The 72,089-nt window shown below is 35.1% G+C and overlaps 4 protein-coding genes and 2 long non-coding RNA genes across 10 annotated transcripts; 4 read left to right on the top strand and 2 right to left on the bottom strand.

Moving 5' to 3' along the window:
* Positions 1-21,965: 21,965 nt before the first annotated feature.
* Positions 21,966-24,019, top strand: LOC148199552 (uncharacterized). Its single transcript, XM_088112700.1, has 2 exons — positions 21,966-23,013; positions 23,202-24,019. Exons 1-2 carry the CDS (start codon positions 21,966-21,968, stop codon positions 24,017-24,019), a joined length of 1,866 nt encoding a protein of 621 aa, XP_087968826.1.
* Positions 24,020-29,570: 5,551 nt separating this feature from the next.
* On the top strand, positions 29,571-42,635 carry LOC148199551 (uncharacterized). Of its 3 annotated transcripts, none has more exons than XR_015785607.1 (4): positions 29,571-29,822; positions 41,900-42,027; positions 42,113-42,179; positions 42,264-42,635. It is a non-coding gene; the product is annotated as an uncharacterized LOC148199551 (long non-coding RNA). The 3 variants fall into 3 exon arrangements; XR_015785606.1 differs by having other exon boundaries at positions 29,580-29,822; positions 41,935-42,027; XR_015785605.1 differs by lacking the exon at positions 41,900-42,027 and having other exon boundaries at positions 29,588-29,822.
* A 5,122-nt stretch (positions 42,636-47,757) lies between these two features.
* LOC148199550 (receptor-like protein EIX2) lies at positions 47,758-52,942 on the top strand. The gene is made up of 3 exons (XM_088112699.1): positions 47,758-49,363; positions 49,583-51,015; positions 52,648-52,942. The coding sequence occupies exons 1-3, from the start codon at positions 47,758-47,760 to the stop codon at positions 52,663-52,665; spliced, it is 3,057 nt and encodes a 1,018-aa protein (XP_087968825.1). The 3' UTR covers positions 52,666-52,942.
* Positions 52,943-61,575: 8,633 nt separating this feature from the next.
* LOC148199549 (uncharacterized) lies at positions 61,576-63,475 on the bottom strand. The gene is made up of 2 exons (XM_088112698.1): positions 62,309-63,475; positions 61,576-61,632 (listed from the first exon to the last, which is right to left on the bottom strand). The coding sequence occupies exons 1-2, from the start codon at positions 63,455-63,457 to the stop codon at positions 61,576-61,578; spliced, it is 1,206 nt and encodes a 401-aa protein (XP_087968824.1). The 5' UTR covers positions 63,458-63,475.
* A 3,524-nt stretch (positions 63,476-66,999) lies between these two features.
* On the bottom strand, positions 67,000-67,923 carry LOC148199548 (receptor-like protein EIX2). The gene has a single exon (XM_088112697.1). The coding sequence runs from the start codon at positions 67,921-67,923 to the stop codon at positions 67,000-67,002; it is 924 nt and encodes a 307-aa protein (XP_087968823.1).
* Positions 67,924-68,466: 543 nt separating this feature from the next.
* On the top strand, positions 68,467-71,561 carry LOC148199547 (uncharacterized). 3 transcript variants are annotated; one of them, XR_015786215.1, is made up of 5 exons: positions 68,467-68,729; positions 69,090-69,186; positions 69,966-70,062; positions 70,256-70,357; positions 71,224-71,561. It is a non-coding gene; the product is annotated as an uncharacterized LOC148199547 (long non-coding RNA). The 3 variants fall into 3 exon arrangements; XR_015786216.1 differs by lacking the exon at positions 68,467-68,729 and adding an exon at positions 68,938-68,961; XR_015786214.1 differs by lacking the exon at positions 68,467-68,729 and having other exon boundaries at positions 68,970-69,186.
* Positions 71,562-72,089: the final 528 nt, after the last annotated feature.

The following is a 72,089-nucleotide window of genomic DNA, read 5'->3' as shown; positions in this document are numbered from 1 at the left end:
AAAAAAAAATTTACACAGCGACGAAGGAAGAGGAAGAAGATGAACCAGGTCGCGACATTTACCGAAGGATTTACCGACGGCCAAAAGCCTTCGGTAATTACCGACGGCCAAAAATCCGTCGGTAAAGTTTACCGACAACGTTTTTACCGACGGTATTTTGGCCGTCGGTAAGCCGTCGGTAAATGCTAATTACCGACGTATTTTATACATTACCGACGAATTATGACCGTCGGTAATTTCAACCATTCTTGTAGTGAGAGTAAGGACATCTGAAGGTGGGAAAGTAGGTTGCACAGTGGTAAGCTCATAACTCTGCTCCCCATCTCCTATGTGGATGCCACTATCATCATCATCTAGAATCTGAACAGTCTGAAATGGTAACTCTGAATCTTGAGACTGTTCCTCAGTGAGTTGAGTGGCCATCTGCCCTATCTGATCAGTCATACTCTGAATGGCAGCTCCTATTTCTTGCTGGAACTGCATGTTCTCTTGCTGAAACTGAAGGTTCTGCATGGTCATCTGCTCCAACAACTCCTGCAATGTAGGCTCAGAGGTAGAAGGCTGAGGAGCTATTTGGGCAGGAGCATCATATTGCTGACTTTGGTATTGCTGGACTGGTGGAGGCATGAAAGTACTCTGGAATGGTGGTTCTTGATATTGATGCTGTGGAGCATTATACCATCCCAAGGTAGGGTCATTCCATCCAAGACCGTTGCTGTAAGCATATTGCACAAGGGAAAATTTGCTCAGAAACTGATGCTCAAGATATCCCCAATCGGTAACGGATCTCAGAGGAAGAGAGTCTTTCCAATCCTTAGCTGCTCCTTGTAATGAATGCGGAAATGCGCTCAAGAAAATGTAATCAAGAGGGACATCTGGAGGCTTCATTGAAGAGCACATGATGTGGAGCTCCTCCAAATGTCTGTGTGGGCATTCCCCTGCAAAACCATGAAACTTAGGCAGCAAATGTATCAGTCCAAGGGTGAGATCGCAATGAAGATCATCCTCCTTAAGTGAAACCGGCTCACAAAGAACACTCTCAGAAATTAGAGGATGAGTCATATTGTTCTCAACATAGAAATCAGCAGAATATGAATTACAATCAGAGTAACATGCAGAAGGAGAATCATAATCAGAGGCACTAGCAAAACAACCAGTATTCACGAAATCAGAATAGGTAGACATGGAAAAAGAAAAATACTACAAATTACGAAACAAATAAAACACAACACATTTATACATGCAACACGCACACACAAAACAGAACATCACATCACAACACAAGACAAAACACAACACACACAAACACAACAAAAACCTAAGACCGAACCATTGGTCCCCGGCAGCGGCGCCATTTTGATGAGAGGGTCGCACCTCCCACAAAAGTTATGCATGAAAGAATGCAGTACAGTACTAGGAAGTGACTCCTAGGTCGTCTCTCAAGGACCAATTTGGGTTCAGTCTCGGATCAAACACATAGTGGGGGGGGGGGGTTTTGAAAGTGTTTTTGTGATTCGAAAATGATGTAAATTAAGACTGGAAATTAGATACAACCAAACATAATTGAAAACAGTGAAATGAATTAAAAAAAACGTGAATACCGAACGGTTTCTAAAATAAGTGAGGAGATTGGAAATGCAAGAAGATAAATAAACTGAACAGAACAGACAACATGATAACAGTAAATTAAACATTCCTAAAGCCAAAACTAATTTAAATGCATTAGAGAGACAAGAAAACGAAATCCAAAACTATTAAAATGCAATGATGAGCTAAAAAAATTAAATGCACAGTGGAATAAAGCTTGGAAATTTCACGGTGGTTGGAAATGAAAAATCATAACTTAGCTAACAAAACTTGAAATGCACATTGCAGCAGTTTTGAATGAATATCATCACAATAAAGCAATATTCTAATATATATAATATGAAAAAAATATGAACGAAAACCCATTCTCTGGACGCTGCAGCCGTAGGCACTTCTTCTTCATTCCCTGAACAATTGCCTCCTTTTTCCAAAATGAAGGGTGAATATACTAAAATATAATATGTGGCAAGGGGTACCGTGCCTCACTTCTCCCAGCAAAAATTCATCAAGTAGCTTGACCGTGGCTTTTAAAAGAAAGTAAATTCATTTCTTCTCTCCATTTGAAATCATGTGTTGTTGCTTCTTCCCTTCTCCACGTTTCCGCACACCACCTACTTCCTCCACCAACGTACTGTTGCTTCCAAGTGTTCAAATGGAAAAAAACAGTGAGAGCTAGAATAAAATAAAACTTCAATAATGCAAAGTGCTAAACCAAAGCTTCATTCAATGATAAACTCCAAGAATAAAACGTTCCAGCATTTCATTCCATTCAAAGAGAAAGTGTTCAAAAGCCCGAGAAAAAGAAAACAAAGTATGAGAGTGTGGCGGCTGTACTCTCCTTCCTCCCTACCCTACTACTCTCCGGACTGCCCTCCTGGAACTCTCCAAAACAAGTGGCAGCTCCTTTCTTTTCAGTGCAGGCCGTGACCCTGGATCTCTCCCTGCTGGGCTTCTTCTTCGTGCACCTCCAAACTCTAGACCGTGAGCTGCTGCCAAGTGTGGAACGTGGAAGCTAGCTGCCGGATGCGTCTTCTTTCCACGTGCACCCCTCCAAGCTCAAGACCGTGAGCTGCTTCTCATGTGCTGGACCTGGATGTGTGTAGCGCCTTGGAAGTCTCCGTGTGCACCCCCTCTCCTAGCTGGTTGCTGGAATGCACAAGGGTTGGGCCGAGAAAATGAGCGTGGACGTGTGCTCTTTCTTTTTTCCACGCACCACCTAATTTGCTGGACACGTGAAGTGTGCGTGTGGTGGGCCGTGTGTGTGTGCAGCCTGGAGCTAGCAGCTGGACCGTGGCATCCTTCCTCTCCATGCACATCAAAATATAGGTCACTTGCTGCCATGGGCCGTGGTGCTCTCCAAGCCCAAATAAAAAAATTGAAATGCAAGCACATCTCTCTTTTCAGTTTAAAATAAAATTGATGTCACATTTCTCTTGAAGTCCCAAATATTATCCAATAATTTCCCTACAGTTAATAATGCAAATAATTAGCTCAAATAATTCAAATTAATTAAAATAAGAATTTTTGGTCAAATTAAGCACAATTATCAAAAACGGGAAAATACCGGACAATTAAGCACAATTCCCCGATTAAATTCGGTACAATAAACTAAGTGAAGTGAATAAAATATTGACTCATCACAACCCATGCAAGCTTTTTAGCTGTAGCAGTAGATCTCCCAGATAACATCATATGTGTTGCAAGGGAGCTATTAAAAAAATTCCTTTAGCATACATTTATATAACAAAAAAGTCGAAACATTGAGATTCTTACCAATCTACTACATGTCTAAGAGGGCTGGGAGGAGACTTCTATAATGAACAAAACCAGACAGCAGTGTTCTCCGGTATGGACATCACAAGTAGCTGCCAATGACACCTGAAATTGGTAATAACTTATGAATCATATACCAAAATTAATAAATGAATGTGTTGAAGTTAACAAACTTCACTTACCCATGTATATAAGGGATAAAATATATCTCCTTCCCCATTCCAAAGTAGGTAGTGATGTATATTTGGATATCATCAAATTTATTTCTTTCATGCGTCATAGAGGGGTCAATGAACCCATATACATCGTTGAACCCCTTCTTGTTACTAACATCAAACATATACCTAAAATGAAGAAATAATCTGATATAAGTAAGTTGATAAAATAGAATTCTATAAAAAAGTTTTCATAAACTTACATCATCCATAGCTGAATGAGTGTAATATTAATTTCTTCTCTACCCGACGCAAGCTCCCTAACATCTTGATGATGCAAGTACAATGGGATATGAGCTTCTCTTCCAAATGTAGTAGAATCCCAGTGTACATTCATCGGCACATCTGAAATGATTTTAGCAAGCTCGTCTAATGCACCAAGAGGGTCATCCTCAGATAAATGAGTCTTCTTCGGTGTAGGACTTCCCTCTTGACCTATCTGCTATTAAATGCAAAAATGATTATGTTATAACGTCAATTAGAAGTAAATATTAAAATTGAGAAGTATATAGTACGAGTGTTTACCGGGGGATTAGATACCTCACCAATCAAATGTCTAGGCCAGGCGACAAAGGACTTAAATGCTTCTTCCACAATGAAGAACTCATCTGTAGGCACAGGAAGAACGACATCTGCTATGACAACTTCATCCACCGTGACCTTGAACTCATCTTCTGAAAGTTGTACACCATGCACTATAGTGGTTGTCTCATAAATTGTACCACGAGCCACTAGCATGGTCCCAGTATCAGAAATTATATATAACTGACATGGACGAGTTTCATCCATGTCGTCCCCTAGGGCACCGGCAGCTGAACAACTTCCTTTACCGCTTCTACTTGTCAAATTAAATGTTAGGTTATGCAAAAAGTAAATTAGTAACCAAAAATAAATAAGTTTACCTGTAGGGGGCACAACATGTTCCACTACAGGAGATGGCGGAGGACGATTGCCATAATCCTCATAATGCTGTTGAAATTGGCGCGCAACCATTTCAGCAACTTCATCATACAACTCTGCCCGAACCTTCTTTGTGATCTCCTGCGTTATCTCTTTTCTTTTGTCCTCCTTTATCTTTTCGTATGAATATGGATGCGAGGAAGACCCAAAAAACTTTCGTATGCCTATGCCAGTCCCAGCACCACGCACTCATTCTGAGTGCTCAGGTCGTCCAATAGTTGTGGCAAGAATATCCTGACGACCTTCTTGTGTGAATTGACCTTGGGAGCTCTGCTCAATCAAGGAGTCTTGTCACATAACAAAAGTTCAAAATTATTAGAAAGATCTATGTAATATATATAACAAAATTAATGTAAAAATATAAGAAATGACATCTTACAATTCTTTCAGATATTTCTCTAGCAGACTCGGAAGTGTAGGAGCCCGATGGTCTTATATAGGATAACTTCCACTTCTCGTGCCGAGATGCTGGTGAAGGAGGAGGAGGAGGGTCACCACCCTCAGAAAATGGAAGTCTACTATCTGACCTCTGCTTCATTATTTTTTCTTCAAGCTTCCTATATCCACCACGAGACAGTAGGTGTGGATTTTTATTCTGAGCGCTTATTCCCTGAGCTTTTGACCTTTTTTCCTGTGAAAAAATGAAACAATTGTCATAGTAGAGAATTATGAATGATGAATTGAATGATTTTACTACACTTACCTGCCACGCCTCGGATGAACAAAGCTCTACAAACTGACGCCATGTTTCTTCATCAATTGCTAAATATTTGGAACATGGATTTTCATTACTTTTTGGTCCAAATATATATCTAGACGTCAATTTTGTCTTAAACCCTCGAAATCTTTATGCATTTGTAGATAAACACTTATTCCTTAAGCTCTCAACGTTTGGCATATCAAATGTTATCTGCAACAAAGAAAGTAATAACCTTATATCAATATAGATTTATCAATATAATGAATATATAATTTGGAGCAATATTGCTTAACTTACCAATAGATCTTGCCAGATGAGATTCCGATCAGCCTAAAAAATAAAGTCAAAGGATGGAGTAAGTATAGAGATACGATCACGTGCTAGTACTCCAAGGTAAGACCTAAATACATTTGCATTTGGGCCAGATGCAACTCCAATGACCACGTCAATAATGACAGGTGTCCTCTCACCTGCATTTCTTCTAAGTATAAGCTGTCGTAACCTCGTTGCTCCTCTTGTCCGTCTAGAAGTGGTGGGGACTTCATCGCGTGACGAATGAGGTGACTCAGCCATATATCTGTCACAATAAATAAGATGAAAGATAAATAAAATACTTATAAAATAACATATATTATTTAACAAAAGCCATAAATATTTACACAAACAAGAAATTCATACATAATCATATGGATTGGTCATATATGTATTCCCTCATTGTGATCTTCTCGTATTGCTTGTATATCATCAATTAGAGGGTCGTCATCCAAATTTATTGTCGTTTTAAATGGATGGTTGTCAGCGATATGAAGATTACTTAGATTCTCTTCTTTATCTTCAATTTGCCTTTTTCCTTGGAGAGCAACATACCAATGGTCAGACGCAGGATCTTTGACATAAAAAACCTGACTTGCTTGATATGCCATGATGAACAGTTCGTCTCCATAACCAAACTTTCGAAAATCAACAAGTGTCATACCAGATTCATCTATTTTGACACCACTCTTATTGTCTACCCATTTACATTTGAAGAGTGCAACGGAAAACTTAGTGTAATCAACTTCCCATATCTCTTCAATTCTACGATAATATCTCATGGATCCAACTACAGGATTTTGATCTTTGGATGTGGACAACTATAGCGACTCAGCTTCTAGACTGACGCCACTATTTTGTATCGTGCTTTGTAGCCCGACGCCACTATTTCTACATTCTTCACCAAATTGGGGGAATTCTTGATCAATAATTTTTCATTGCTTTGAATCAGCTGGATGATGAAGCAGCCCATCAGTTGTTCTCTCATCTGCATGCCATCTTAGGTTTTTAGTGTCTTTGGGATTCATGAACAAACGCTTAAGTCTGGCAACTAGTGGAAGGTACCAAACTACTTTCAAAGCAAAACCTTTCTTTTTTGAGTGACCACCATCTTCACCGTTGTTTTTTGACTTGTATCGTGATAACCCACATTTTGGACACTTTATCAAAACTTTATTCTCATTCCTATATAATATGCAATCATTCGGACATGCATGTATCCGTTTATATTCCATACCCATCGGACAAAGAATTTTTTTTGCATCATAATTACGATTGGGTAACGTATTTCCATCCGGTAGCATTTCATTCAACAACGACAACAATTCTGTAAAACTCTTATCACTCCATCCATTGCTCGCCTTTAAATTCATGAGCCTTAACACCACTAACATATGTGTGAACTTAGTTGAACCCGCATACAAAGGAGTCTCCGCATCAGTGGACATCGTTTCATACACATGCGCTTGGGCAAAAGCTTCTACGCCAACATCGCGGATCACGTCCTCTAAGTTGTCTTCTTCTGTTTGATCTTCCATATCCATTGTGGAATCATAAACATTTTCAGTTGGAGAGACAGTTGGAAAGTCTGTTAATTCACCGTGCCATATCCATGTTGTATAACTTCGTATGAAACCATCACAGATAAGATGTTCCCTAATATCAGTTGCGTTCAACTTCCTCCCATTCAAACAGTTCACACAGGGACATCTGAACTTGACTTCATCATCACCACTTGTACTCGCATTACGTTGCGCAAACTCTATGAATTCTTCTACCCCTCTCTCGTATTCAGTGCTGATGCGTGGTAAATTAATCCACCCTCTATCCGTACGCATGTTTACTGAAATGTTTTACACAATTTCAATAATCTTGAATGAACACTTTCATTGTGTTTGTATTCAAGGTGTGACCCTATCCCATTCAAGAAGATTCACTTTTTTTAGTTTATTAAACATATCAATTTTAAACAACATATCTTAAATTTCACGAAATTTTGCCAGCATTTCGCATTGGTCTTCAGGTTACACGAAATGAAAGTGATTATAAATCACAATCAAATATGCACCCGAAGATCAATACAAAACACAACGGCAAATTTTCATGAAATTTAAGACATGTATATTAAAATTGATATGTTATAATAAACTATTAAAAAGTTATTACTCTTCTTAAACTGTCCAACCGGACAATTCAAGATTCAATACTTGTAAATTATTATTACCATCTCCTCTATTTTCATTTGTAAAAAGTACATTGGTTCAAAAAATCTGGAGATAGTAAATAATTTTTGTATTGAATCTCAAATGGGAAACTAAGGCTAAATCACAACAACAATATATATTCAGGCAAACAAATAATTACATATGCAACATGCAATATATTCAAGCAAACAATATATTCAATCAAGAGTAAATAACGTCAATTGGTCTCAAAATCTATCTATCTTGTTATTTTTTTATGTCTTATATTTTGTTAACTACCTTGAGTTACACTCTTTGAATCAATTCCTTGTAAAATACTCAGTCTTTACTTTTTTAACTAACTTCACTTCCATTCTTTGAATTCCTTTCTTCTAAAAGACTTATTCTTCTTTTTAAATTCAAAAATAAATAAAAACCTAAATACATTTCCAATCACTCTAAGTGTTACCCAACACCAATAAATCATCCCAAATTCCCAGCCTTCAAAGTTTGTTAAAAAAACAACTCAGCTTAAATTTTATTAGGTAACAATGCTACAATTCAACGTGTCAATCACTACACTGTACATTTCTAAATATATAATTAAGATTTCACCGTTTTTCCCTATCAATTGTTTCTATTCTTTTTATTTACATTTTCTTCTCTCTTGTTCGCTATTTTACCAGTAAACAGATTGATTATAAGTTTCTAGACAACTCTATATATAGCTCATCCCTGTGTAACCTTGGATATTAAGAAGTAAACAAACGTAAGTTATATTCCTAAGTTATTCCTATCAACATACGTATACAGAAATTACTATAAAAAATTTGTATTTTCCAAACACCATTTTTCAAACAAATGCATAATCAATCCATCTAACTAATTCTCAGTCATACAAATAAAAAATCAAGATGAATCGCAATCAAAATTACCAATTTCGTAGGCAGTGGCGACAATGGGGAGGGACCACGGTGGCAATGTAATGGAGATACTAGGGAACGTGGCGGCTATGGGGAGGGAGCGCTGCTACAGTGGTGTGGAGGCAGCACGCCGGCGATGTTGCAGATGGAGCGCGGTGGTGAGGCAACGACGCTGTTGCGGGAGAAGACCGGCAACGAGGTAGCCCGAGAAGCTGGCCACGAGGTAGCCAGAAGCTGGCCACGAGCCATCGCGAAGCAATGCGAGGCTCCTTCTTGCGTGAGAACACCGGAGGCGTGGTGGTGACTGAACGGCGTAGTGGTGGCGACGGTGACGGAGAACGAGAGGCGAGAGTTTGAGCGAGAAGAATGGAACAGTCGCGGAGGGCTAGGGCTGATAAACAGGCTATATTGCCTCGGTTAGAAATGTACTCAAGGTAATAAAAGTATATTGCTTCGGTTTTTAATACTAACTGGTGCCTATACTAGCAGAAAATAATAAAAAATAAAAAATGTAATGGCTATATGCCTCGGTTGGACCCAAACAATGCCATAGCTTAAGCTTTCTGCCTCGGTTCTGCTGATAACCGAAGCAGTATTGCTGTCAATCAGCTACTGCAGAGGATGTACAAAGGAGTAGCAGAGAAGTAGGGTACGTGGCAAAGTTTATGCCTCGGTTCTAACTGTAACCGAGGCAGTAAGTGATTTTAAAAAAGTTGTCAACTGATTTGCATTAGAGCAGGGGCAACGTGGCAATGCTTTAGGCTTCGGTTTCTGACTTAGCCAAGGTAGTAGACCTCTTGCGCTTCGATTCCATCTGAACCGAGGCATATCTCCTTCCCCAAATTTATAATTATGCCAACGCGCTTTTATACGCTTCAGTTTCAGTAAAACCGAGACGTATATAGCGCGTTAAAAACACATTTTTTTACTAGTGATGGTTCACTTCTACCAAAAACCTTAGCGTTCTACAGTCACGTTTTAAGAAACTAAATCAAACACAATACCAGAAATACTCAGAACGAGAGGATCAACTCATGCAACCAAGAATCTGGGTTTGCATGCGACAAAAAACACACGGTTAAGGGAGAGATGAACTTACCAGCTCAAACTTGAAAACTGATCGGTTCAAACGAACGCCCTTGTCGCCGGAAGTGGTCAGGTGTGGTCTGTTTGATGATCAGAAGAAGAAAAGAGTAAGATTTCTTAGAGAGGAGATGAAGAAATCTTAGAGAGAAGGAGGAGAAAATGAGGTTTTAGAAGATTGAAGAAGATGGTTGCATGCATAGAGTGGCGTGAATTTTGAAAACTAAGTGTTACTTCTACCCTCCAAAACCGAACGACCACTCCAATGCTTCAACCTGTCTTCCACTTTCTGATTTCCAGCTCCCCTTGCTCAACACATGTAATCCACTAAGAAGGGGTTTTGAAGGATTTTTAATGGGTCTCACATTCCCCCTGACTACAAAAATTTTCGTCCTCGAAAATTAAGACATACCAAAAAATAGACGAGGATACAAGTCTCTCATGGCCTCTTCCACTTCCCATGTAAAGTCGCCCATTTTCTCGTCCCAGACCACTTTAACTAATCTGATGGCTTTTCCTTTTAGTTGTTTGGTTCGGCTATCTTCAATGTGTACCGGTTGCATCTCCACCGAACAGTATCCACGAATACGAACGTCTTCTAACTCCAGCACATGAGAAGGGTTTGCTATATACTTCCGGAGTTGAGAAACATGGAAGACTGGATGGAGATTGGCTAATTGAGGAGGCAAGGCTATCTCGTACGCCACTGGTCCGATGCGCTTTAAGATTTGGTAAGGGCCAATGAATTTGGGAGACAACTTCTTAGGACGAACGACTCTGCCCACTCCAGTAGTTGGATTCAGTCTAAGAAAGACATGATATCCTGCACCGAACTCCAAAGGCCTTCTTCTGTTGTCAGCATATGATTTTTGCCTGCTCCGAGACGGTTTCAGTCTTTCTTGAATTAACTTCACCTTCTCGGTCGTCTGCTGGATAAGCTCAGGTCCAGTCAACACCTTTTCTCCTTCTTGGAACTAGGAAAGAGGAGTTCTGCATTTTCTTCCATACAGTGCTTCAAAAGGAGCAACTCCAATGTTGGACTGGAAACTGTTGTTGTAGGTGAATTCAACTAACGGTAAGACTTCATCCCAGACTCCAAAGTGATCTAAAACGCACATCCTAAGCAAGTCTTCCAACGTCTGGATGGTCCTCTCAGATTGACCGTCCGTCTGGGGATGATACGTTGAACTTATTTGTAGTTTGCTACCCAATTCACTTTGCAAGGACTGCCAAAACCGAGAAGTAAACCTTGTGTATCGGTCAGAGATGATGCTGGATGGCACTCTATGCAAACGAGCGATCTCGTTGATGTAGAGTTTAGCCAGATTTGCCAAAGACATCTTCAGGTTGACAGCTAAGAAGTGTGCGCTCTTCGTCAGCCAATCCACTATCACCCAAATTGAATCATGGTTCATCACCGTACAGGATAAGTGGGTCAAGAAATCCATAGAGATGATGTCCCACTTCCACTCAGGAATTTCTAACTGCTGTAGTAGACCGTCTGGTCTTTGATGCTCTGCCTTCGCTCGTTGACAAGTTAGACAAGATGCCACAAACCGAGCGACATCACTCTTCATATCGGGCCACCAAAAGAACTTATTGAGATCTTGATACATCTTAGTCATGCCTGGATGCATGCTAAGATGACTTTGATGTCCTTCCTCAAGAATTATCCTCTTCAACTCGCCATCATTCGGAACACACGTTCTATCTCTGTAGCGTAGGAGACCGTCCATTCTAGTGTTGAAGTCCTTGGCTTTGTCTGTACCGATCGAGCTCAAGATCTTATGCAGGTCTTCATCCGTCAACTGCTTCTCCTTGATTCGGTCAAAGACGTCACTGGATATTCTAAGGGTACAACATCTTATACCGCTCGGTTCTAACTCGAACTGTAACCTTAAGTCTCTAAAACTCTCAACCAGACTGAGTTTTTTGACCATCATTACCGAGACATGAACTGCTTTTCTACTCAACCTGTTTGCGACTACGTTAGCCTTCCCTGAATGATAAAGTAGTTCAAAATCATAGTCCTTCAGAAACTCAAGCCACCTCCTTTGCCTCATATTTAATTCTTTCTGATCAAAGAGGTACTTGAGACTCTTGTGATCACTGAAGACTTGAAACGTGGCCCCGTACAAATAATGCCTCCATATCTTCAATGCAAAGACCACTGCTGCCAATTCAAGATCATGAGTAGGGTAGTTCTTCTCATATACCTTCAGCTGTCGAGAGGCATATGCCACTACCCTCTTCTCTTGCATAAGAACACACCCCAAACCTTGGTGAGAAGCATCGTAGTAGACTTTGAACGGTTTGACCGTGTCCGGAATGACTAAGACTGGAGTGCTCGTCAACATCTGCTTCAGTTCTTGGAAACTAGATTCACACCGATCGGTCCATGCGAACGAGTGATCTTTTCTGGTCAACTGAGTCAATGGCGCTACTATCTTAGAGAACCCTTCAATAAACCTCCTATAGTAGCCCGCTAACCCCACGAAACTTCTAACTTTAGTGACCGAACGGGGACTCTCCCATTCCAATACTGCTTTCACCCTAGCCGGGTCCATTGAAATACCTTCAGCCGATATTACATGCCCCAAAACTACACTTCTTCCATCCAGAATTCACACTTGGAGAGCTTCGCGTACAATTACTTTTCTCTCAGTATACCGAGCACGGTTCTCAAGTGTTCCTCATGTTCTTCACGGCTCTTGGAGTAAATTAGGATATCATCAATAAAAACGACCACAAACTTGTCCAAGAAGGGTCTAAAAATGCGATTCATGTAATCCATGAATATGGCAGGAGCGTTAGTAACACCGAACGACATTACTACGTACTCGTAGTGACCATATCTAGACCTGAATGCAGTCTTCTGAATGTACTCTTAGGACCTTGGCTCTAAATATTCTGACTTCCATTCAAGTCAAATTGTACCTGCTTTTCTTGTTGAAGAGGTTCAACCTATTCATCCTAGTTCATTCCCTTTTTTTTGAACTTTTAATGACCCAGCAAATTCATCCACTATGAGAACTTCTAAGTTTTTTTATTCTTCAATGGCGCACATGATACCTTCGAAATCTTTTGTGACTAATCTCAAGATTTTTCCCACCACACAGCTAGGTGGCATTTGATCTCCATTCTTATCGAGTTGGTTGGCCACCTTCTTCACCCGACTTCACTACAAGAAAATTTGTAGTTACATACGACTAAAATCCATATATAAAGTGGTGTTACATACGGATTACATACGAACAAAACTCTGTATGTAAAATGGTGTAGATAAGTTACATACAGATATATTTGTATGTAATTACATACAGATTACATACGAATATATTCGTATGTAATTACATACAGCTATATCAATATGTAATCACGTTAGAGGATGGCAAGAAAAGATTGTGTGACATGGCATGAGTAACAGACCTAGACATTATATCCATTCACACAATTGACATATAGAGTAACTCTTAACCCACCAACAACCATTTCACATACATTAAACCCATAAACAAGCATTTAATAATACATAATAATATTGCTTACATGATTGTCAATTACAACAAATAAGTTCTAAACTATATAAATAAGTTCTATAAATAAGTTTTAGAGTCATACATGCACTAATCTAAACATGATTAATAATCTCAATAACCATTTCCATCTTCTGCTTGATCTTGTGGTTTCTGTTATGGTTGATCTTCTTGTGGTTGAACATTATTGTGTGGATGATTTTGGGATTGAAAAAATTGTTGTGCAGCTGCGGTTGCTGGAGGAGGAAGGTACTACGTTATGGTGCCAATAAAGCCTTGAAATTGAGAGGTCATTTGTCAACGTTGTTGATCATGGGTTGTTATTTGTGTTTGGAGGTTAAAAATGTCTTATGCAATCGGTTCCTGACTAAAAGATGCATGTGTTTGTCGTATGTAACTATCAACATAGTCATCTTGAGAACTGACATTTCCAATGTTGTATACGCATCCCTTGTACCTTTCACCTGTAGCCTCCAATGAACATCGATTCCTCAATCTTTCCTTCTCTACAGGGTCTAGGGGAGTACATGTCGAGGCACCAACAAATGTAGTCTCAGATCTAATTTGAGAAAATCTTGCTTGAAACTCTTCCTATTAAATGGATAAATGATTATCGTTAACTACATAGACCTAAGGTTTAAAACGTAATAAGGAATATAATAGAGTTAGTAGAAACTAACATGTGTCCACCTAGACCTTTCATCAATAAATTCTCTTGTTGATTGACGAATATGTGTCTACTGAAAGATTTCGTCAATATGCACTAACCGACCAAGCTCCTATGACTGCAAACAAAATATAAGTTGTTAACAACAAATATTTGTAAAGTTTATGAATAGAAATTAAAAAATAAATGTACATGTCATCATACCAGACAAATAGCATGGTCATGGACACTAATGGATAATGTGCAAACAGTCATCCTTTTCAGATGTCATGTTCTTCTTGGTCGTATCACACTTTTGTCTATAAAGTAGCATGTTCCACTTCTCCAAAAGACCATTCCAAACAATCTCCCCCATCCAATCAGGTTTTTTTTCCTTATGTTCGAGTTTTTTTAAACATCTTTGACAGTCTTTGAGATGCTTTAATGTGAATTTTTTTTTACCTTTTCCTCATCCTCACTCTTCCATGAAACCTTTCTCTGTTATTACAATTAATAGGTTAGGTTTAAATTGATATAAAAGATAGTAGAAGATAGTTTGCATGATTGAGTTAGTTTTTGGCATTATTGGAGGTAGGATAGTGAAAGATAATTTGCATGATGGTGGTGTAAAAGGTATGTTTTGATCTTAGTAATAATCTCCATTATTAAGTGATCTTGTATTATATTTTGAATGATAAGTATTTACATGTGTGATTAAGTATAAAAATCACAAACAACATAGAAGAAGGATTGAAGGTGGTCTTGGTTGGGAACTTGGATTTTGATAGAGTTCTTGGATGGATATGTTAAATTGTGATGTGTGATTGGTTTAGAGATAAAATCTTACAAATGTTAGCTTAGATATTGTATGCAGATGAAGAAGAAGGAGAACTAAGTTGTTCTTCATGATAAGAAGAACATAATTAATATAATTGACATAGTGAAAGAGATGGTTTTGTTACCATTGTTGTGTACTAAAAATCAGTGGTTTGCCTTCAATTTGTCTCCTTTAACAAAAAATGAATTGTAGAAAATTATTTTGTTTTGTTATATTCCTAATTAGTGAAAGAAAAGGGATGGACAACACATTAGATTTGGACTTAAACTCCCAAGTTATTTGTGGGAGATAACCTATAATCCAAATAAACTAGGTTTCCAGCAGGGTAATAGAGACCAAAGTTTCTCTCAGATGAAGGACCACAGGCTTCAATATTAGTGGATTGTGAAATAGATTATTCAAACAATTTTTGGTGATAGAAAACCATGGTTATGAACTTATGGTACAGAAAGAAAGCAAAATTTTATTTTATTTTTGTTAATATAATTAGTGGTGAAGATAAGGTAGAAGTTTATGCCTTTAGGTAGTGGTTTGGAGTAGCATATAACTAGGGAGACAAAGGTGGAGAGAAAGGAGAAGTTAAAGTAGGGTACATCTTTGTCATATAGATAGTCATCAAAAGGTGGTTTTTGCACGAGAATGGGCAAATTTGCCTATTATATTACCAAAATAGGCAAAGTCAAACAAATTTACGTAAATGGGGAAGTCGTGGGGGGCCCAAACGACTTCAAATGAAGAAGTCGTGCCCCCCCTACATGACTTCACACTGTAGATTAGTACAGTGCTGAAGTCGTGCACCCCAAAAATGACTTCAGAGGACTGTAATCGATTACAGTGTGCTGGTAATCGATTACAACGTGTTGAAATCATGGTCACCCAACACGACTTCAAGTTGAATGGGAAAAATGCACTGGTAATCGATTACGGCAAGTGTGTAATCGATTACCAGGTTGTTTTTTGTGGAAGATTGACACTGGTAAGCGATTACAGGGTGGTGGTAATCGATTACCAGTATGTTTTTGGTTGATTTATGAAAGTTTGTATTGTAATTGTGGTGGATATTTTGAAGTTTATTAAGTGTGTTGATATGAAGTTGTGTAAGCACGCATCGTTGTTGATTACATTGTGATGTATTGTTTTGGATAGGAAGAGTATATCATTTGATTTAATAAAAATAAGAGAATATCATAATATGAAAAGACAAAGTATTTTATTGAATGAAAAGTGCATTACATAAAGAAGAACAACCTAAAATGTAAAGAAAATGACAGTAGAAATTGAAAGGCATCTAGGAAGATGATCCACCGTGTGGACCAAAATGACGACGCAGATACTGGATGTCGTGCTCCACATTTTCAACTCTAGCATCAATAGTATCGATCCGGTCACCCATATTCAGCTCCAATTGTTCAAATCTTGCATTCATCGTTTCATTAAGTGTATTGAAGCTGTCGCCAGCAAATGTTCGGAGATCGTTTATCCCCGTCATGACTTCATCAAATCGACTAGGAGGAGGTGGTGGTGGTGGTATGTATAGTTCAGGAGGTGGGTCACGTTGACGTTGAGGTGGAGGAGGAGAATTTTTGTGCACCCATCTGTTGTCAGCATTCTTGATGAGTCCAAATGATTGTATGACTGCTCCTGATATCATCCAATGCCTAGTTGGTGGCACCGATATTTCATCCTCCAGTGGAACTTGAAAATGTTCCAAGATGCGGGTGACCAATGTTGGATATGGAAGTGGAGCACCGTCCCTCAAACCCTTCTTCATCCTATGTCGGATTAGATGGGTCCAGTTGATCTGCTTTGCCGTCATTATAACCCACATAATCAGAATATCTTCCTCGGTTGCCTGTGCAAAGTTAGAAACACGAGGAAACAAAACACGACATATAGTATAATGTAAGACTCTAGCCTCAGCTGTCATATTCCCGGCTAGAAATCTAGTGGTGGGGCGATTGTGTGGCAAACAAAATAATTGTCTGGCTGCGTTCATATTAAAATCATTGGCCCAATCCTCACATAATTTCCCTTCAAAGGGCAACCCAACAAAGGGAAGATTGGCTATAGCAGCGAAAATGCTGGGTTTGATAATAATTTGGACATTGTTGACCTCACTTTTCATTGTGCCATTTTCAGCAAATTTTAGGTTACTATAAAATAGACGCACCAAATGAGGATTATATGCACTAAAATCGCAGCAAAATTCATCCAATCCCAAATTTGAAGCATCCCAAAAAATTCAAAATCATGGGTCTCAAAATACTGCTCATCTAGATATTTTGGCTCAATGATTGGGCGGTCTTTGTATAGTGAGAAATACCTTTGGGCTTGTGTAGGAGTTGAAAACTGAACATTGTAGTGTTCAGCGGTGGGTGACGGCGGTGGTGAGGGTGGCAGAGAGTTTTCTGGCGGTGAAGGTTGACGGCGGCGACGTCCCCCACCTGTAGAAGATGATCCCCTTACTCTTTGCCTTTTCGAAGATTCCGCCATTTGAAAATCCAATCGGTGCAAAGTGAAGAGAATTGAAAGGGGAGTGGAGTTATGGTGTTTTAGAGTGAAAAAGGTGGAAGATTAGGTGATTTTTGGAGGTTGGAGAGGGTGGAAGAACCCTTGGTGGCGGTGCAGCTCGAGTGGTAGGGGTGGTTGTGCGTGAGGAGAGAGAAAAAGTTGAATATATAGAGTAGGGTTCGTCGCGTAATCGATTACAGGTTTGATGTAATCGATTACACGAGCCCTCTGGTAATTGATTACGAAAACCATGTAATCGATTACCAGTGAGTCTGGTAAGGCCCACTGTGGAAAATCCTGTAAGTCCTACCATGGTAATGTGGTAATCGATTACGTACAGAATGTAATCGATTACCAGTGTGGCTGGTTAAGCCTAGTTCAAAAAATCCTACAACTTCTAACACTGGTGGACTGGTAATCTATTACGAAATACCTGTAATCGATTACCAGTCATTCTTGTGTGTGGATTTAGATAATTTTTGACCTGTTACGTTAAATTAGTTATTGAATGCATTATGTATTAAAATTGGTTTGTATATAAAGTTTAGTTGAATAAGGTAATATGACGATAATAGTTTATGATGATAAAACTGTTTTTAATTACTTTAAGAGAAGTAAACAAATTACATATTTATAAATAAAGAAGGCAAGCATTCTATCTATGTCCTCCAGTTCCACACGGTGGTCGTCGTCGATGTCGTTGGGGTCGCCTTTGTGATTGTTGTTTCGGTGTGGGATCGTGCGTTGGTTAGTCTTCATCCGTTGGATCACTTTCATTGCACTGTTGACGGCTTTGATAGTCAAATGTCGGTCGATAGACGTTATGTGAGGATGAAGGGTGTACGTATGAAGATGGTGGAGTCATTGTGGTGGTTCCAAAATAATTGGATGGACCTCCACTGAACGGTGTGGATGGTGGAAAGACAAAATAACCACTCTCAACCGCAGGATATGTTGGTGTCGGTGGAATGTTTTGTTGAAACCTTGAATTTATAGCTGGATGTTGATAGTTTCCATGGTCAGAGGCAGACCTTTGTGGATCATGATATGAAGAAGATGCACGGTGTTGAGATGGCGGCTGGAAGTGTTCCTCGTGGTCCATGTCATACTGCGAAACACAATTTCTAAAAGTTAATAACACAAGATATGAACACTATAATAATTTTTTTTGGAGGAAATATTGTACTACCTCAGAGTCCGTTGAATCTTCTATTAAACCAATGTACCGGATGGTATGAGTTATATACCACTGCATATACTCCGATTCATCTCGCAAGTGACCATTTTTCTGAAAAGGTATCCCGTTGAAGACACGATTATGCCGGTCATTTCACAATCCAATCCACTGGTGATGATGTTCATGCCAATTCCAATCAGTGCGTCCTCTCATATCCAATTTATGTTCCTCATCTAGATTCATTGGTGGATGAGGTGATGGTATCGGAGGGGGTATTTTTCGAAGAGTATAGCGCAGCGGAATTAATACTCAGAGAGTGGAAAGCGTGTTCAATCACAATTAAAAATAATTTGGTCCTTTTAGTAAAAATAATTTTCTTTCAGAAAATTAATCAAACAGTTGATATACGTAAAATAATATGAGTGTAAGGAATAAGAAGATCAACACAGAATTTTTATCCTGGTTCGAATCAAAAGATTCTACGTCCAGTCGTTAATCACTATAACTAGTGATTAACCTTTTTCACTAAAAATGGTTTAACAGATTACAAGATAATGAACAGGAATAAAATGAAAAGAACCACTCTACCAACTTGAAGAGAACCGCTTCAGCAATCGACCAACGATTCACAAGCTTCTCCTTTCACAAGACCGGGCAGAGCACCTTGCTAACTTGAAGAGAGTCTGCTCCGACTATCGACACACGATACGCGAGACTCTCCTTTCACAAGACCAAGCAAGGGAACAATGAACAAAAAGCTTTCTGAGAACGTTACTCTGACACACAGTGTTCTAAGCTTTCTCAGTTCAAAAACGTTGCTTTCTAATTTCTCCGAAACAAAATATATAGCCAAGTACACTGAGTGCCAAAGGTCAACTCCCAACTGCCATGAATAATCGATTATTGTAAGTGATAATCGATTATTCAAGTCCGTTTTAGGTTTTCAAAAATGTGATAATCGATTATATGAAGTGATAATCGATTATTCAAGTATGACTTGTGATAATCAATTATTGCTTAATCATAATCAATTATTGTAGTTAAAAATGCAAGTTTACAAGGTTTACACGAATTTCCTACTACATTTAATTTCTACAAATTGCTTTTAACTAATTCTAATATCTTCTGCAACTAAAACTTCTTGTAGCATCATCAAAACAAATTTCTTCAAGATTTACCAATACTCCTTATTGGTAACATGAGGAACATTTTGTCTAAAACCAAACTGTCGCATGACCCGGTCGGATTGTTGGTATTCTACCACAGAGAAACATATAAGTGGCACAAAAATATGGAATATCATAAAAATTTGTTTTGTATTTCAAAAATACCTGTCGAGGTGATACGTCGTCTATTTTCTGGCGAAATTGTTTAACGGTTGTAGTGTCCTGGAAAGCAGACTGTGCTGTGCGACACCATCTTTTTAGCAAGTGGAAAAACTGCACCAGAAGAAATCTCGTGTTCTGTGACTTCAAGTAATTCTGGTGAAAGACATGTTATTCTTTCCCATGCCCAGCACTGTAACAAGATCATGCACCCTCCGATATTGTCTTGGTCAGCCCTAGTCTCGTGATCAAGGGCACGATACAAGCAGGAGAGCGTGGTTGATCCCCAGCTATACTGTGAAACGTTTTGCAGGTCGGCCAATAGGGGAAGATACATCAAATGCACCATGCTTGCAGATGTATCTGGCATCATTACACTGCCAATTATTATCAACATATACGCCCTAGCTTATTGTTCAATAACCTGTTCCGTTGCATGATGAGGCACTTGGCGAAAAGTGTTATTCAACCATGACAACTTTATTCTGTTTCCCCTTACACAATTCTCAGGTGGAACATCTCCTAGTAGTTGATGAGAAAATACCGTTAGGGGACCAGAACTTATGCCAGTCACCACCTGTCCTTCAATAGTAAGCCCCAGTTGTAATGCAACGTCTTCCAATGTAATTGTAGTTTCACCATGAGGGAAGTGGAAAGTATGAGTCTCCACTCTCCACCTTTCAACCAAAGCAGTAACAAGGTTGTGACTTATCTCCATACTTGAAGCTTGTAAAATATGGATAAAACCTGCTCCATGTAAAATATTCTTTATTCTTTCATCAATTTCGTGGACATGCTTTGCTAACCAAATTGCATGTCTTCGAGGGCAAATGACTCTTTCATTGCCTTCCCAAATAGACTTGACGATGTGTTTATCTTGTAGACGTAAAAGGGACATATCAACGGGAAGTTGACGGGAAAAAGCCATTTAAATTTTGTGGGTGAGAGTGGGTTATTGAAGCTTTGACAAAGGAGAAGTCTTTTTGGTATTGGAACTCAGATTTGGTATTGGTATACTACATGGATATGGAAGCAAAGACCATGCTTAAGGGGTTTGGGTATTGAAACTGAGAGGACGTTGCGAGAAATGAAATGCACCCTCTACCAATTTAAGTAGAGGAATTGATTCCCAACAATATTCAAAGTCACGGGAGATAGAACAAGGAAAGAAATGACAATTGATAATAAGTGCCCCTCAGAGATTCTTCAACCTGCAAAAAAAGAAGACATGCATGTGAAAAAGTACAAGTACAATTGAAGGTCAGCAAATATAAATGTAGGCATGCAAATGAATAGGAAAGTTGGTAAGCATAGTTGAATACTATTATTGGTGTTCAGAGCAAAATGTGAGGCATGCATGTGAACCCTTTCTTGTCCCCCGTAGCCCAATGCATCCATAAATATAATTTACATATTTATAATGAAAAGTAATTACTAAATTCATATAATAAATTATCATGAATTGGAAAAACAATATAAGGAACCCAAAAAATAATTTTTGCAAACTGTAAAAGCAATGGGAATGGGATTTAAAAATCAAAAAAACAAAAAAATGGGAAGTTGGGGAGGGGGGGGGGGGGGGGGGGGGGGGGGGGGGCACGACTTCAATAGGTGAAGTCGTGTACCCCTTACAAGACTTCAACAATTGAAGTCGTGTAGGGGGTGCACGACTTCACCTATTGAAGTCGTGCCACCCCCCCAACTTCCCCTTTTTGATTTTTTTTTTAAATTCCCTTTTGTAATTTTTTTTCATTCCTTTTTCTAATTTTTTTTAGATTCCCTTTTTTTAAAACATCCTTTATGTGTATTTATAATTAATTAATTTACAAACTATTTTATTCTTATAATTTAATGTATTTATAAAGTATTTTATGAATCACGGTGTAGGGAAGCTATCAAAGTGACAGTGCTTTACGGATACCTATATTCATATCACTTTACAGGAAACGAATAGATGTTATACTATTGGTACCTTCTAATTACATCAAACTCTATGTCTAGATGACAGTGTCCAGTGCTATATTCACAGTCCAGCAAATATTGTTCACTACTTTGAAATTTACATCATAACACACACTGATGCTTGTGAATGTATTATACGCTATATAAGAAGTTTATCTTCACATTCACTCTCCACGCCCAAAACCTCTTCCACTAGAGCTTGCTAACCAAAGTCTTCCGAATATTTCCTAAAAAATGGCATCATGGAACTTGCCATCATCTTCATCATCGCAGCTCATTGATGAAGAACCTTTAATATTGGATAACGTTGATGACTTCAGCACGGATGATGAATTAGACAACATAATCGAAGATGACAACAACGACGACGGCCACATAGCACAATCATCTGCACAAGTAATTCCAAAGTTGATTCAAGGTATGCAGTTCCAGTCAAAGGAGGAAACTATTCTTGCAATCAAACATTATCACATAACAAACGGTTACAAATACACCGTCGTTGAGTCCAAACCCAACATTTATGTTATTCGTTGTCTGGAATATCATAACGGTTGTCAATGGCGTCTTAGGGCAGCTTATAGCAAAGTCCGTAAATATTGGGAAATCAAAAATATAGACGGACAACATTCGTGTTTCTCAACAATACTATCTCAAGATCATACGAATCTTGATAGTACTCACATTGCCACGATCATATCCAATTCAATCCTGACAAACCCATCCATTCCTGTCAAGAGTTTGATTGCCGATATTAAGGGTCGATTCGGATATTCTGTGTCGTACAGAAAAGCTTGGATCGCTAAACAGAAGGCTCTTGCTATGGAGTTTGGAGACTGGGAGGACTCTTATAACCACATGCCCAGGTGGTTGCATGCCGTCAAGGAAGCAAACCCAGGTACAATTTTACAATGCACTGGTTCTCCTGTGAATATTGATGGAGATACCGACGATAATTGCTATATTATGGAAAGAGTTTTCTGGTCTTTCGGTCCTTGCATAGAAGGATTCAAGTACTGTAAACTCATTCTCCAAGTTGATGGCACATTTCTCACGGGTAAATATCATGGAACTTTGCTAACCGTCATAGGTCAAGATGGCAATAGAAATATTTTTCCCCTGGCCTTTGCCATTATAGAAGGTGAGACAAAGGAGGCCTTGATATGGTTCTTTCAACTACTTCGAGAACATATTTGTCATCAACAAAATATTTGCATCATCACTGACAGAGGAAAGGGTATATTGTCCGCCTTAAGATCAGATGAAGTTGGTTGGGAACAAGATGGTTTGTACTCTGTTTATTGCATACGTCATCTAGCATCCAACTTCAACACCAAATTCAAAAATCACGACCTAAAAAAACAATTCATCAATTTAGGTACTCATCCAAAAATTCTTCTAACACTTATATACTTTTATAATTTTGTTAACATTATTATTCTTTAATTTATTTTTTTTATTACCTTATTACAGCTTACGAGGTGAAGCAACCAACTGTCACAGCAAAACTTGCTGCTTTGAGAAACCAATACCCACAACAAGTTCAATGGATAGATAAAATTCCATTACAAAAGTGGTCTCAGGCTTTTGATGGAGGGAGAAGATATGGACATATGACGACTAATCTTGCTGAGTGCACCAACTCCATTTTAAAGGGAGCACGTTCATTACCAATATGTGTTCTCATCAGAACAACATTTGAGAGGACACAATCATGGTTTGTTGAACGCGGATTAAAGGCCAACTCTATGATACAAGCAGGACACCAATATCCTGAACAGATCGTCGACATCATTAGGAAAAATCAACAACAATCCACATATTGTCATGTTCATCGCTACAATCGTGAAAATTCTGAATTTGATGTTCAAGAAATTTCAACACCTCACCACTACCGCCCAGTTCCACGTTCGTACAAGGTCAGTCTAAATGAATGGTGGTGTGATTGTGGACACTTCCAAGCTACTCGTCTCCCATGTCATCATATCATTACTGTTTGTGCATTTTCGCATATCCCCCTAACCCAAGTAATCGATCCAGTATACAGTCTTCACAACATTTTCAAGGCATACGAAGTACAATTTCACCCAATCCCGAATGAAGACTATTGGTCTCTGTATACAGGTCCAAACTTCATACCAGATCCTAAAATGCGACGCAAGGCATCCGGAAGACCATCTACAAATAGGCTTCATAATGAAATGGATCAATCCAATCCAGATAAGCCAAAAAAATGCTCTTACTGCCGCAACGAAGGTCATCATAGGGGAAATTGTCCTTTTCGCCAATAGTTTTTTCTTAATCTTAGCAAATTGTAATCAAATCCGTTACTCATATATTACTATAAATATTTCCTAGATATATTTATTTTCTCTTTTCCTATAACATAACCAATACATAACATATGTCAAATACAAAATCATTTTCATAAACCGAACAAAAACCCACTGGTAATCGATTACACAAACCCTGTAATCGATTACCAGAGTGCTTCTTCCTACAAAACCAACCTGGTAATCGATTACTCACATGCCGTAATCGATTACCAGTACGTTTTCTGTCTACACATTTCAAAATCTGCAGGGTCTCCATTTCAACACTGTGTAATCGATTACAATTTCATTGTAATCGATTACAAGCCCCAGAAGTCGTTTTTAGGGTGCACGACTTCAACACTGTAGCTATGAACAGTGTGAAGTCGTGCAGGGGGCACGACTTCTTCTTTTGAAGTCGTTTTCACCCCCCACGACTTCACTTTTGGTCAATTTTTGCCTAGTTCCGTAATAAATTGCTCATTTTTGTCTACTTTGGTGAAAAACCCTCAAAAGGTGCAGGCAACATGTCAAATCCTTCTGTGTCTAAATGCTCTATTCTGTGGCCAGTAACTTAGATACAAAAACAAGAAAAAAAAAAATAAATGGACCGTGTGGGGTTTGGTTGGTGAAGAAAAACGAAAGGTTGAAGGCAACTTCCATTGAATCAGATTGGTATATATATATATATATATATATATATATATATATATATATATATATATATATATATATATATGACAAACCTTATAACTCTAACCTTTAAGACATGATCTTGAACTACATGCAAATTGTGGAGATTTATGTGTCTTCTATTTTAACATTAAACTTAAATAAAACAGTTGCACCAAATAAAAATTAACATAAAATTATAACTTTAATAACAACCTCTGTATCAGATTACCAAAGAGACATGAATGGGCAATCAAAACATACACAAAAGCAAAACTTTGAATCACACAACCACTTTAAATTACCGTGAAATTGACATTGTCCAGCCAAAATATACAACCATTTAAAATAAAGTATGGTTACATAATGTAAATTTTTATTCAAAAGTGTACCTTAAAACATTCAAAGAAAACACTTTTTTCTCTCTAAGGGATTTGTCCCCATGTCAGTCATGACTTATCAAACTGTTGCTTGATCGTGGCTGTGATTGCTTTGGATATTATTTTTGAAGGATAAAACCTATACCAAAATAAAAGTCAAACTTTAGAACAATACATTATACAATTGTAGCAACATTAAATTGATTTTGTACATGAATTTATCTAATTTTTTTGTTACCCTCCTCTAATAGGTGTAACGATTAGACAATTGTTAGAACCATATTCTCATTCGGGGCTGAACTTGAATGTAGATATGCATCCTCTATACTAGGTAATGGTGCAATATTTGTGGAAGTTGTTGGGTTAGAACCAACATAGAGGGAGAGTAATGTCCATTGATCAACAGGAACTTGATGTGGACTAGGTGTGAAACCAGGAACTTACAACGAAGGTAGAACAAATTGTGGATTAGGCGTCAAGTTAGGAACTTGTAATGAAGGTGGAGGTAGGTGTCAAGTTAAGAACTTGTAATGAAGGTGGAGGTAGGTGTCAAGTTAAGAACTTGTAATGAAGGTGGAGGTAGAGATAGGTGTAGATGGCTGACTATTTGAAGCATTTTTCTTATTTAAATGGGAGAACAACTTCACCACATAAGATTTCTTCTTTCTCTTTCTCTTTTCCTTATCTGATTTTCCTAAAGATGAATCAGGAGGGTCACAACCACCTGATGCCATATTCTTGAACATAATAAACGAAATTATTGGTCAAGGAGGAACACATCAGATTGTCTTATGCAAATTCTATATTATAGTACTGCAACATAATGTCAATATGATGAACATGCAGTGTCACTAACATGTATTAGGCTATATATTACTGTTAAACCATGTTTTAATTTTCTACCCTGAAGAAATAATTAATCGGGAATGTGGTTTTAAACATGATGGAATCATAGAACTAAAATATGCTTTTAAACATTAATTACCACAAAATAACTTTATGACAATAGACTATATATTATTATTTTATTAGTTCATATATTTAAAATGGATTAATCACAATCTATCTCAATTATAAAAAAGTTGTAAAAAAATTGTTAAAAAGACATTTTCAATGTAAAAAATAGGTATTTTACTAAACGTTTTTCGACGCAATGTTAGGACTTGTATTATGTTTGCTTATGTATATATAGACTTTTTTCAGTTTTTCTCATGCATTATGTGTCAAAAATTCTGCTTCCATGTGCTTTTGTTCTGTGAATTTTCTTTATTTACCATCATAGACTAATGTTCGTCTCATATGGTTTCTGTAACTAATTTTCCTTTGACCAGGCAAAATAACTGGTCTTGTATAGCATGTTTGGCCGAGATTAATGTTGAAAATAATTATTGATTAAAACTTTTTTAAATGAAATAGAAGAATTAGCTTTTAAAATAAACAGAATTTCCACGAGGAGTAATTTTGAAATATTAATAACACTGACAAAGGGAGGATTAATTTTGAAGTATTGATAGCATAAAAAAAAACTGTTGTGTTGTATAGGAGTACAGGAGAGAGAAAAAAAAAATTAATACTGCATATTTAACAGAAGAAACTTTGATTGCGACAAATTATATCAGGTGTAGAAAAAATTGAAACTTTTTTACTATGTCTAGACAAAATTAAAACTTTTTTTAAAAGGTTTGACCAACTTGATACACTGCACCGAAACTAGAGACAAAGAAAACAATTAAATCTATATGAGAAATATATATGAAGTGTTATTTCATACATGAAGATGGTTAATATGAGTATGATATAAAAATATATATATATATATATATATATATATATATATATATATATATATATATTATATAATATATAAAAATTCAAAAAGTATAAATAGTTATTATATATTTTATTTAATAATATAATAAAAAGTATGATATAAAAATATTGATTTAAATATAATAAAATTATAATATATTAAACTATCTAATAAAATGTATAATTTTATATGTGTATATAAATTATATTATTTCTAAAAGTTAATTAAAGTTTTGTACTGAGACTAAATTAGGGAAGACAAAAATAACCCACACCCACAAGTATCCACAAATAAAACCCGCGGTGGATAGTTATTACACACAGATATTTATTATTTGCGAGTAATGGATAGTGAGTATTTTAATACCCGTTTCTAAATGAGTTAGGTGATGCTATTATATTATCCGACCCGCGAGTACCCGTTATCCACAAAAAATAATAATAAAAATTTATATTTTTTAAAATTAAATTTTCTTTTTATTACTCTTAAAAAAATGGAAAGTTTTTCGATTAAAAATTACTAACCTTAATTAAAAATCCTAATTGTCAAATTAATTGGTTTCTCTCAAAAGCTCTATTTAGAGTTTCTTTCCCTAATCTCTTTTTTTTTTATATTTCTCGCGAGCAAACTCAGAAGCTTCAAGCTTCTTCTCTATACTAATTCTCACACAGACAACTTAGCTTGGGGAAAATTATCTGTGGCTCAAGTAAAGAAGGTGGCCTTGTGGTGGCGAAGACGACGGTGCAACAATGTCACGACTCTGGTGACATTATCGTCTTCCTTGGTGCCTAGCAAGGGCACATGACCCTTCTTGTTATTCTCATTCCCTTCGTGTTGGTTCACTGTGCAAGGAGGGAGGTTTCCTCTCCCTTCAATTTTTTTGGTTCATCTTGTAGAGGGAGAGGACTTCTACATTTCGGGGCGACTTCACACACACGGGTTCGATTTTCGTGTTTGGCTCACGATTTTGGGATTGATTTTTCTTTGTTTTTTCCCTGTAGGTGATGGTGAAATATTGGGGTTCTTATTCAGGATTGAGAGTTTTGAAATTGGGAATTTAGGGTTTTTGTTTCCCGCGATTTAGGATTAGGGTTTTTCGTGACCTTCTAGCGAGTTTGGAGTTTTTTTATCTTCTTTTCTGGTTGAAGAATTTTTAGGGTTCTTGGTCTCGCGATATATATAGTTTTTTATTATTTTATTTAAACTTTATTTTTAAAATGTATAAAATATATTTTTAAAAACTTTTGCAGATATCCGCGGGTTTTAAAATATCCGCAAGTTTCAAAATATCCGCGGATAATTTTTAAGAGGGTATCCACGCGGGTAATGGATTGGATTTTCGTTTTGCAGGTCAGCTACAGGTAGGTACTATCTGTGCCGGATCCGACCCATTGTCATCCTTAAACTAAATCCACCTTAACCCTAATCCTAACTCGCTTGAGAGGGTGCTTTTGGGGTTGTGACTTTTTTCTAGCCCTCACTTAAGGGGACTTCATAAAAGAAGGCCTTTTCAAGAGTGGGTTAAGACTGATCCTAGGCCATGGGTCAAATTAACAACTCAATGCACCTATGGAAGGAGGTGTCAAAAGTTTGCTATCTCATTTTCTCACTTCTAATTCGAACTAATTTACCAAATTAGTTGTTTTCCATTTTTATTTTCTCTATAACTTTTATGAATTTTATCATTATACCTTTATATCCTTACGAAGAATGAAAAATACTTCTTATTTAGTATATTATAAGTGAAGCTTAGCATTTACATAAGACAAAGAAAATACTTTTTATAGCAACTAATTATCCTAGTTATAATCCATCATGTATAAAAAATAGTATGGTGACATAACTATAAATATGGTAACACTTTTATAACGGCTATATTTATAACAAGTATAAAAAGCGGTTGCGATGCCATTTTTGTAATAAAAAATAAAACTTTCTATATGATTTTAGTTATAAAATATATAGAAAGTATATGTCATAACATTTTTGTAATAAATAAGAAAACTTTTTATAGTAATTCTAATTATAACTTGTATAGAAATTGGACATAATGACGTTTTTGTAATAAATAAAAAAATTTTCTATATTAGTTTTAATTATAATAGTTATAGAAAGTAGTTTTTTATTTTTATTTATTTGAAAACTATTCAATTCCTCACAAAACCCTAGCATCCCCAAAACTGCCAAAACAAATTTTGTTCATATTCTTCACCTATTTGGAAATTTATGTTTTAATGGTGATTTGGATTTGGTATTATGTGTGTTGAGATAATTTGAAGATATCTTATTTGCTTGGTAGAAACGATTTTGATGAAATCCAATTAAATATTGAAAGATTGAAAAAGAAAGATTTTACTGTTTGAAATATTTTTTTATACCAATTTTGTATTTAATTGATGTAAAAAGTGTTAACAGAAATTAAATAACGCTTATATAAAAAAATATTATTCATGAATATGTGAAACAATAAATAATGTTTATTTAAAAAATTACTATGATAATAAATAACACTTTTTGAGAAAAGTACTATTTATAAGTAATTAATATTATTTTTTAATATATAATTTAAAATAGAGAAAAAAATATCCTCTAAAAAAAATGCTGTCTATTACAATAGATAACATTTCTTTGTGTAAGTCCTATTTGGCGTTTAAAAAAATTTTGAAAAAAGGTTTTTAGTTTAGTGGTTTCTTCATGCTTCTTTTACGTTCTCCTCCTTTTTTTTTTTCGTTTCCTTGGTTTTTGTTTTCCTCGTTCAGCATCGTGCTCGTATTCGCTCGTTTGGCTTGTGGTTCGAATAGGATCGTTCAGCTTCTTGCTTCGTTTCGTTCGTTCGGCTTCGTGCTTCGTTTCGCTTCATGCTTGGTTTCGCTCGTTTCTCTTCGTGCTTCGTTTTGCTCTGTTCGTGTACTGGGTTTAGGTATGTTCCCTCCTTCTTTTCTCTTTTGTTTTCTCTTTTTTAAAACCCTAGAGGCACGAAAGTGAGGGTTGCAGAGTATTTTGTTACTGCAATGAGGGTATTAAACTGGCGGAAGTTCATTGGGGGTAAGGAATGGTAAGGATAATAGAGGCTTGAAGGTTTTTGGTGTCCGGGTATTGACCGTGAGAAGAGCTAGAACTGGGTATGGGGGAGTTAACCTTTGTGTGTTTCGACTTCTTGCTTGAATGAGTGTTGATAATATGATTGATTCTGCATTGTCTAAGTCTCACATTGTTACTCTGCTTTTGATAATGGTTGGTTAATATTGGAATTTGATTCGATGATAAAATATAGTTGGATGGAGAATCTATCATTTTGAATGGTATGCTCTGCTAATGATTTCTTTTATTTTTATTTGAATTGCATTGTTATGTCGTGGTTGACATTAAGCTACTCTGCCATTGTTATCATGCTATTTACAATATACTGAAAGTAATTATAGTTTTATTTTGTTATAAAAACATTAGATATATGTTGTGTTCATGTTTTGATTCGTGACAGGCTTGATGCAATGCATGCAGTATCAATTTGATATGCTAAAGTTGTATGGGTGATTGCCAAGGTTTATCATGGCTGTGAGTGTGGTAATTCTGTTGACTATACGAGATTATTGAATCATGGTCTGTTGCTTTCACTGGTCTGGTCACATGATGTATGCGTGTGTGATGGGTTGTTTCTGAAAATTTTATGTTTTTCCTTGACTTATGAATGATAATGTTCGTATGGTTTTAGGATATAATGTGGTATGTAGTACAAATGGTTCGAGTCAGAAATGATCTGCATATGTTTGCTGCTTAAGTGTGAATGTGACTGTCTTACCGAAGTCTATGTTTCTGAACAAGAAAATTAGTGTTACGCTCTATTCATAAATTTGGAATGTTTAAAATGCGTTTCGAGAAACTAGAGTTATACATGAACCAATTTATGTGATGATTTCCTGTCTAGCAGCCTAAATAATTTATGGATTAACTTGAGTGATATTTTTTAACAAGACCTATGTGGAGGTATTTATCTCAATAATGAATGTTAATTGGAATGCATAAAAACATATTTTCTGTTCACTATTTTGTTTTAAAGAGTAAATATGTTTATAAATGTTATATTGGTATGATTTTGGGTGTCAATAAGGAGTAGATTAATTAGGAGGGATGCTTTTAAATGATAAATTGCTGGAAGTTTTGTGCTTTGAGGTGGTAAATGGTCTTCTCTGAAATTATTGGTGTGAAAGAATTTCCAGTGCATGCTTAAGTTTATTTCAGAACTTAATTCGTAGATGATTGAATGATAAGAGTGAACTAGGTTTTAAATTGTTATAGGTGGTGAAATTGCTGTGAACATTTCTGGTGGGTTGAAGGTTGTTCAGTATAATCTAAGGGCTTTACTCAACATGCTGATATATGAATACTCTGGATGTTGGCCCTGCTGTATTGTTAAACATTAGGTTGTTGAGGCATGATCATAAACTAGTATTATGTTGCTTCAACACTCTGAATCAGTATAGATGTTCTGACTTTTGATTGAAAATGACGTGAGAACACTCAACTTGAATAACAAAACTTGATTTCATGGTCTGAAATGTGTGACAGTGTGTCATATTGCTCTGTGATAACTTGTTTTGTAAGGGTTAATGGTCCCAGGGATCAATTATGAGTAGTGGGTGGAGTGATTTTATGTAAATTCTGTTTAAGTTAGCATGTACAGGTGTTGTAATGATTACGATTTGGACTATGTTGTTGTTAATGTGTGTAGTACAGTATAGTGATTCTAAATAATTGGTTGGAAGTATATATTATAAGGACCAGATTATGTACCTACGCTGTTTAAACCCCTTGAAACATGTATACATTATTGTGTTTTTAGAATTAATAGAATTTGATTGACGTGTGTTGATGTTACAACATGAATTACTTTGTTTGTATAAAAGGGTGAAGGGACGTCTATTTCTGTAGCTGTAATGTTCCAGTCAACAATTCATCAGCCTTGTTGGCGGGTGCTTTAATGCCGCTGTCGCTGCAGTCAGTTGTTATAACCTCTGCAATTTGTTGTTGTTGCCTCCATAAGCTACCATATTTTCTTTGGTCAAGATTAAGAGTGTTTCGTGAATTGCACTAGTCGTCGTTCTCGCTGTTTGCCGTGAGGGGAAATATTTTTCAACCCCTATAGAGAACTTTCTTTTTGGGCTAGAGTTTAGCCCATACTTCTTGTGATACAGTGTTAAGTATCACCTTTTTGGAGTAGTCCAGCAGAGAACTTTGGACCTCTAACCTGTCTTTGGCCTTTTGATGCCATCATAAGTCCCAATCTTTTGTGTTTTTGGTTTCTATCAATGCTTTGTTATAACAGCTCATTGAGAGTTGCTTTATGAGACTGCCCGCTGATTTGGCTCGTTCGATGTTAAGGGTTTCAAATTTGTCCACAAGTACGGGTCGTGAGGGGAAGAAAAGTTTCAGCCGCCGCAGGGTAGTTAGTCCCTGAAGGTTTGTTGCTGTTTCAGCTAATGTAGGGTGGCTAAGTCCCTATAGCTTTTTGTTGTAAAACATGAAATACAATGTAATCTATATTTTTTCCATAAAACTTATTACAAGATACTACCTATTTATAGAACTATGAACCTAATAGTTAGGCACATCCTAACCTAAGTTAGGCACATCCTAAAGACACAAGTTAGGCACCTCCTAGATAAGTTAGGCACCTCCTAACATAAATAAATATTACATTTGACATTTCAACACTCTCCCTCAAGCTGGATCATACAAGATTGTATGAACCAAGCTTGGACTAGACAAAACTCAAATGGAAATAACATCAATAATCCAAATTGCACACACAAACAAGTGTAGCCCAAGAAACTTCAACTTGGACAGCAATGGACGAGGGTGAACTAGCACCATGAAACTTCAACTCAGAAAGTCTTCAAACGCAAGAGATCTCCATCAGTTACTTGAGAGGCCTTCAAAGGCTAACAACCACAAACTTGTAGGGTCTTAACTGCCCTAAACAACAATGAACCTTTAGGGACTTAACTGCCCTAATAACAATGAACCTGCAGAAAGAAACTGAACTGTCTGCAATGGCTAACAACAACAAACTTGTAGGGACTTAACCACCCTACAACGGCTGAAACAGCAACAAACCTACAGGGACAAACTACCCTGTGGCGGCTGAAACTTCCCCTCACACGGAGGTGGAAGAACGGGTGAAAATCGATCCGTACAAGGGACAAATCTGAAATCCCATAACATCAAACGAGTCAAATCAGCGGTCGATCTCAAAGAACAACTCCACATGAGCTGTTACAACAAGGCAAAGCTGTTACAACAAGGCAAAACTGCGCCCGAACAGCGGAAATGACGCCTGGACAGCGGAAACGGCACCTGGACAGCGGAAACAGCGCCTGGACAGCGGAAACTGCGCCTGGACAGCGGAAACGATGAGACGAAGCACACAAGGCAGAAACCAAAACACTGGGACTTATGATGGCATCAAAAAGACCCAAAGAAGTGACGCAGTGGCGTCCAAAGGGTGTCAGGGGTCGAATGAGATCCCCCAACCTTGAACATATCAACCCGACGAATCAAAGTGAGTTGTTGAAGAATTCAGTACTTGAGCTGTTTAGTAGTGCAGAGAGCTTTTTCAGAATAGAGAATGGTAGAGACATGAAGCCCTTCACATTGGTGAAGGCAGAGAGCCCTTCTCAATGGAGAAGGAGATGATGCAGGCTTGGTCACAGACAGAGCAGCAACATCAAAACATCACTGTTGAGAACAACAGTACCCTGGTTCAGGCTCTTCAAAAGCAATGAAACATATTATAAAGAACACGGCCAATCACGTCCAGCAGCTTGGAGAGATTAGGAAGAGCACGGAGAGCGAGTAGCAGCACTTCACGGTGGGCAGCAACCTCCACCAGTCCAGCAACTTCCATCTAGCAGCTTTGGGGTGAAAACAACAACTGGTCCAGCAAGGCAGCAGCAGGCACAAGGGAGCTGGGTCACGGCCATGACAGTAGCACGTAGGGAGCAGCCACCAACAGCAAGAAGAAGCGGAGCAGCAGCAGCGTCCAACCTTCACGCGGACAGAAGAACGGCAGCAATGGCTTCTATGAGGGTTTGAACAGAGAGAGGAGGTCCAGACGACCGCTATGGAGGTGTTGCGGAGACATTCCGGCGAGCAGAGGGCGGCGCGTGGACAGCACGCGCCTATTTGCAGCACACAAAGAGGCGGCGCGTGACGGAGCGTGGAGGAGAATCAGGCGAACCCACCGGCGGGGTTGGCTGTCGCTCGAGGAGGCGCTTCCGATCCGCTGGTCACCGGTCGAAACTGTGACGGCGGCCGGCGGTAGACGATGGCCGGCGGCGGACGACTCGGCGGTCGACGGTGGAGAGCAGCGGTGACGGCGGAGAGCAGCAGTGCACCTCAAGGCAGTGGTCTAGTTCTCTCGGTCTTGGTCATTGATTGGCAGCAACATGATAATGCCAAAAATAACTCAGCATCACTTAAAATACCAGTTTCAGCTACTGGTCTGAAATGGGTTCAAATCCCATTTTGAGATTTTTAGTCACTTAGTTTCTTGATGCAGGTGAATTGAATTCCAAAATAAGAAAGTGTTGGTGACATTGGAGAAAGGCTAGGTGAGGCCAGCACATAAAGACGTACTGAATTTGGCTAAGGCAGAGAAATGACTCCACTCTAATTTTAGAGAGCTGCCCACTGAAATTTTAGGGGCTGCCAACGGTGGCGACGGCGGCGGATGGCGTAGACAGCAGCGGAGGGATGCGAGATAACCGCAAACAATGGCACCGGACAAGTGCAAACAATAGTGACAGTATTGGTGGACAACCCAGGACATAAATTTTAGGGGCTGCCGGCGGCCATGGCGGCCGGCCGCCGGCAGACAACCAAGACCACCAGAAGAGGATCAGACAACTAGCTCTGATACCATGTTGTAAAACATGAAATACAATGTAATCTATATTTTTTCCATAAAACTTATTACAAGATACTACCTATTTATAGAACTATGAACCTAATAGTTAGGCACATCCTAACCTAAGTTAGGCACATCCTAAAGACACAAGTTAGGCACCTCCTAGACAAGTTAGGCACCTCCTAACATAAATAAATATTACATTTGACATTTCAACACTTTTTTGTTGTTAGCCACTGCAGACAGTTCAGTTTCTGCAGGTTCGTTGTTGTTAGGGCAGTTAAGTCCCTTAAGGTTTGTTGTTGTTCAGGGTGGTTAAATTCCCTACAAGTTTATGGTTGTTAGCCTTTGAAGGCCTCCCATATGTTACTTGTGAGAAATAGAGAAGATTGGGAGAAAATATCCCTTGTGTGTTTTGCATACACATAAGCTAGTTTATTTATATTATAAGATATGGGCCAATGCCCTTAATACAGAATAGGCTAAGCCCAAATAACAGAAACACACATCTTAACATCTAACACTCCCCCTCAAGCAAGAGCATATAAATCATATGTTCCAAGCTTGTTACAAAGATAATCAATTCTAGGTCCTCGTAAGGACTTAGTGAATATGTCTGCCGACTGGTTGCTTGAATTAACGAACTCAGTCTTGATATCTCTGGATATGATTTTTTCTCGAATGAAATGACAATCAACTTCAATGTGCTTGGTTCTCTCATAGAAGACAGGGTTAGAGCTAATATGGAGAGCAACTTGATTATCACATATAAGTGTCATGTGAGTGACATCTCCAAATTTCAATTCACTAAGCAATTGTTTAAGCCACACAAGCTCGCAAGTAGCTGATGCCATAGCTCTATATTCTGCTTCTGCACTGGACCTTGCCACAACACTTTGCTTCTTATGTTTCTAAGATATCAGGTTGCCACTAATAGAGACACAATATCCAGAAGTAGACCTTCTATCAGAAGGGGAACCAGCCCAATCAGGATCTGAATAGCAAACGATTTTTGTACCGTTGTTAGGGCCATATAGCAAACCTTTTCCACGTGATCCTTTAATATACTTCAGTATGCGAACAATGCATCCCAATGGTCTTCACATGGGGAGTTTAGAAATTGACTCACCACACTAACTGCGAAGGAAATGTCAGGACGCGTAACAGTAAGATAATTTAATTTACCAACTAATCTTATGTAACGTTCAGGATCTGAGAAAGGCTCTCCCTGATTTGGTAGGAGTTTGATGTTAGGGTCCATAGGTGTCTCAACAGATTTACAGTTCATTAACCCTATTTCCTCCAAGATGTCTAACGCATACTTCCTCTGAGATATGACAATACTATCATTGGATTGTGCTACTTCAATACCCAAAAAGTACCGGAGTTTGCCAAGATCTTTGGTTTGAAAATGATGACAAAGGTGTTGTTTCATCTGAGTGATGCCAAGATAGTCGCTTCCTTTGAGAACAATATCATCGACATACACTATTAAGTAGATACATCCAGCACTTGAGTGGCGATATAATACTGAATGATCCGCTTCACTGCGAGACATACCAAATTGTTGAACAACACAACTGAATTTACCAAACCAGGCCCGAGGAGACTGTTTTAGGCCATATAAGGATTTGCGAAGACGACATACCAATCCAGATGACTCCCCTTGAGCAACAAAGCCAGGCAGTTGCTCCATATAAATTTCTTCATGCAAATCACCATTAAGGAAAGCATTTTTGACATCAAGTTGGTAAAGAGGCCATTGTCGAAGAGCGGCCATGGCAATGAATAGGCGAACAAAGGTCATTTTTGCCATTGGAGAAAAAGTATCACCATAATCCAAACCAAAAATCTGTGTGTAGCCTTTGGCAACCAGTCGAGCTTTCAGACGATCAATTGTTCCATCAGGGCCAACCTTGATAGCATACACCCACCTGCAACCAACAACAGACTTTCCAGATGGTAATTGGACACGCTCCCAAGTTCCACTTTTCTGTAAAGCACTTAATTCATCCAGCATAGCTTGACGCCAGCCAGGATGAGTTAAGGCATCACCCACAAACTTGGGAATTGACACAAAAGAAATGGATGAGAGACAAGTGTAAAAAGATGGAGATAATCTGTGATAACTAAAAGCAGTATAATGGGGGGAAGGGTTACGGGTAGAGCCTATACCTTTACGGAGGGCAATTGGCAGGTCAAACTCATTTGCTGGAGCCGGAGGAGACACAGGAGGCGGCATTGGAAGTGAGTCATGAGGGAGACAATTGTGGCGACTATAAACCTGAAGGGGTGGTGGTGAAGGACAATCATGTGGTGAATGAGAGTCTAAAGAAGGAGGAGACAAAATGGGTGGAGCATCACCAGGAGGATCACAAATAAGAGAAATATCAATAGTAACAGGTAGAGGTACAGAACTAGAAGATAGATGTGAAAAGTAAAAAGAAGATTCATCAAAAGTGACATCAACAGAGATAAAATGATGATTGAGGGAAGGGGAAAAACACTTATAGCCTTTTTGTGACCGTGGAAATCCTAAGAAGACACATTTGTGAGACCTAGGAGATAACTTATCAAGACCAGGACTGAAATCATGAATAAAACATGTAGACCCAAAAACTTTAAGAGGTAATGAATGCAAAGGGTCTTGAGGAAATAAGATAAAATGAAGAATTTTGTTATCTAGGACGGAAGATGGATGCAGTTGATAAGATAACATGCCGTGAGAACTGCATCACCCCAAAAACGTGAGGGTACTTGACCATGAATTAGAAGTGTACGAGTTGTTTCAATAAGGTGTCTATTCTTACGCTCAGCCACCCCATTTTGTTGAGGGGTATAAGCACATGAAGTTTGGTGAAGAATGCCATGAGAAGCCATAAAATGTTTAAACGGTTGAGAAAGGTATTCACGGCCATTATCACTGCGTAAATTTTGAATAAAAACCCCAAACTGTGTTTTTATTTCATTGAGAAAAGATTGGAAAATAGAAAACAACTCAGAACGATTCTTCATTAAAAACAACCAAGTACATCTGGAATAGTTATCAATAAAGGTAACAAAATACTGAAAACCTAAAGTGGACTTAACACAACTAGGTCCCCAAATGTCAGAATGAACCAATGAAAAGGGGGACGACGCCCGTTGTGAGACACTACGAGGAAAGGAACTACGAGTATGCTTCCCTAAGTGACAAGACTCACACGACAAACTTGATAATTTTGATAACCTCGGGACAAGTTGTTGTAGTTTGGCAAGACTAGGATGACCTAACTGAGCATGAAGAAGAGATGGTGACTCCATGATTACGCCAACATGTGGAGAAGGGCGAAGATGATAAAGGCCATGAGACTCACATCCTGTGCCAATCATGTGTTTCAAACTAAAATAAAATAAAAACCGAAAAATAAAATAAAATAAAATAAAATAAAAACCGAAAAATAAAAACAGAAATTCAAATTTCAAAATTCAAAATTCAAGTCAAAGATAATCAATAATCACACAAATGAACTAGTTAAACCACGAGTCCCCAGCAACGGCGCCAAAAACTTGATGACAAATTTTGGAACACCGAAAAACGGCGCCAAAAACTTGTTTTACCCTCGACAAGCGTGATCGAATCGTATCAAGTAATAAAACTCGGTAAGACCAAGTATCGTTCTCCCGAAGGACTCACGGCCTAGTTAGCTATATGATTTGTTGATTATTTAAGACTTGTGAACAATTGATTGTAGTTTTAAATGCAAAAGACAGTAATTAAACATGTATGCATGAATTTGATCAATGGAAAAGAGGAATACAAACACTTTAATGAATTAGATGGATGAGTATGTTGTTGGGGTTATCAATTTCATCTTATCCACTCTCAAATACTTTAGGAATTCACCATCTTTTCATCAATTGCTAATGCCACTCTCTAAATCACCTTGCAAGAAGGCCTATCTTTAATTACGAGTTAATACAATTCCTAGCATCCCTAATAATTAATTCTGAAGTGCAGAAGCTTAACGGCAACCAACCCTCATATTCCTATGTCTAGGCAATATGCTATTGGGAGAATTTCCCCAGATCTAGATTTCCCCGTACGTTCCCATATTGACAAAATCAATAATCATGGCATTGAATGAGTTAAACAATGCAAGCTTTAAGCAAGGAGGAAAAACCCTAACTAATGATGAAAGAAAGCATGTATCTTAAAATAACATGTTATAACACAAATTCCATATATGAGAGTTTCACAAGACTACATTGATTCCCCAACAACAATACAAAGTTTAGTTCACCATATTCATGGTGAAAGTAGATGAACAATAATGAAAGAGTGAAAGAGATAGAAAAACCCTAGAAAGAGAAGAGGAGAGCCGTCACCATCTCCCAATCTACCCCAAGGGGTGAAAAGTGTGTTTCTGCTTCCTCCCAGCCAAAGATACAAACCATAAGACGTCCTAAAGCTTATATACTATTCTAAAATATACAGGAAATTAGGCCCAAGTCCAAAATAGTGCCGCTCAGCGGTAAACTACCGCTCAACGGTAAGTGCGTGAGTTGATTTTTCCCCCTCAGCGGCATTTTCACCCCTCAGCGGATCCAACGTGAGTTTCTGAGTGCCGCTCAACGGTAAACTGCCGCTGAGCGGTATTTGCGACTTCTCCTTTTGCACTTTTTGATGTCTTTTCTGATTCCATCTCTATCCTTCATCACTTCTTTCACCAAATTCACCTTAAAACCTGCATAAAACACTGAAATCAAGCATAAACCTGTCCAGCTCTCTTATTTCTAAAAATATGACCAAAAGCATAATTTCAAGCTGGTTTCTAAGTGTTAAAGGTTGCTTTTAGTATCAATTTTAAGCATGAAAATAACAATTTTTCAACTGTTATCATCCTGCAACCAAACAAAATCTTTAGCAAATGAAATAACACAATTAAGAGTACGAGTTAGACGACTAATGGACAATAAGTTGAAGGGAGACCATGGACATAAAGTACATGATCAATGGATATTGATGGAAAAATATTAACAGTACCAACACCATGAGATGAAACTCTAGACCCATCAACCATTGTTACCGAGGGTAAATTATCCGGACATGACAAGGAAGAAAATAAGAACTTGTTACCAGCGATATGATCGGTGGCGCCTGAGTCAAGAACCCAAGGTCCGAGGGAGTGAGAGTGAGTCAGACCAACAAAAGGTGTACCTGTATGTGCAACAGATGCAGATGTAGTGAAACTAGAGTGCTGACGATCCTCATACCATTTGAGAAATTCGTTAAAGATTGTAGGTTTTTCTATGGTATTAGATGAAGTAGGATGGTCTGCCTAGGATGGCCATTGCTACAGGTCGAGGAGGACGTCCATGAAGCGCATAACATCTATCAATTTTGTGGCCTAACTTGCCACAGTGGTCACATTTTGGACGTCCTTTACTTGGCTTGCGAGACCGACTTTGATCATCACGTTGGGCAGCCGTAACAGATGAATCATCATTATGAGGAGATGTCTCAGTGATGGGTTTGCTCGGTATACGCAAAAGAGCAGAACTAGTAGAAGTAAAGTTGGGTATGAAAGGAGAACCCAAAATCTGATCACGGACATGAAAGACATCATCAGGAGTCCGTATAATGCCAACAATATGAAGAACTTTGATCGTTGTTCAAATTCTTCAGCAGGAGTGGAAGCAGGAGGTATTATATCATTAAAATCATGAAAGCATGAATTTTACCCAAATATTCTGCCATAGGACCAGGAATGCGCGGACCAATAACAGTTAATAGGTCCTGAAAAACACCATAAAGACGTTGAGTGTCATTTGTGTATAACAACTTCGCTTGTGCCCATACTTCTGAACATGTTTCATATGATCGAAACATTTGTTTCAGTGAGGAGTGAATGGTGGACTTTATAACAATGCGTAACTGAGCATCAATTTTCATCCTGCGGGAAGTGTCATCTATGGTAGCAGTAGTTACATTTTGAGTAAGGTGATTTAAGTACCCCTGACTCTTCAACCAAAGTTTGATGTCGGACGCCTATGTTGCATAATTTGTGCCATCTAACTTGTCAATGGACAAGTGTACATTCACATAATTGGTATATATTGAGGATCAGAAGATGAGCCACCAACAGAGGTGTTTGTAGACAAGGAAGACGCCATGGAGAGGGAGAAACCCTAAAAGTTCAAAGTGCTGCGATTGACGCAACGACCACAGATCTAGAAAGAGGGCAAGGATGCGATCACGGCGGTTTTGATCGGCGGTAGAACTCTCCAGCAACGCGCGGCGGGAAGTGGCAGCAGCGGTGACTGTTGTGGCAGCGCGTGGAGGCGCGTGGGTGGTCCGTTCGTCGCAATCTTCGTACCACGATGGTCGCCCGGCCGAGACGATTCCGATGGTCTGGTCGTCGGTCGATTCTGGAACTCCGGCGACGACAGCGGTGATGGGTGCCGGAGACCGTGGAGTTGGCTGGATATTATTTAGGTGCAATATTATTTTAGTTTGTTGATATAAGATAGAGATAGATTAAATAGTTGTTTTATTTTGATTCAGTTATATTTTGTTTTTAGTTTTTATTATTTGATCTTGGTCCAAGACCCTATTTGCACCTATTTAAAAGCTACCAAGGTTCAATGAAAATAACCATAGTGAATTCAAGAGTCAAATTATTTGTGTGGGTCACGTTGTTTTAACAAAATAGTGATGTAACTTTAGTGGCTGAATCTATGCACATATCAAGTGCTAAAGATAGAAGTCCTATGTATGAAAATATTTTGTATTTTATGGTAATTGAACATATGAGAATTGGATCACACCATATTTCGGGTACCCATATTTGGTTGCAAGTGGGTTGATAACAATAATGGAGTTTGATAAGATGAGACATGATTTATGCAAGTGAATTTTAATAAAGTGGGTATAAAGATGAGCCATTAATTTTATCATCACAAGCTCAACAATTTTTTTATGTCACTGATCTGATTGATGTCAATTGATCAATTGTGTTTTTGACTAATAAAATAAACGATCTTTCCAATGATGAAATAGAAGATGAAGATACTAATATTGAAGATGATCTTTGTATGAAATATCATAGGATGATCATCCAATAACAGATGATATCTTGTATAGGAGAGATGATCATGACGAAGGAATTTGGATAAATCTATCATTTTGTGTCGATAAGAAACCTAAGTCTTTAAAGTTCACTTCAAAGAAGAAAAGGTTGGATTTATAAATTTTTATTTGTATGTTTATCCCTTTTTACTTATGTTATCCTTTTTATTATCTGAATCAACTCTTATTACAGGTAAATGACAACTCTTACTGAAGATGGTATTCTTTCTCCCAACAAAGCTGAAGGGAACAAATTAAAGGTGATATACATATTTTATTTTTGGGTATATTAGATATGTTACTTTCCTAATTATTGTTCAATATGTACTTATTCATATTATTAGGTTTCATGGAATGCAAAAGGTCAACCCATTACCTGGTGGCACAAACTTCATCAGTTATCTTGGATCCATTGCTCGATCAAATGTCCCTATAACTTGTGATAATTTGAAAGGTTCAAGTTTGGATGCCTATAAAGAGATCATTTGGAATGATATACAAGTAATGTTTACTATTTAAATCTACTTATTTTAAAGTATGTGTTATGATTTCCAAACTTTTTTTACTAGTTTTTTTTTTTCTGGATAGCTAACTTTCAATGTAGATACATGTCACAAGACGTATGTATTAAGGGAGACATGGTTGTTGCTTAGGAGTTTTAGGACTTCCTTGGCCCATAAATATCTAAAGGAGGACAATGAAGCTTATTTAGAGAATCCTTCTAATTAACCTCCTGTGAAGTATGCATCCATGATTAGTGTGAATATTTGGAGATAGTTTATTGCAAAACGTATGGATAAAAGTTTCAAGGTAATGTATACTATCTAAATACAATATATATTTATTCTTTAATTCTTTTGTTGGAAGTCTCACATTAACTAGAGATAAGACCAATTTAGAGTATATAAGTGGGTAAACCTCATCTTATAATCTGGTTTTGTGGGGTTGAGGTTCTCTTTAATTCTTCAATACTTACACATGAAGAGTAAACTTTTTAGGTTGTATGTAATATTTAAAATAGCAGTCATCTTGCTTCCTTCTATTCTATGAAGCACATATACTCAATATGGAATTAGGACGGTACACGGACACAACAATGATTTTCAAATTTAGGATACATTAGCAAAATGTTGTTAAATAATTTATATAAATGTAGAATATTGATAAATAAAGAGACATTGATCATTTATCATTAATTGAAAACTATGATGACAATTTTGCAAAAGACATGTGATTATAACAATAAAATATAATTTTTTTTAATTACTTAATTATTATTGGAAATCTAGTAGACTATCAAGTATCAGTATAATTAAAGGATAGAGCATTGTATTTTCAAAGCATTATTACACAACATATGTTAATATGACATTCTATTATTCAACCATAGATTAATGCACTATTCTTTTATTAAGATTTTATCCATACGTTTCCGATCTTTACCCAGATGTATGTAGTTTCAACTTTGATAATCCTTTTTTTTATTTTATTGCAATGATTGGCGGAATGACAGTTTGTTGTTAGTGATTCTGGCCTAGGTGCACCTATAGGATTTGGTGGTTCTGTACAGCATTCTTCGTCAGTTTTGAGTTCAGAATTTTATTTCATGTGTGAAAATGTTATGCTGCATTACTTGATGAATATGGGATTATTGAGGGTCTAGTTTATGTTGTGTATGTTGTTATGAAGTGATAAAACCATGATGTTTACTAGGCATATGGAAAAGACTGAATAGAAATGTTAGAAAGATTTAAACAAGGTTAACTGCACTGGATGATTAAATTTGTATGACTGGGTTTTGTGATATGTTCTGTCCCATTCTGATTTGAACTTAAAGATTTTAGCGGATTTACAATAACTGGGTGTAATTATGGTTGATTGGAACATATGTAAGTAGAAGTTAAACTTTCTATGTGGTATAAAACGAGATATTGTCTTTTATGATCGTGAATTCCAATTAGTGTGATGCAACTAATAATGTTTGCTGTGAAAATTGTTTTGGAAATCTGAGTTACTGAAATAAACTGTTTTGAAGTGTCACAATGCATGCTCATAAACTTAATTAGAATACATTTAGCCTGTGTGTATTCGTTGGATGAAATACCTGTGATCCTATATAACCTGTCTCTAGCTTTCTGGTGAATATTATTGAATATGCAGTATGATGTAAATTCTAATTGAATTTATTGTGTTAGTTAAATAACATACATGAAAAGTTAGCTGTTATAGATCAAGACTAATCTGCAATGCTTGAATAATACCACTTAGTGTAGTATTTTTTTTAACCGAATGGTGTATGATACTAATTTATTTTGGTCACACCTTCTACCTTAAGTCCAATTAAAAATATGGTTTTCTTTATCCCATTATCCATACTTTAGATACTTGTTACGTGACAGACTACAAATTTTGCCAATTTTAGTTATTACAATTTTTTAACTAGTTTGATTTTTTTTCACAATAATTAGATAAAGAAATCGGGATTAATGTTAGTAACGTTTCCGTCAAGTGTGGAAGCATGCCGTGAACAAAAGCGAAATAATTGAAAAAGAAAAAGTTTAATAAGTTTGGGACAAATGTGTAAGTAAAATATATTTATATATTATACATTTGTGTGCGTGAAATGAGAATAAATGTAATATGTTTGATTGTTGTTTAGATGTATAAATTATCAAAGAAGTTATTAACTATGCATGACTAGATACAACTATAATAAATAAATAAAATATATATATATATATATATCGAATACAACATATACAACTTTTTATAGTTAACTTCATCATATTACGCTTTATCATATTATTAATATATTTTTATAGTTTTCTTTTATAAGGTCGCTGTATCAAAATTTTGTTAAGCTAAATGATTATTTAAGAAAATATTTGATGGATTATTTTTTAATATAAATTTATCTTTTAATTTAAAAATTCCAAGTGTAAGTTACCTTTCTTTTCAAAAGTCTTTTGATAAGTCCGTTGGAATAGAATTATTGTTCTAAAACTTTTCTGACGATCTAATTTGTGTTCATACTATAAAATCAATAGCATTTCATTTGATAACAAATTCATTGTAGATGCCATATGTTTCGGTAGAGATTTTATAAGATTGAGACACTAACATTTCTGATGCTTGAATCACGTGTTCCATCTTCTCCTTCCACCTGGACTACTCGGCTTTCAGAGTCTGACTGCTCAGTTGCCTCCTTAACAGAGAGGGAAAGTACCTACAAAAGATACTCCGACGCTCAAGTTAGGCGTAGGTTATGCAGCCATAGCTCTCAAGAAAGTGTTGTTATCACTGTGGAATATTTTCGAGTGAGTAGAACGTAAGTGAAACGTACCTGGTTGTTGGTCCTGACCTTGTAATTATAGGTTGTCTCATGGACCCTAAAATGACACAGGTCCAATAAAATATAAACAGACTTATCTTAAAATCCGATTGGTTGCTCATAAACCGCCTATCAAGATCTTTAATCAGATATCTTTGATTATTTTATCATTCGCTGGACATCGAGCCCAATAATAATATAAGCACTGGCCGAATTGTAGCCCAGCTTTAATAGAACTGTTTGCCCTGGTTGGCTATAGTGGTGACCGAACGGTGCTGAGTGTATGATCATTCGATCTCTACTAGGTATAATACATAGTTGACGAGCATTGTCTTGGTTTGACCTGGTTGACGAGTGTTGTCGTGGTTTGACCTGGTTGACAAGCGCTACTACAGTAAATCGACCGATCGGTCTTTGATGATTACCGTTTGGTCTATATATCATAGTATACACCATATAATTTGTAGTTTATTTTATGCATCACGTATATGTAAATTGAATAGATATTATATTTTTAAAAAGAAAAACATTAATCCACAGTAAATTTTATCCGAAGTTTGCTGCTTACCAGTTTTAATTATAATAGATAAACATGTATTTAACTAATTAAATATTATATAGAAGTTGGAGTGACATTTAGGGTGAGGACTTGGAAAATTCTAAAGTAAACCCATCACATAAGTATGATATGACAAACAATGAAAAGTATTTGCGTATAATGACCCTCACATTTATATGACTACAAAAAAGAAAAACACTGTCATTTGAACGGGAAATAGAACGCTTATAAACTAAAATATTCAAATATAATGTAAAAATAGTTAAAATTAAAAATATACCATCCCGTGTTTAATTAGTAATTTTACATGTAAAACAAATGATGAAAATAAAATAGAAAATGTCTAGAAATATCACTTTTAAATCATTGTTACAGTAGAAGTTCACAAGGTTTACAAATTTTCATATTTGAAAAAGTAACAAAGAATTGTTGTTGTTGTCTTAAATATTAATTAATTTATATTTTGTTCTCTTAGAAAAAAGGATGTTTCCTTTTTTATTTGTCAATATTTCTTTATAATGTGTAATTAAGACAATTTACCACAGCGAACTTATAACGTATCTGGATTTTTATTATTTAAATAAAAAAATTTGGTAGAACTTGAAAAATTAATAAAAAAAATAAAAAAGAAAAATTTCAACATTTTTTTTATAAAAAAATCACTCAAAATATAAAATTTTCTAATGGTATTTATTTATATAATGTTTTAGTTCTACATAAAAATAAATAACTTATTTTTTACTCCTATGTAAACTGTTGGACTGTCTTTTTTGAACTCTTCCTATGTCAAATTAACCATCTTGCTATTCATAAAAGAAGCTATTGCAAATATTACAACTTGTTAAGAAAACAATTGCCTTGCGAAATGCATTTTCAGAGTACTTTTTTAATTTTATTATGTTTAGAATATTGACTTATAATTCTTTCACTATTAACATTTGATCGATTATTTTTTATATAAAATTGTATTTTAATCTAAAAATTCCAATTTCATGTTAGTTACTATTAAAATTTCCCACCATTGATAATGAGGAAAGTGACAAAGGTGGAAAAGTGGAGGGTTCCCATGTCATTTTATTTGAATAAAGACCAATGTGTAATTTTCCAATAATGACTATATTTATTGATGTTTCCTTTTTAATTTGGAAATATTTTTTACATTTTGTCCCATTACCCCAAACTAGTTTACTTAACAAAGTCATTTGCTAGTAATATGAGATGACAATATTATAAGAACAAGATATAAATGGTGACATAAACTTTCACCATTAAAATATTTTCTTAATATTTAGCTGGACTTACAAATATTTTAAAATCTCGTTAAAGAAAAATATCTATTTTATGAATTTTGTAAAAAAAAATCACAGACAATATACGAATTTATAATTGTATCTATTTTCATAGAATATTTTGTCTCTAAAAATAAATAACATTATTTATTATTCATGTAAAACTATGAATTTGGACTCTTTCTATGTCGTTAGAAAAAATTAACCATTTTGGTACCCACAAATAAATATAATGCAAATAGTACAATTTGTTCTACACAATTGCATTTTGAAGTGCATTTTCAGAGCACTTTCTTAATTTGGTTTTCAAATATTAACTTCCAATTCATTAATTATTTGTAAGGTCGAGTTTGATGTTTTTTTTTTCCATATAATATTGTCGTTTAAAATGAAAATACATAAGTCTTCTTCGAAGTCAATTGATACTATTGAAATCTTGCGTGCATTAATGAAATGCATAATAAAGTTATTTATGGACCACAAAAATTATTTGATATGATGAATAAAAAAAATGGAAACAGGCAAACACGACAATGACGACGACTTAGAATAAAGTAATGAAGGAGTTGGTGTGAGTATAAATGTGGGTATTGGGAGTGCTTAATTCACAACACATATCAATCTAATTTTATACTATTCACTTTCTCTATTTCATCATCATGAATATTCTCAAAGTGATTATGTTTATGTTTGTGGTGAGTGTGGTGTTGCAGGTTGCTTTTGGACAACACCATATCAGATGCCTTCCAAAAGAGAGGGAAGCACTCATTCAATTCAAGGCTGCCATTGTTGATGATTACGGCATGCTTTCTTCTTGGACCACTCCCGACTGTTGCCAATGGGAGGGGATTCGCTGCACCAATCTCACCGCTCATATTATAAGCATCCACCTTCCTGGACAGTATCATTATGAATCTCTTTCTCTTTACTATTATTCTGAATCTATTTCTCGGCGTTACATCAGCGGAGAGATCCACAAGTCGTTAATGGAGTTACGACACTTACAGTATTTGAACCTCAGTTTCAATTCTTTTCGACACACTATTCCAGAGTTTCTTGGCTCTCTTACCAACTTGAGATATCTTGATCTCTCTTCATGTCATTTTAGCGGACAAATTCCAACTCAGATAAGTTCTCTTTCTCATTTGAAATATTTGAATCTTGCAAGAAATTATTATTTGGAGGGTTCAATCCCTCCTCAACTTGGAAATCTCTCTCGGTTGCAGTATCTTGATCTCAGCTACAATTCTTTTGAAGGATACATTCCTTTCCAACTAGGAAACCTTTCAAATTTGAATAAACTCAATCTTGGAGGATATGATAGTGCTCTCAAAATTGTCAGTAGTGATCAATGGTTATCTAATCTTAATTCTTTAACCCATCTTTCCTTCATTTCCATATCTAATTTTGACAGTTCTCCTAGCTGCCTTCGAACCATTGCCAAGCTACCAAAACTAAGAGAACTGAGTTTAATTGAATGTGGCCTTTCCGATCATTTCCTCCTTTCATTCAACCCTTCCAACTTCAATTTTTCTACTTCTCTATCTGTCCTTGATCTTTCTCGTAACTCCTTCACACAACCGATGATATTCCCGTGGCTGTCAAACACCACTTCCAACCTTGTTGAGCTTGACCTTAGTTGGAACCTCTTGAAGGGTGAAGATTTGAAATCATTCATGAATATATGCACCCTACGTTCATTATACATGTCTGGAAACAATATGACCGAAGACCTTTCGTCAATTCTTTATAATTTCTCCAGTGCTTGTGTTAGATACTCACTACAAGAGTTGAGTTTGGCATACAATCAAATCAGAGGCTCCCTACCTGACCTTTCAGCATTTTCAAATTTAAAAAAGTTGGAGCTTTCTGACAATCAATTGAGTGGGAAGATAACTGAAGGCACTAGATTGCCATCTCATTTGGAGCAGTTGTCAATTGGATCTAACTCTTTAGAAGGTGGTGTTCCAAAATCATTTGGGAGCACATGTACTTTGGAGTTATTGGATTTAACTTTCAACAAGTTGAGTGAAGATCTAACAGTGATATTTAATCATTTGTCTGGATGTTCTAGATACTCATTGCAACATTTAGATCTGAGTATGAATCAAATTAGTGGTACTTTGCCTAGCAACCTCGCCACAATGTTTCCATCATTAAAAGAATTGTACCTTGATAATAACAAGCTAAATGGGACAATTTCTGAAGATCTTCGATTTCCAACGGAAGTTGAGGAATTATCCTTGATGTCAAACTCTTTGAAAGGTGTGTTAACTGACTCTCATTTTTTTAATATGACAAAGTTAAGGATATTGACGTTGTCAGATAACTCATTGACGTTAGAAGTTAGTCAAAATTGGGCTTCAACTTTTCAATTGGTTATTATTGAATTGAGGTCTTGTAAGCTTGGTTCATTATTTCCCAAATGGCTCGAGAAACAAAATGTATTTCGATCCCTTGACATTTCAAACAGTGGAATATCAGGTACCGTTCCAAAATGGTTTTGGGACAAATTTGGATTGTCAAATCAGATGAGTATTAATATTTCATGCAATAATTTACAAGGTACGATTCCAAATTTGCCAATAGAGAATTATTACGATTCTCTTAGTCTTGCATCAAATGAATTTGAAGGTCATGTTCCACCATTTTTACGAGGCTCAATATTTCTTGATTTATCAAACAATAAATTCACAAATTCTTTTTCGTTTTTATGCTCTAGTGGTGTAGTTGAAACTTTATACCAATTAGACCTTTCCAATAATAAGTTTTCTGGACAAATTCCAGACTGTTGGACCCATTTTAAGTCATTGACTTTCTTAAATATGAGTCAGAACAAGTTTTCAGGAGAGATTCCTTCTTCAATGGGATCACTCCTTGAACTTCAAGTTTTGTTATTGAGAAGCAATAATTTAACAGGTAAAATCCCTTCCCTCTTGAAGAATTGCACACAGTTGGTGATGGTAGACATAGCAGAAAATAGATTATCAGGATCTATCCCAAATTGGATCGGGAAAGAATTATCGCAGTTGCAATTTTTAAGCTTAAGAAGCAACTATTTCCGTGGGAGTTTACCGTTACAAATTTGTTATCTAAAAAGCATTCAACTCTTAGATCTCTCGCAAAACAATCTATCTGGAGAAATTCCTACATGCATAAAAAACTTTTCCTCAATGGCTCAAATGACTTCTTTGAGAGATTATCAAAGTCATTATTATTTGGTCAACACTAATTTTAGCTTAGGTGACTATTCATATGATTTGAATGTAATCTTGATGTGGAAAGGTTCAGAACAAATGTTCAGAGACATGGGATTATCACTTTTAAAAAGCATTGATCTCTCCAGCAATCAATTATCAGGAGAAATTCCAAAAGAAATAGAGGGTTTATTTGGATTGGTGTCATTGAATTTATCAAGAAACCAATTGACAGGAAAAATTCCTTCAAACGTTGGAAAGTTAACATCACTTGAATTTCTTGATTTGTCACAAAACCAACTTGTTGGTTCTATTCCTTCAAGTCTTGCTCAAATTGATCGACTCACTATGTTAGATTTGTCACATAATTATTTATCTGGAAAAATTCCAATTGGCACACAATTACAGAGTTTCGATGCATCAAAATATGAAGATAATACTGATCTTTGTGGACTACCATTAGAGAAATTGTGTATCGATGGAGAACCAAGACAACAACCAATTGTTAAATTTCAAGAGGATGGGATTTTCAATCATGAATATTATATAAGTATGACAATTGGTTTTGCTATAAGCTTTTGGGGAGTGTTTGGCTCAATCGTAATAGTACATTCTTGGCGTCATGCATATTTCAAGTTCTTAAATAATTTAGGAGACACTCTTCTTTGTGTCATGACAGGAATGAAAGTTTTCAAGATCGGGTACAAAACAATGTTGCAGGTAACATTATTTTTACCTTGTGTTTAAAATTTGATTTTTTTTGTTTTATTATCATTAATATTATTTTAAATAAATAATTTTCATATTCCTTATAATAGAAATTACTTCCCTGTGATATTAAGATCAATATTGATCATTCTTATGGTAAAATTTCAATATTCATATACTTTTTTCAATATAGAAATAATTTTGTAAATGGAATCTCAAAAATTAAAAGAAAAACTAAAGATTTTATATTTAAACATGTTTTTTCTCTCCAAGTTTATTCATCCATATTGTTTTTCCTTATCCTTTATTTTTCTTATTCTGCATTTCATGATGGCTAGGTGATTTTTCTAATTCAACATATCACCATTTAATACAAAACATATGACAAAGAAAACAATATTTTAGGAGCGTAAAGAAAAAAATTTAAATATTTCGCTGAAAAAATCCATAAACATTTAATAAACAGCGTAACATACAAAGAAAATATGTTAAAAGACTTTGGAAACAAAAGTTTTTTTTTTTTACTTGAGACCAAATAAATATCCGAATGTATTTCAAATTTAAATAGGCACATTTAAAGCCAAATTTTGTATAAACATAAATGTTCATAAATATTTTTGTATGTTAATACATCATAGTTATGGTTACATGTTATCAATATATTATTTAGTTAAAAAAAAATAACATCACATTTTAATTTGTCATTCACTATTTATTATTTATCGTTGTAAAATTATTATAAAAAAATCATTAAATAATAATAATTTTAGAAACAAATAATAATTAGTCATTATGACTAATTTAAATACTATTTTATAAACTAAAAAAAATTATTATCATTGATAGTTAATGACAATGATCAATTTCAAGTCTAATTAACAAATTAATTATAATTTTTTTTTATTTATAAAAAGGACTATTTTACATACTAATAATTTCTAATTGATATCTAGATAATTAATTATTTTGATTTCTAAATTTGATTAATGATTTTCTTGTCATAAATGATTCACATTTCCATATAATAAAAATTAAAAAAATATAATGGTTAAATCGATTTTTTATTAGATTAAAAGAAATTTATTGAAAGATTAGCTATGTAATTGAAAATAAGAATATTACTTAAAGATAATAACTAATGTCTATGGATAGAGTAAAATAATAAAAAAATCGTTAGCATAAGACATATTTTCAGTCTCTTTATTTTTATCTCTTTCAATCTTGTCTCAAAATTGTTGTGACATTCTCATAATTAGTTGGTTTTTCTTTTGTATGTTTAAACATTGCAATATTAGTTTGATGGATGATAGATATAATTATTTCTATAAATACATATTTTATAGTAAATGGTAAGTTGTAATTTAAGTAAAGAACTTCCATATGAATTTGAAGATTTCTGGTCTTTGGCTTCTACAAACACCTTTTTTATTTGCCTTGATAATCATACAAGATAATTATTTTATGACAAATGATCTTTTTTACAAAGTATAAAAAATAATTTAATTAGTAGTGACTTAAATTATTGGAGTTTTATATTCCTTTGCATTTTAACATGAGTTTTCTTTAAATTTCTGTTTTTTTACGTTATTTTTTTATTGTTTTTATTTTTGGTGAAATTAATATTATTTGTTTAATTTTTGGCAGAGGAAATCTAGATTATAGGAGTGTATGTGGAAAATGGAATGGTTGTTGAAGATTAGAATGATTGTGAGGGTATCATGCTCAAAGGACATAAAAAAACAGAGGAAAGAGGTACTCTGGAGATCGATAACTGAGGAAGATTTCTAAATACTTTGTTTATATCTTAAGCCTTTCCAGTGAAGTTATTATCATACAATAATTTGATAAATCTTCAAAACGTTAGAAATGACATAATTATTTTGAGTCATGTTCTTTGATTATGCAAAACTAATACATTATGTGTTTTTGTTCTTTTCTACCTTCATCTCTTGCATGTGATTAAGAGGGTTAATTTATTAATTAATTTTACGTTAATTACTTTAGAAATTTTTTGCCTTAAACTTAAGCAGAGTTAGATGGTATGAATTATATTGAAATTCGATTGTAAGTTGAAGAATTCATAGCACGACATGAATTTCTTGTCACTTGGCAAATAACCTATTAATTATTAAATTTCTTGATAATTCATTTTAATATTAGAAAGTTAAATACAATTTTTAATATCATAAAGTCATCTTATAATTTAAGTAGCATTTGATTAAATAAGGTGTCAAATTTACTCTTTTTAAATAATATTTTATACATTATTTATCTATTTCTTTTCAAATTGTCTCAGTTGATTTTACATAGTCATGGCGGACTGAAAGTCCTAATTTATCCTACCACAGAACAGGTGAAGGAATAATAACATTTCAGAACTTCCAGAACTAGCAATATCAAAGTCAAAGAAACCAAAATTTGGAGGATACAATCTCCTAAATATTTGAAGACCAAATTCTGACTAATAAAAGTGTAAAGAAAGATGGAACGAAGTCACATGCAAATGAAAGTATGAAACAAAAGGCCCATTTTTTTCTTCGTATCTTCTAATCTTCACAGCATCAATGTGTTCTACAAAAACTGTTTCTCCCTGCACCTTCACACATTTTTTCTTGTATTTCCACATTTTAAAAATAATCTCGAGATTACATTTTTCTTTAAAGAATTTCAACCTATGCAAACATATGTCATATTTTTTTATAGTCATATATAAATTCTAATTTGTATATCTTCTTATTCTTCAAAGTATGTAGAATGCAGTGATAAAACTACATGTGACTTGAAGTCTAATATCGATAATTCTATTGTAAAATATATACAAAATTTAACTCCTACATAGTTATACTTTGTGAAATTTAAAAGATAATGTAGCTAAGGTTTTATGGAATTGTAGATCATATCGAAATCTTGAGTTATGTGTAACTCTAGCAAAAATAATTATCTCACATTAGAAATGACGATCAAGTGTTTTACAAGAATTGTAGTTTGTACAACTTACAATGAAGACTATGATTTTTCGCAAACTTAACTCTTTGATTTTGAAATAAGGTTTTGTATTTGAGTTCCAATTGTAGCAAAGTGGAATTGTGAGCAAATGATTTTAAACCATACAAGAAATAGATATACAAATTGAAAAACCACAAGAATTTTTGAAATACAAAATATATATGACTAATTGTTTTGGGATCTCCACAACATGTAATTATCGTTAGTGCAAAATATTGTGCTAGATTACTGCATTGTTATTAATATCTTAATCATAAACTATTGTAGTGGACAAAAATTTTAAATATGCAGTTCTGCGTTTTCGAGCGGCTTTGTCATTGAAGTCTGAAACCATTGATTTAGACACAATTTTACTTATGAAAATTGGGCTAACTTGGTCTATTTTTTTGTGGCAGTTGTTCCCTCCACCACCACCGAATGCTTCTTACACCATTCCATATCAATTTTGCCTTTCTCTAAAACGGATGTCAACATCTGTTTCACCTTCAACGGATGTTGACATCCGTCCGTTCACATATTTTATATTTTAATTTATTGTTTTTATTTAAAAAAAAAAAAATCTTCAACGAATGTGGTGACATCCGTTAACAAATTTCCACATCTGTTTTAATAAAATTTTTAAAACTATTTTGATTATTATTTAAATAATAATATATAAATTAAATTAATAATAATTATTTTATTAAATAAAATAAAATTAATTCATAAATAATTAAGTAATAATTTTAAATTAATTAAATAATATTTATATATTAATTTAAATATAATAAATTAAAAACTAAAAATTTAAAAAGAAAAAACTTCATCAATGTTGTCACACCGTTTTAATAAATTTTTAAAAATTATTTTATTATTTAAATAATAATATATAAATTAAATTAATAATAATTATTTTATTAAATAAAATAAAATTAATTTATAATTAATTAAATAATAATTTAAAAAATTAAATAATATTTATATATTAATTTAAAATATAATAAAATAAAAAACTAAAAACTTTAAAAAGAAAAAAACTTGACGGATGTTATCACATCCGTATTCGTTTTAATAAATTTTTAAAAAGTATTTTAATTATTATTTAAAATAATAATACATAAATTAAATTAATAATAATTATTTTATTAAATAAAATAAAATTAATTTATAAATAATTAAGTAATAATTTTAAAAAAAATTAAATAATATTTATATATTAATTTAAAAACTTAAAAAAACTAAAAACTTAAAAAAAAAATAAACAGACATTTGTTGAAGAATTTTTTTCTTCAACGGATGTCGTTTAAAAGAAAAGGAAGAGGTGTAGGATATTTTAAAATATAAAAGATAATTTTGAAATTTAAAAAAAATGTGGTGGTGCAGGAAATAATGTGTCGTGGTAATGTAGAGGGTAACCCTTTTTTTTTTGGAGGTCAACTGTAAAACGGGCTTAAACGGATTGAGTCGGTTTGCATTGACATTCTTGTTTCTCGAATGGTCCTGTCTAAAGCAAATATAGCAATTACTCATCCATATATTTTTTTCCAAATCTTATAACTTTAAACTCATGGTGAGGTTGTTACAATCTAAAATATAATCTTAAAAATACAAATTATGCACAAAACTTAATTAACCAATGTACAACTACACTTACTACACTCATCTTCTGGATTATACAATGCACAATTACTTACTTCGATGTTACTTTTTTATTCCAAAGTATTATTAACTAGTAAACACATTTTAAAACTATAATTAGTAAAAACTACAATAAACACAACGCACAAAATAATAAGTCTATATATCAAAGCTCATATGTCAGTATATTAACGGATAAAAGAAAAAAATTATTTATACAAGAGTTTGCATAAAGCACTAATAAAAAAAACTACAATATTAAATTGTTTATAATTCATTTCAAACAATTACATATATACATGTTTTTTTTTTTTCATTTTATCTTCAAATAGTTTATAAAATATTCATTATCTAGGTAACATTTGAACATATTTAAATCTCCTCTCAATGCTTTTATATATATACATACATACATACATATATATATATATATATATATATATATATATATATATATATATATATTTAATAACATTATTTTAATAAAAAATAAAATATATTATTAAAAAGCAGTCTTATTACTATTTTTACGATCTAATTTAAATTGTGTAAAAGACTAATAATAAAAATATTTCAGGAATAAAATTATTATTTTAAAAAGTATAGTATTTTTAAATTATACGTTTTTAAGCATTAATAATCACTATTATCCTACTTTTTACTGTTTATAAATCTGTATAAAATAATAGATTTTACTTGTATTAATTTTTAAACAAATAAAAGATCACACTAGTTCTAAATGAAATAAATAACTACTATGCATTTACATTGTATTATAACTAAAATTCATTCAAACACTATAACAACCCAAGAAAATATAAATTTCTTACAAGAGTTCTTACAAATTTAGTATAAAAGACTACGTCTCGTCTAATGGTTGAGAGCAAACATACATAAACATATTATAATAGTGTACTTATAGTATTGAAATAAACAATTGTAATCTATTTTAATTGGTGTTCACTTTATATTTTTTAACTTGGATTTTGAAACCATATATCCTCTTTTTGAGCTTGGTAGGTTTATATATCCCTAGTTAATAAATAAAAATAAAGCATATGTAAGTAAAAAAACTATAACTAAAAGTATATATATATATATATATATATATGTGTGTGTGTGGGTGTGTGCCGTATATTATTACATGTTAAACAACTTCTTCAAAATCTTGCATTGTATTAATACCTTTTGTCAATAGATCAAGATAATGAATTATCTACATTTTAAGATTGATTTCAAGTAGCGTCCGTCACTTAAGCTTAACATAAGTCCTATAATTAACTATGGTTAACTCGAATTTGGAGGGCATATGTATGGTATGGTATATAACCTGAACGGTAAACTCGTACCATTTGGGCCATCTAATTGAGCCAATACTAAAGGTAAACATAAAAAAGCTTCATGGGTGTTGGGTCATAATTAGACCAACGCTAAAGTTATTATTATTATTGGGTTAATGGATTGGACAAACAAACAATTAACAACTCTTAACCAATATTAGTTAAGATAGTTGTTGAGATAGTTACAATTGATTGACAGTTAATAAAAATATTAATCGTTTATTGGTAATGGGTCAGGCGACTTTGGTAAGCTCATTTTAATATTTATAAATATATGTTTGACAGGAAAGTCAAGTAACTAATTCTGAGTACTCACTTTCTATTGAATATTATCACTATATAATCACGCCAAGTCACTGACTTGAGGGTCGGAGTACCTTTTGCAGGTATCCTCCCACATGGCTTGGATGAAAAGAAGAGGGAGCAGTCAACGCAGTTTGGATAATGGATGATCATCAAGAAGCCCATCCAGTCTTCAGAACAACTTGGAATGTTTTGACTAAGGGATCTTAACCCTAACCCGAAACAGGTATTTTATAAAAAAATATAAGAATATATTAGTAATATAAGAAAAGCTATTAATCAATTAATAAAGTTAATGATAAAAATTAGTTATTATACTCTACATATATAAAAACTGTAATTGCACATATCTATAATAATCAATAACTTCTTTAATCATTTATGCATTAACAATTTCTTTATATTCATTTAGTCCAAATATGTCTTTTTTCATTTTTATTGGGGAAAGTGACTTTATAGGTTTTAATTTTATTGTACGAAGAAGAAGGATAATTACACCATTCAGGAAGATTGGAATGAATATTTTATAATGAATATGTTGAATGATCAATTTTCCCTTGATATTTCTTTTTAGAAATGAGAAATTCATTTGTATTATTGATTTTTTCTTTTTAGATAAAGTAGAATCACAAAACATTATCAATTAAACAAAAGTTAACTAATTGATAAAATATCTTAATAAATAATTATAAATTAATATAATTGTATAAGCATACCACATCAACAATCCATACACTAGTGCAACGAAGGGAAATGACCACAGTTGTTTTTGAATATACGTCGCGATTTTAGAACCGCGACATATACGGGCGAGGTAAAAAGTTCGGGACTTTAGGCTGCGGTTACAACCGTGGTAATAACCTGGGAATATGATAGCGGTTCCTGCTGGAACTGCGGCCAAAACTTTTTTTTTTAAATTTTCGTCTAACCTTTGGCCTCGGTTGTGGTTGAACCGAAGCCATAGGTAGGCTTTCTACCTCGAATTTGGTCACAACCGCAGCCTATTCTCCTACAATTTTTTTTAATAGCAGGTCTGCTTTTGTGATATCCACTATCACAAAAACAGACTTGCATATCAAACAATATCATAACAACACAGATTCAACACAATAGTCAATATTTACATCACATAATGTAAAAAGTCTAATAACTATAAATCAACATGTTCTAATGTATTTTAAATCTAATAACTATGAACTATTATATAATCTAACTAAATGTTTTGCAATTGCTTTCCTTAGGAATGTAAGTGGCTTCTCAGGAATTGGAGTAGGAGTCTTGAATCTCTGCACAAGAATATTGTTATTAATTAGTGTATATAAATTCCAAATGTTGGAGAAAATCAAAATTCATTAAATTTAAATATTATCATTTCCCAGCCTCTTGTGATATTGGCACGAATAATGTGAGTCATCCAATACATTACATAGTATCCACCCTCATACGAATCATTCTATCTGTTACACTACAATATACCATCACAGTTGTAAATAGTTAGTGAAAATCATTAAAACAAAACAACTATAAGAAAGTATGACTTTAGCATATGTCAAACCTTGAGAGCAATCCATGCAAGCTTTCTACTGTTAACAATTGATCTCCCAACCAACATCATACTTGCTTAAGAGCAATCCATGCAAGCTTTCTACTGTTAACAATTGATCTCCCAACCAACATCATACTTGCTGAAATAGAACTATATATATAAAAAAGGTTTTAGCATTCATTTATATAACAAAGAAAGTCCAAACATTGGGGTTCTTACCAATCAACTGCTTGTCTGAGATGTTTGGGAGGAGACTTGTGCAATGAGCAGAATCACAAAGCATAGCACTCCTGTACAAAAATAACAAGTAGCTGTCAATGGCGCCTGAAATTCATAATAACTTAATTATTACATATTAAAATCACATATGGAACTTTATTATGTTAACAAAGTTCACTTACCCAGATATATAAGGAATAAAAAGTATGTTCTTCCTGCTTGCAAATCTTCTTGTGAGATATGTTGTGATCTCATCAAAATCATTTGTTTCGTGAATGAGTTGGGGATCAATGAACCCATAGACATCATTGTACCCCAAGTTGTTACTAACACCAAACATATACCTGAAATAAAAAATTACCTTTGATATAAGTATACTTTATATATAAATCAATTTTATAAAAATAATTGCTCATAGACTTACATCATCCATAGCTGAACTAATGTAATATTCAAATCTTTTGTTCCCGACGCAAGCTCTCTGACATATTGGCTATGCAGGTATATTGGGACTTCAGAGCCTCTCCCAAATACATTAACATCATATTCAACCTCAAAAGGCTTATTTCCAATGATGTCAGCAAGTTGCTGCAATGCACCAAGAGGATCGTCCTCAGATAAACGAATCTTCTCCTGTGCATGCGTCTATTGTTACATGAAATTTGACATCAATAACATGTAAACTTTAAGATTAAGAAGTGTAAAGTAGAATTCCATACCTGGGGGTCAGAAACCGAACCAACCAAGTGTTTAGGCCAAGCAATAAAAGACTGGAATGCTTGTGCCACAATGAAAATCTCATCTGTGGATAGAGGAACTGAGGTATCTGGTATGATAATGTCGTTTACTGATACCTTCACGTCATCCTTTGATAGCTCCTTACCAAAAACAACAGTCGCTACCTTAAACACTGTTCCACGAGCTACCAGCATCGTCCCGGTACCATCTAAAATGTATATTGCTGACAACCATTCATTTCAAACTACGACAAATTTGGATGACCAACCTCTAGTTGACAATGTACATACAATTCAGTCAGATCATAATGAGGGAATATACATATGATGAATCCATATCATTATGTATGGATTTCAAATTTGTGTATATAAGTTTTTTATTAATATTACATAAGTATTTTATTAATATTTCCTATTACATGTTTTGTTAAATTATATTTTACTAATATTACATGTTGTTATTTATTTTGACAGATATATGGCTGATCATCCACATTCATCAAGGGATGAGGCTCCCCCATCCAGACCTACTAGAGGACTCACCAGAATAAAACAACTTTTGGTCAGAAAAAATAATGGTGAAAGAACACCCGTGAATGTTAATGTGATCACGGGTGTGGCATCTGGCCCAAATGTAGATGACTTCTGATCATACCATAGAGTAGTGGCGCGTGATAGGATTAATATTATTATTCCATCTTTTGACCATGTGTCCGAGGTTGATCGGAACATTATATGGAACGATATATTGGTAAGTTAATTAATATCATTTGAATTAGAGTTTGTTTATATTAAAAATTTTGTACTGATACAACTTTATTATGTTTATTTCAGATGACATTTGTACCTATTTGAATTAGATGTAATTTTGTACTTATTTCAAATGTCACAACACTTAAAAATAAGTGTTTATCAACTGTTACTGAAAACTTCTGGGGCTTTAAGAGTAAGTTGACCTCGAGATATATATTTGGAAGCAAAAAAAATAAGTCTCCATGTCAAACATATAACGCCATTGATGAGGAGACTTGGCGCCTCTTTGTACAGAGTCGAACATCAGAGGAATGACAGGTTAGTATAGTTGATATTATTCAATTTCTCATTAACAAATATATATCATATTAACTAATTAATTAAACATATGTGACAGGCAAAAAGAAGTAAAGCACAAGGAATAAGAGCTCAAAATAAAAAAACCCCACCTATTATCTCGTGGTGGGTATAGGAAGCTTGAGGAGAAAATCCTCAAGCAAAAGGCAGAAGCTAGACCATCATCTGAGGGTGGTAGCCCCCAGCCTCCTATTCCACCTTCTCGGCATGAGAAATGGAAGTTGGCTCGTTTAAAATCATCGGGCGCTTACTCTTCTGACACTACACGGGAAATATCTGAAAGAATTGTAAGTTATCATTGTTCCTAAAATAATAATAATTTCATTATACATACTACCTTGAACGTTTTTAAGAATAATGGTGTTTTGTTATGTTACAGGACTCCTTGGTTGAGCAGAACTCCCAAGGTCAATTCACTTCAGAGGGTCGCCAAGATATTCTTACCACTACAATTGGATGACCTGAGCATCCTGGACGTGTGCGTGCTGCTAGAACTGGAGTAGGAATTCGAGATTATTTTGGGAGTTCTTCTCGTCAGACTTCATATGCATACAACGAAGCACAAGAACAAAGGCTGACACAAGAGATCACAAAAAAGCTTCGAGCAGACTTAGGGAGGAGCTTAGGACGGAGCTTGGGACAGAGCTTAGGAAGGAATTGTGTAATGAGGTCACTACAGAAGCGACTGACAGAGTTATGTGCCAGTTCCAATAGCAGTTTGAGAGTTATGGCATGCGCTCGATGCCATCTCCTGTACAGGAACAGGAACATGTTGTGCCTCCCACAGGTAAAATTAATAAGCATTTATTTTCAATAATTTCTCTATTTTGTATAATCTAACTTTTCCTCTGACAGGGAGAAGCGAGAAAGGAAGTTGTTCAGCACCAGTCGTCCTAGGGGATGACATGGACGATGCTAGTTCATGTCTGCTACAAATTGATGAGAAAAATGAACACAAACTGTTTATGGTCTACCTAACATTTTTGGACAAAATTCCACGAATAGCCACCAGTAACAATTGTTGCATTAAGACGTGGCAATCGTGAGATTTTATGCCAACAAGCTTGAAGTCCTGCATCGACCCTAAACTCTTCATATGTGAAGAGTATCCTTGTGGTACTTTGATACTCTTTAAACAAAGGCAAAAATTTATCTTCTCTTTTCTAGACATTGTGTAACATGCAGAGGCAAATAAGTACGTTTACCAATCTCCCTAGTGCCAACTCTTCTCGGATATTCATGTCAACCAAATCCAAACGAGCATTCACTCCATCTTTTGTCTTTCCCTGAATGTTGAGTAGTGTACCAATCAAGCTATCACACACATTCTTCTCTACATTCATCACATCTATGCAATCTCTGAAATCTAACTTTGACTAGTATGAAAGATCAAAGAATATTGATTTCTTCTTCCAAGGGGTCGTTACAGATGACTTCTTGGATGTTTTCCCAAATACATGATGTATTTTATTAACTTTTTCAAGAATTTGAAGGCCAGTAAGTGGATTTGGTGCTTCGTCCCTCTCTTGATATCCGTTGAATGCTTTTTTTAACCTTCGATATGGATGATTACATTTTAGAAATCTTCGATGATGCAGATACACCATCTTTCTTCCGTGTTTCAATTGTTGAGCTACAGTGTTTTCTTCACATATAGGACATGCTTTATGACCCTTGACACTGTATCCTGACAAATTACCATAAGTTGGAAAGTCATTAATGGTGCAAAATAACATTGCACGCATCACAAAAGTTTCAGAAGCGAATGCATCAAATATTTCAATCCTATCTACCCACAACAACTTCAAGTCTTCAAGTCGTGGTCTTAGATAAACATCTATGTCATTTCCAGGCTGCTTTGGACCATATATCATCATAGACAACATCATGTATTTCCTCTTCATGCACAATGCAGGAGATAAGTTGTAAATTATATATATAACTGGCCAACAACTGTGATTGGTACTTAGATTACCAAATGGGTTCATTCCATTAATGGCTAAACCAAGCCTAAGATTTCTACACTCTTTACCAAATTGGGGGAATTGTTGATCAATATTTTTCCATTGCTTTGAATCAGCTGGATGACGAAGCAACCCGTCAATTTTTCTCTCATCTGCATGCCATCTAAGGTTTTTAGCATCTTTTGGATTCACAAACAAACGCTTAAGTCTGGGCACAATTGGAAGATACCAAACAACTTTCAAAGCAGATCCATTTTTTTCTATCTGATCATTATCTTCACTATTATTTTTTGACTTGTATCGTGATAACCCACATTTTGGACACTTTGTCAAAAATTCAAACTCTTTCCTATATAAAATGCAGTCATTGGGAAAAGCATGTATCCTTTTATACTCCATACCCATCGGACAAAGAATTTTCTTCACATCATAATTACGAGTGGGTAGTGTATTTCCATCTGGCAGCATTTTATTCAACAACGTAAACAATTCTGTGAAACTCTTATCAGTCCATCCATTAGTCGCCTTCAAATTCATGAGCCTTAACACCGCTGACAAACGTGTGAACTTAGGTGAACCGACATACAAAGGTGTTTCTGCATCAGTCGACATCGTCTCATACACATTAGCTTTGGCAAAATTTTCTACGCCAACATCGCGGATCATGTCCTCTAATTTGTCTTCATCCGGTCGATCTTCTTCCATGGTGGAATCAATAACATTTTCAGTTTGGGAGTTAGTCAGAAATTGCATTTCTTTGTCGTGCCATATCCATGTTGTATAACATCTTAGGAAACCATCACAAATAAGATGTTCTCTAATTTGGGTTGCGTTTAACTTTCTCGCATTCAAACAGTTCACACAAGGACATCTAAAATTCACTTCATCATCACTTCTACCCTCATTACGTTGCGCAAATTATATAAATTCCTCTACCCCTCTCTCGTACTCAGCACTAATGCGTGGTAAATTAATCCAATTTCGATCCATACGTAAATGTTCTACAAAATTACAATCATACAATTATACAATATATTCAACATACAATATATTCAACATACAATCAATTCAATCATACAATCAAACAATTAATAAACATTCAAATTATCAATTCAAACATTCAATCATACATAATTATTCATATTCAACACACACAAAATTAAAAATTAACAAAATGAAAATTAATAAACAGAATAATACAATCAAACAATTAATAAGCATTCAAATTATCAATTCAAACATTTAATCATACAATATTATTCATATTTAACCTACAAAAAGTTAAAAATGTACAAAATAAAAATTAATAAACAGAATAATATGAACCTGAGAGCGTGAAAAACCACACAATAATGGAGAAAATTGAAAAATTCGTGGTCTAAACGAAACAAATTTAAAAGACAAAACACAATACCGACAGAAAATACAACAAAACATAAGTTTGATAATCCGAATCAATAAAAAAACGTATCAAACCAACCCAAAAACTAAAAAAAAATCGAAAAACTCTAGTGACCAAACGTAGGTGATGAAAAATGAGGAAGGAAGTCCTTCTACAGTGATGACGACGGCGCAACGGTGGCGTAAGAAAGAAGGGAGAATGATCGCTGCGACAAGAAGACGTTGCAGAGAAAATCGCTGGAGAAACTATTCGAGGAAGACGAAACTGTTCACTCTGTAATATATTTTATACCTAATCAAATGTTACTACCACGGTTCATTAGAAAACCGCGGTAATAAAGGGGATACGACTTCGGTTCCCAACATAATCGAGACCTATCTCTTAAAAAATATTTAAAATTGTTCTGAAATGGAAATTTTGAAATTTTTTTCAACCTTTACGTCGTGGTTCCCCGCCTAATCGAGGCCTATTCGCTTAAATATTTAAAATTTGTTCAGATGAGGGAATAGGCCGCGGTTCCTCTAAGAACCGAGGCCTATTCCCTGACGGTCTGACTCCAAAATTTATTTCATGACTACTTTGGCGGGAATGTCAAAATTTTGCACAGACAATAGGCCGTGGTTCCCCTAGAACCGAGGCTTATTCCCTGACGGTCTGACTCCAAATTTATTTCAGACTGACTTAGGTGTGAATGTCAGAATTTTGTAGGGACAATAGGTCGTGGTTCCCCTAGAACTGAGGCCTATTCCCTAACGGTCTAACTCCAAATTTATTTCAGACTGACTTGGGTCGGAATGTCAGAATTTTGAAGGGACAATAGGCCACAATTCCTTTGAGAACCAATGCCTAAAGGTATATACGGTCGCAGTTCTTCTGCAACCGAGGCCTATACTATCAATATAATTTCAAAAATGCCACCGCGCAATATTATGCTTCGAGTTCTGGTTAACCGATGCATAATGTGCGCGGTAATAGATCAATTTTTTACTAGTGATAAGATATTTATTAGCTAGGCCGCGAATCTTCTTAGTCAGGTTGCCGAGCTTCTCTGGCAAAGCTGTTGAGCTGATCCGGTCAAGCTACAGTGTTTATTATGGGAACTCTTGTACTAGTATTAGCTAGCCTAGTTTTGAATGGAGAAACACCAAGTTATGCTCCCTACCGCATCTACATCATCAAGAACTTTATCACCTCATTTTAAACATGTTGAGAAACAGGTTTCAGAGATATCAGCTCAGAACCAAAGTGACAAGGAAGCTAAGCACCACAAAAATGCATTTCAAAAGAGAATTCTAATGTGCGACTTTTGGGAAGCCATATCTCTTTTTCAGGAACAAATCAGGATTTCTTACGGTATGGAAGTAAATCTTTGTTTCCTTCACTGATGAACCTTAACAACCTAACCTTGCAAGTAGAAATTAAAATCTTCATGCAACATTTCTACAGGCCAAATTTCTAACTCCTGACAAATTTAATAAGGTTTGTCAATGAAGTGAGTACTACGTAGACCTTCTTTTCTTAATGGGCATGTTTTGGCTTCTATTTCAGTTCTTCTTTTTATATAAAGGTGAAATACGAAACTAGAGACTCAATTTTGCATTTAACATATGAGTTCCTGACTGAAGGATATTTAATTCAAGCGTAAATTGAAATGAAATAAGAAAAAAAAAGCAAGCCATTAACGCCATAATCCAAAATGTAAAAGCTATTTTTTAAACCAAGACTAACAAAGAAAATAAAATATCAAACAAGAAACCGCCACTTCTTCTTATGATGCTTTAGCAGAATTAGACTGTCACTTCTATTTCTAATGCTTTAACATAGTCAGACCATGTCAATTCTTTCCACTACATCTTCTTTCATCATTCGAACTTAAAGCTATGTTCGTGTGGCTAATAGAAGGTTCTTTAAAATAAATTATACTTCTGTGAATCAAGTTCCAATTGCTGCTGAGATTAAATCACATACTTAACTTTATAAAATAATAATTACATACATCGATCCAACTATGTGCATATATGACTGTTTACCAATGATCCAGCAGTTGAATCACCATTTGTCATTAAGCCAACATTAGGTTCACATTAATTGCATAGAGAAAAAACATCATGGTGTGTGAATGAAATCTAAAAAGGACATGTGTTTTTATTTAAATTTGGTAAATTAGATTTGGTCACTCTTGTCTACTTTTGACAACTCTAAACTCAAGATTAAGAAAAAGGACAAATCATACAAAATATATAACTGCTATTGAAAGGAAAAAACGTAAATATGGAATGACTAAGATAATATATAACATCAAGCCTTTAAGCTACCTCTTGTAACTGGGAACTTTTACTGTGATCATGCGATAGATATTGTCGGTTAAGTTGTTCAAGAACCTGAAATATAGTTGTCGCCATGGACTATATTGACCAAAATGAAGCCAAAAGTTACACATCAGCCTGTAATGAATCCAAGTATCATCCTCACATAAAATGCACGATTAACAACAAAATTTTCATCTTCGTTTGATTCATCAACATTTGCTTCATGTGGTGGTTCCTCTGCGCCACACAATTTGTCAAGTGGCTTCCCACAAAGATTGGAATTATATTCATAACTTGAAGCCTCAAAACTTTGTAGTTGAGTGCCAATTGGAATTTTCCCTGATAAATTATTATTAGATAAATCCAACATGGTAAGGCGATAATTTTGGGTAAGGCTAGTAGGAATTGAACCGAATATCTGGTTTCTTGACAAATCAAGAAATTCAAGTGAGGTTAGAGGGAATTTCTCCTGTCAAATTGTTTCTTGATAAATTTAATGATATGAGCTCAAATAAATCCTCTATCTCAATTGGAATTTCTTCTGATAATTGGTTGCTTGAAAGATCAATGCTTTTCAACAGCACTAGCTCATTGTTTAAGAATATAAGATCTGCACCTTTCCATGTCAACAATGAATACAAATCATAGTAGTTCATGTACTTTCCAATCGATCTAATGCTGACAGAATACCCCTGGTGTGTATAATCTGTTAATGAAGTCTTTTGAGTCATTGAAGTAAAATATTTTAAGCATTTGGGAGTTCTTCCTGATAGACTGTTGAGTGAGAGATCCAAGAGCTGAATGCCTTGTAGGTAACAGATTTGAACTGGTAAACTTCCAGAGAAGTTATTCTTTCTGAAGCTTAATATTTGCAAATCTTGATATATTTCCCCAATCCAAGAAGGGATACTTCCTGATAATCTATTTTCTCCCAAGTCAAACATTACTAACTTTATGCAATTCCTTAGGGAGAAGGAAATCTCCTTGGTTAAGCTATTGTTTCTTAGTAGTAATGCTTGAAGTTCAACAAGTGATCCCATTGAAGTAGGAAGCATTCCTGAAAAATTGTTGTGACTCAAATCTAAATACGCCAATGATTTCAAATGGTTCCAGCAATCTGGAATTTGTCCAGATAATTGGTTATTTGAAAGGTCAAGCTGGCCTAAAGCTTCAACTGTGCCATTTGCACAAAGAAAAGAAGAAAAGTCAGAAAATTTATTTTGAGATAGATCAAGAAATGCTGATCCCCTAAGAAATGGTGGAACAGGGCCTTCAAACTGATTGGATGCAAGGACTACAAAATGAGGAGTAAGCTCCAAGGGAAAATTTGGAATTGTACCTTTGATGTTATTGAATGAAATATTCATTTTTGTCATTCCTTGTATTGCAACTTTACTCCAAAACATTCTGGAACAGAATCTGATATTCCACAGTTAGAAATGTCAAAGAATTTCAATGTCATTTTGTGTATGGAAACATTTAGGAAAAGTTGGACCTAACTTGCAAGATCTCAACCGTATATAACCCAATTGAAAGGACGGGGTCCAGTTTTGGCTAAATTCTAAAGCCAATGAGTTGTCTGATAGATCTAACAACTGCAACTTTGACATATTAGCAAAATGAAAGTAACTGATCACACCTCCCAAAGAGTTCAAATTCATTTTGAGAGTCTCCAGCTGAGTAGGAAATCGAATATCTTTGGAAATCTTACCATTTTACTACAAAAATAAGTAATTTTAGGAGGGGTTTGTTTCCGACGGTTTGGAAAACCCCGAATAAGTTTCGCGGTTTATGCTTATAACCGCAGGTAGCTTTTTATTTTGAATAATTTTTCGACCATCCTTATTGTTCACCTTCTTTTCCCGCACCTTCATTTCTAATTCCCTAAATCTAAACCCTAATTCCCTCCCTCCCTCTCCGCTGCCTTCATCAAAATCTTCCCCTGCTACGTGTTCGTGGAGCATCTCTCCCCACTGTCTTCATCAAATTTTCTGCCAAACCCCTTTCCTACATCACAATATTTCCCCTCTGCTTCGTGTTCGTTTCTGCTTTGTGCCTTCCCCTGCTTGGGCTGAGCGTCGAGGTCGATGCGGCAAGGTCGAGGCAGCGAGGACTCTGTTGAGGCGATTTTTATCACTCCCGTCTCCAACCCCTCAAACTCAAATCCTCTCTGGTATGTTCATCTTATCTCTTCAATCTTCATCTTATCTCTTCAATCAGATTATTGTTTGTGTTCTTTTCCTCTTGCTTGAGCCTCCGATTCCTGATACTTAGTTCATATCCTTCCTCTTTTACTTCCCATTTCTATTCACACTAGGTATTTATTCATCTGTCTCTCTATCTATATCTTCATTTTTCACTCTAACCTAATATTAGTCATCGTTTCTAAAGATCATCTCCTTCAGGTTTGTGATTTCTATGTTTATGCTCTTTTATTTTTGCAATTCGTATTATATCAAAAGCAATTTCGCAAAGATATTTTATGTACTTGATCTTTTTGGATAACAGTTATTTACTCCTTTGAACTTTGCAGGTCTTGCACGCTGGTGGAAAATTTGGTGGTGCCAACAGTGGGTACTCTGTCTCAGGAGGTTTGCACGGTGTATATTATGTTTTTATATTTTGACAAGGTATGGTAAGAAAAAACATTAGTTTTAATTTATAAAATATGTAAGCAATGGTACAAATGAATCTCTGAAACTTTTTATATGGTTTTTCCAACCATCTAAATCATGCATAGCCTTAACTTTACGCAACACTCGTTCATTAAGATTTTCAAACCTAGAATAGATAAACTGGATTTTTAAAATTCTTAAATTCAGCAAGGAATGGGAATTTGGCATTAAAATTAGTCCTCTTCATTCATTTTGATAGCTTTGTTTTGAAATTTTCCAGAATTCGAATCTTTTTGTTGTAAATTTGAATTTTTTCTTTTACATTAGAGCACTTATATCATGTTTTTGTTTCTTTTCTTCTTTTCTTCAATTACGTAGCTTCACCAATTTTAATTGTGTTCTTTTTATTCTTTTAAGAAAACTAAATTACCTCTAAATGATAACTTCATAGTGAGCACTGCATCAAAATAAGGCCATTTTTCCAGGTTATAAACTTCTTTGTTAAGTATAAGGCATTGATACTCTAGTATAAACTGGTTGATGTCCTAGCATGAATCCTTTGTGAAAACACATGTAAAGTATACATTATGAGCTGTGTGAATAAAAAAGATGTGCCATTAACTAACAAACAAAAACAAACTGTGAAAACATATATCAGTTAAATGTCATTCTAATAAAACATCTTCTTAGTAGCTCTCTTTTAATATGCTTCAGCATGAAAGCTCTCTTTTAAGCTTATTATTATTATTATTATTATTATTATTTCACTTAATTATATAATGTTTTTGCTGTAGGAAATGAAAGCTTAGAGAGAAAGGGTACTTGTTTTCTAGGGCACTTTTGTGGTCATCACATGCATGTCTGCTTTTCTTCTTCACTGTTCCTTTGAAGGTACCAATTCCAGTAATCTTTTAATTCAATTTTGGTTGTATTTTTACTCGAAAACTGATTCACACTTTGAACGCTACTTAAACACTCTTTGATTTTGGGGAATCGTAAATACATTATGCAAAGACATGCAATTTTAATATGCCTAATTGTGTGAATGTTGGATGGGGTGATTCGTGCTAGCGACCACTTCAAGCTCCAATTGAATGTGTTCGCTTCCGTTGTCGTTGAAAGGTTAGGCAACGCTAAACAGCCCATCAGTGACGCCACTAGATGCCTCTTGCTTACTCTCATAGAGGTAATTACCTTCAATTCTTGGAATTGTTATTTATGTATATGGATGTTAGTGAATCGTGAATGCAAAACCTCGGAAAGAATAGAGTTTGGTAGCTGAGGTTTTTGCAAAAGTAGAGAATCTCAAATCAATTATAACGAAAGTGAAAGAAACACATTTTAGTGGATTTTCTCATATATGCTTCTGAAGGAAATGAAGCCGCCTGCAAATGAGCATATAAAGGTTCTCGTGATGGTTCAGTGCTAGAAGGTAAGATAATAAGTATGTGAAGTGTAGGTTTCATTGAATTTTATAATTTATATATCATTTTAATGATTCTAGGTGATGTAGTGAATTAAATTTTTGAGAAACAACTAGCTTGAGAATAAAAGAATGCGATAACAGTGATAATAATAATATAAGTAGGGTGATGGCTGAAGAATCCTCCTTTTGAAGAGTTGGAATAATTTGATTGAGTGGTTGTGAATGTTGTGATTTCTCTGACCATAAAACCATGTTCTCTGTTCTGACCATAAAACCCTATGTTATTCACACATTGGTGCTCTCATAATTTATTCATAATTAATGAAAAGTGTTTGAGTTTTTTCCCACTTTGGTAACTGCAACAACTCAAGCCTGGGTATACTACACCTCTACTGCCTACTCTATTGCATTTCACTCTCATTTTAGTTATCATCATATAAGTTTATTTCTCCATTAGTTGAAGTCTTATTTCATGTAAAAAGTGTTTAGAATATTGGAAATCTAATATCGCTTTTGCATTGCAATTTGATGTGATGAATTTATGAACCTGTAATTGTTTGGAGAGTTGTCTGTTGTGGTAATTGAAGGGCTGCTAATTAATGAGTGATGTCGTTGACTTGTCACAGAAACTTATATTTGATGAAGCTAACTAATGAGTCATTGCCTTGTCCCAAGTCACCTTACAACCAAGAGTGATGTGTATAGCTATGGAGTGGTGCTGTTGGAATTGCTCATGGGAAGACGAGTTTCAAATAAGTTGAATCTGAAGCAAGATGATGTTTTCTAGTGGCTTTGTTTAGGTCATCAACATTAGTCCATGTGTTTTTACTTGGTCTAGTTGTTTTCTATCGTGTTAGACTTTTAGTCAATTTTGAATGTTCCTTAAACATTATGTATCTTTTACATTGTAATTGTCAATTGATGTACTTTATCTTAAATTATCAATAAAATTATTTTTGATTAATTTTTGTGTACTTTATAATTTTATATATGTAAAATGGAAAATAAACATCCACTAAATAACAGTTTTTTTGTAGTGATAGCTTTACTCTTTTTTGTCATTGTCATTAATTTTCTACATTTTTGTGATTGTGTTTGTTAGTGATAAAACACCCCTCAAGTTAGGATTTTAACAATTTGATGTAAATTTACTGGTAAAGGAAGATAGTTGATTCTCGTATTGCTCTAATATTATTAAAAACCTTGATGACTTCAATATATAATTCCAAGCTGTTAATATGGCTGCAAGGAAGCTTACTATCAACCAACAATGTGTAAGAAAACATGAACCCTCACAAGTACCGGCGGTTTTCGTAAAACCCCTGTTAGTACCGGCGGTTTTCGTAAAACCCCTGTTAGTACCGGCGGTTTTGACAAAACCCCCGCTAGTACAGGCGGTTTTCACAAAACCCCCGCTAGTATCGGTGGTTTTCACAAAACCCCCGCTAGTACCGGCGGTTTTGACAAAACCCCCGCTAGTACCGGCGGTTTT

Source organism: Vigna umbellata, chromosome 4 (assembly GCF_029865625.1).
Source record: "Vigna umbellata cultivar VRB3 chromosome 4, Vumbellata_1.0, whole genome shotgun sequence".
In the NCBI taxonomy this organism is placed as follows: Eukaryota; Viridiplantae; Streptophyta; class Magnoliopsida; order Fabales; family Fabaceae; genus Vigna; species Vigna umbellata.
This window is presented reverse-complemented; position numbering and strand designations above follow the sequence as displayed.

Excerpts from the sequence above, each read along its gene's own strand:
- LOC148199548 (XM_088112697.1), bottom strand. The coding sequence starts at position 67,923 with ATGAATATTTCATTCAATAACATCAAAGGTACAATTCCAAATTTTCCC.
- LOC148199550 (XM_088112699.1), top strand. The coding sequence starts at position 47,758 with ATGAATATTCTCAAAGTGATTATGTTTATGTTTGTGGTGAGTGTGGTG. Across the intron at positions 49,364-49,582 it reads GATGTCAAACTCTTTGAAAG|GTACCGTTCCAAAATGGTTT; the intron begins GTGTGTTAACTG and ends GTGGAATATCAG.
- LOC148199549 (XM_088112698.1), bottom strand. The coding sequence starts at position 63,457 with ATGTCGACTGATGCAGAAACACCTTTGTATGTCGGTTCACCTAAGTTC. Across the intron at positions 61,633-62,308 it reads AAACATCCAAGAAGTCATCT|GAGATGGCATCGAGCGCATG; the intron begins GTAACGACCCCT and ends GTTCCTGTACAG.
- LOC148199552 (XM_088112700.1), top strand. The coding sequence starts at position 21,966 with ATGGCATCATGGAACTTGCCATCATCTTCATCATCGCAGCTCATTGAT. Across the intron at positions 23,014-23,201 it reads AGTTGGTTGGGAACAAGATG|CTTACGAGGTGAAGCAACCA; the intron begins GTTTGTACTCTG and ends ACCTTATTACAG.